General features: G+C 48.4%; 5 protein-coding genes and 1 long non-coding RNA gene across 7 annotated transcripts in view; 2 read left to right on the top strand and 4 right to left on the bottom strand.

Moving 5' to 3' along the window:
* Positions 1 to 37883: 37883 nt before the first annotated feature.
* On the bottom strand, positions 37884 to 38327 carry LOC135827946 (eukaryotic translation initiation factor 1A, Y-chromosomal-like). The gene has a single exon (XM_065340382.1). It carries the CDS (start codon positions 38325 to 38327, stop codon positions 37884 to 37886), a length of 444 nt encoding a protein of 147 aa, XP_065196454.1.
* Positions 38328 to 40025: 1698 nt separating this feature from the next.
* On the bottom strand, positions 40026 to 40469 carry LOC135827945 (eukaryotic translation initiation factor 1A, Y-chromosomal-like). The gene has a single exon (XM_065340381.1). It carries the CDS (start codon positions 40467 to 40469, stop codon positions 40026 to 40028), a length of 444 nt encoding a protein of 147 aa, XP_065196453.1.
* Positions 40470 to 42166: 1697 nt separating this feature from the next.
* Positions 42167 to 42610, bottom strand: LOC135827944 (eukaryotic translation initiation factor 1A, Y-chromosomal-like). The gene has a single exon (XM_065340380.1). It carries the CDS (start codon positions 42608 to 42610, stop codon positions 42167 to 42169), a length of 444 nt encoding a protein of 147 aa, XP_065196452.1.
* A 5186-nt stretch (positions 42611 to 47796) lies between these two features.
* On the top strand, positions 47797 to 48510 carry LOC135827943 (uncharacterized). Its single transcript, XM_065340378.1, has one exon. It carries the CDS (start codon positions 47797 to 47799, stop codon positions 48508 to 48510), a length of 714 nt encoding a protein of 237 aa, XP_065196450.1.
* A 16836-nt stretch (positions 48511 to 65346) lies between these two features.
* On the bottom strand, positions 65347 to 65790 carry LOC135827942 (eukaryotic translation initiation factor 1A, Y-chromosomal-like). The gene has a single exon (XM_065340377.1). The coding sequence runs from the start codon at positions 65788 to 65790 to the stop codon at positions 65347 to 65349; it is 444 nt and encodes a 147-aa protein (XP_065196449.1).
* A 4399-nt stretch (positions 65791 to 70189) lies between these two features.
* The window catches only part of LOC135828583 (uncharacterized), a 1746-nt gene continuing 426 nt past the window's right edge, over positions 70190 to 71509 (top strand). The window contains exons 1-3 of one of the 2 annotated variants that reach the window (XR_010555714.1): positions 70217 to 70587; positions 70680 to 70840; positions 71373 to 71509. The exon at positions 71373 to 71509 is cut by the window's right edge and continues 426 nt beyond it. This is a non-coding gene — a long non-coding RNA (uncharacterized LOC135828583). Of the gene's footprint in view, positions 70588 to 70679 lie in introns of both variants that reach the window. The other variant, XR_010555713.1, reaches the window with a different exon arrangement.

Raw genomic sequence — 71509 nt, 5'->3', positions numbered from 1 at the left:
CCTTCGTAGCTTCGCGTTACACTGATAGCGATCTAAGAAATTCTGCAAGCAAAACTCTATCCTACACTCCAGTGAACTTGGGAAAAAGAACCCTAAACATGCTGTAAGCTCGCATTTATACCCTTGTTCGCCGCCAGTCACGTCGCAGGGCGCGGGCGATCGAGCTCTGGCGATACACGTGTATCGGCATCTGTGTGGTAGGTCAAGTGTTCAGGCAGTGCTCATAGACATGAGTCATGGCAATGATAAGTATGTGTCGCTGTGTGTAACCGTGGACACTACTTGACCTGTTGTTCAACGTCATGACCACGTAACCAAAAGTCTCATTGTGATTCACCTTCTTCACGCCGTTCGATGGCTTGGAAGAAACTACGCACTTGAATCGATCCACGAATGGATTCATGGATCGATTCAAGTGTGTAGTCGAACGCACCCAGTGTACTATCACCCAACTAGTGACGTCACTTCCAATCCGCGTTTACTAAAAGCTGCAGGAACCTCCCAGGAGCAAGTCGACTCGACCTCGCTCCACATCAGGCTGCATTGTCCGCAACGGCATCCAGCAGTGCTCACGCGAGCACTGTGTACAACCAAAGCGTTCTCTTCACGTTTATCTGTTTTGTAGTCTCAGAAATATTACTTGTAGACAGTTTCGCAGACGCTGATGCGCGCTTCGGCTCGAACCTAAAAGGCCTCGGTGTTGCTGAATCCGAAGTGGCGTCCACCTCCACACCTCCCGTGGTCTCCTTTTCCTCCAACATGATGATCGAATGAATACTAGTACATGTACTAGTACAAGGGTTATTGATTGAAGAAAAAACATTGAATACCTTTTTCAAAATTTACCATTTGAATAAAAAAATTTGGAGCTCACTGAGAACGTTTTACGTCACAGGGTGGGCGGGGGCCCCCTCGTGCCAAATATGGAAAATTGCAATTGGTAATTTAGGTATGTTATCCTTGTCGTAGAAGCTTCCGGTTTTCGCCATTCTACCACTTATGACATACTCTAATTCCGCAATAAAAAATGGTGGTGATTTTGGACCGGAGTTTCCCTTTTAAGGCCGATTCACAATACAACTTTCTGCGACGCAACACGCGATTTGCGAAAGTTATTATTATTATTATTATTTTTTCTTATTTTGTTAGGGATTTCCCAACAGGCAATGTTGCCTTTTTACTGGGAACCCTAAATGAGACTTTGTGTGAGCGCGAAACAAAGCAGGCGACTCGGCCAGGCGACAAGATGGAGGCAGCGCATTCCACCTGTCGGCACCAAGATACGCAATGGAATGGAAACCATACCGGGAGTGGCAGGCAGGCAAGACAAGAGCAGCTGTAGCTTGGCCCCGAGTTGTGGCAGCAGAATGTGGGCCAGTGCAGCGGGGAGTGAATAGGAGGCTGAGAAGTGGGCTAGATAAACCATGCAGACAGCGAAAGACAAAGACGTATTGCTTGAAATTTAAGCGTTGCTCTAGTGTGTAGATCTTGGTGTAAGCGTACAGGGTCTCAGTGGGAGTTCTGCGGTCAAGGGCAAATATTCTTTTAAGACTAGTACGGCTGGCTGTGATCAGCTGGTTGTATGAACGGTGAGATAGACAGTTAATGTAGGCAGAGCTAGCATACTCAAGGGTGGATTGAATAATAGATAGATAGAAAAGACGACGCGCTCTGTGGTTCAGGTTCTGCCTGGCATGCTTGTAGGCTCCGACCTTCTGCTTGACGGCAATGCAAACTCGCTCTACTTGAGCATCGAATGCCAAGTGCTCATCCACAATGAGGCCCAGGTATTTGGCTGTGTGCGCAGGATAGAGAGTGGAGTTGCGGCATGATATGGACACAGTGGTGGGTAAGGGACTAGTTGGGCGACGTAGTAGCAGAAATTGTGTCTTATCAGGGTTAAGAACCAGTCCCTTCCCTGTAAGGTAGCTGTCCAGAGCAGCAAGGTCCGCCGTGAGACGCTCCAACACAGTATCACAGTCACTATGCCGGACATAAAATGCAATATCATCGGCATATTCCTGGTCTTGGCTAAACCTAAAACAGGGTGTTATGTCGCGAATGTAGATACAAAACAAGACTGGGCCCAGAACGGAGCCTTGGGGCACTCCTCTGGAGCATGGGCGTGACTGTCCAAGTTCCCGATCAACTCTCACAGTTTGTATTCTGTCAGACAGGTAGCTACAAAACCAATTCAAGGCAACATCTCTGATGCCTGTGTCATGTAGACTCTGGATGAGGGCGGAGTGTGCCACTCTGTCAAAAGCTTTGCTCATGTCAGCGAAGATGACACCACAGTATTCGTTGCTATCCAATGCAGAAAGCCATCTGTTCACAGCTAGAGCCAAGCAGTCTTCGCAAGAGTGGTTGCGACGGTATGCAAATTGAGAGTCTGGTACGTGTTCAATGCCATTATCTGCGAAGAATTTCGTTATCTGGTCCAGTACTATTCTTTCTAATACCTTGGCACATATAGGCAGCAGCGAAACTGGGCGGTAGTTTGCCGCCAGATCAGGGTCTCCAGATTTCATAAGTGGAAAAGTTGCGACAAGAAACTGCCTGTCGCGAGCTGTCGCAAGCTGGGAGTCGTAAAATACCGGTATTTTACGACTCCCTGGTCGCAATGCACCTGTCGCAGAAGTTAAGCCCGATTCACAATACAACTTTCTGCGACGCGACACGCGATTTGCGACAGTTGCGACAAGAAACTGCCTGTCGCGAGCTGTCGCAACCTGTCGCAAGCTGTCGCAATGCACCTGTCGCAGAAGTTGAAGAAAGTAATTAGTTCAACTTTTGCGACATGCGACACGCGACATACACAAATTGAGTACAGTTTCGACCCTGGGTGCACGTGCAGTGTACGTGCAGTGCACGTGCATAGTACTACTTGTGCATGAGGATGTCGCAAACATGAAGAATATTGTGAACCGTGTGTCGCTGTCGCAGCTCGTCGCATGTGTCGCAAGTCGCATGTCGCATCGCAGAAAGTTGTATTGTGAATCGGCCTTAAAGCCGATTCACAATACAACTTTCTGCGACGCGACATGCGACTTGCGACACATGCGACGAGCTGCGACAGCGACACACGGTTCACAATATTCTTCATGTTTGCGACATCCTCATGCACAAGAAGTACTATGCACGTGCACGGCACGTACACTGCACGTGCACCCAGGGTCGAAACTGTACTCCATTTGTGTATGTCGCGTGTCGCATGTCGCAAAAGTTGAACTTTCTTCAACTTCTGCGACAGGTGCATTGCGACAGCTTGCGACAGCTTGCGACAGCTCGCGACAGGCAATTTCTTGTCGCAACTGTCGCAAATCGCGTGTCGCGTCGCAGAAAGTTGTATTGTGAATCGGCCTTAAGAAGAAAGTTCAACTTTTGCGACATGCGCGCGACACGCGACATACACAGATGGAGTACAGTTTCGACCCTGGGTGCACGTGCAGTGCACGTGCATAGTACTACTTGTGCATGTCTGCATGATCGAGGATGCATGATCGATGTCGCAATTGCGCAAACATGAAGAATATTGTGAACCAGGGAGTAGTAAAATACAGGGAGTAGTAAAATACAGGGAGGGGACACGAGCATGTACGGCCAGTTTGACGATTGCCTCAGCACCGTTTTCACCCGGCGGGTGAGATTGGGGTACTATCAAGAGTACATAACCCCCCAGAGTGTGCAACTCCCACATACCCTGCTGTCCCGACAGAATTTCAAGTTGACGTCATTATTTATGACGCAATGCTCCTTGCACCAGTGATTTACAACATGTGTACGGGTGTCAACGCATCACACGTTTTTCTTTGCAATAATTTGTACAGGATCGATCTGCTTCGGTCAACCACAGGTTCCGGATTCGTCTGGTAATCCGTGTACAGTGCGCATTGCATCATCAAAATGACGTCAACTTGAAATTCTGTCGGGACAGCACCCATAGTGGAGTTGCACACTCTGGGGGGTTATGTACTCTTGGTACTATGGGTACCGAAGTGTGTAGACTCGCGCGCGGATCAGGATTCTCTCGATCAGGTAGTAGTAAAATACTTACCGCCAAAGAGACTCCTACTGCAGCCCGTAGAAACTCAGCGCTGAGAATTTCCAACAATTGTCTGCCTTCAGAAAGTTTGGTAGTCGACCAAACTACCACTATGTCAGGATAGAAGTCCAGCAAGAGTGGTATCACTTTGGGAGATATCCCTGCGTGCCGTAGATTTTTCCTGTGTCGATACAAGCTGTTTACGACGACGTAGCCCGCATTTCAATCCTTGACAAACTTAGCAACATTTCATTCCGAAAAGTGAACTCCCGAATCTCTAGCATACCATAATATGAAATGCTGATCATCTCAAAGAAGGTAGAGAAGTACTGGTTGATCACAACTGAGGAGAAATTAGTGCCGATCGTGTGGTGTCCTAGAGATTTTTTCGACTTCGAAATCGGTGCACTCGCTTTTCATCTCCAATCGTACACGTATTGTTCTCAAGGAAATCACCTTCGTTCTATTGCTCCATGCCGTCGATCTGGACGAATTTCGGAAGGGTGGTACCTTTCCATATGACGATGACACAGATGTATCACAAGAGCAAAACAAATGCTGTTCCATGAGATGGATAGACCTTTTCACGGAATTAGTTCTTCGACAAATACTCCAGATTGATTCAGCAGATCATCTTTTTTTGCGAAAGAAAAAAAAACAAGCGCGAGGCACCCATCAAAAATCACGATTAGTGGCGTGTCACCTCCCTGTATTTTACTACTCCCTGTTGTGAACCGTGTGTCGCTGTCGCAGCTCGTCGCATGTGTCGCAAGTCGCTTGTCGCGTCGCAGAAAGTTGTATTGTGAATCGGCCTTTACCAATCGAACATGCCCAAAAAAAGAGGGGGGGATGAAGCAGAACAGTAGCCAAACACACCACGGATAGTTACCGAAAGCATTCGGCAGCAGCAAAGGGGGGGGGGGGTGACCACAGAAGCATCAGATCAGAGTCACTATGACTCTCTGGCGGGCATCTTGAGACCGTGGCCTAGCGCCTGCGGTGACCACGGACTGGCATGGGAGGCACGAACAAGAGAAAAGGAAACCCTTGACCTTATAAAGGCAAGAAGTGAGAAGAAGGGCTCCTTTCTCTTGTCGGCGAGCATAGAGGCGACACGCATATGGAAGTTTTCGCCCTGTACCAGTACGACAAATATCCGGAGCGTACGGTACGCTTTCCAACGGCCTAAGAGAGTTGGAAAGCTTGTGTCTTTGTGGATAACTCGAAACAATTTGCGCTAAGACGCTGCAAAATCGCTCCGATTTTGGATTTCATTCCACAGAATGTGGTACCGACAACAGTCCATGCTCAAGCGTGCAAAAAACATATCTCTGCCACTAATCGAGACTTACACTGATTTTTGCGCTTTTGGGCCCAAATAAGTCTTGATGACGGCAAAAAATAATTGTCAACTGAATACGGAAGTGAACGAATTTGGTCGAAAGTGTCGAACCACCTTCATGACGAGCAACCGTTTGTGGCCACTGTTTGTGAACTTGGAGCTTGTTATGGTGTGTGTCGGCAGAAATTTTTTTATGGCGATCAGCAAACGTTTTTCACATCGAAATCAGTGGTTACCCTTTGAAATTGAGATGTTCAAACAGCGAATTTTCTACGTCGAAATGAAGTTGGAGCACCATCGAGTTTGATTATTCCGATTTCCTTGGTGGGCTAAGGTAAGGGTAATTAACAGCTAGACATAAAAATCTCACCTGTTCACACCCTGTATAATCCAACTTCGACCTTCAAAGTGGGCGTACTCAAGCAACATCAATCATACATGCCGTATACATAAACCTTTGAAGGGAGCATGAAAACACGCAAACGCATAGCTGTGTATACATGTACATGTACATGTACATTGTAGACCCTAGTTTGTGTTCCTCTGTGTGTCTCGGTGTGTCGTCAATGCTGTATTCGACAACCGTAAGCATAAGGAGAAAGTAACTTTTAGTTGCCGCTGTACGCGCTCTTGTGTGTAGTATGTGTGCCGCGTTCAGTTGCTGTCTAGTATGAGATATCGGTACATGTAGCTGGGCTGGTGGTGCGTATTGCCTTGATGTGGATCACCTAACTCGTGGCCTTCTAAAGCCTGTCGAAACGCATGCCGTTTCAGATGTATGGTCTCGTGGTGTGTGTGTGTGTGTTGTGTGTGTGACTGTGTGTGTGTGTGTGTGTGCGTGTGTGTGTCAAAATGCATGCCGTTTCAGATTTATGGTCTCGTGGTGTGTGTCTGTGGTAGGAACCGGTGGATTCTGCTCGAAAAGGTGGCAGATTCTGCTCGAAAAGCAGTGAAATTGGCAGAACCATACAAACCTAATGGCGGGCAATTCCTCGAATTCTGCTCCATTTCTTTATCCACATACCAAACATGCATGAAACTTACCAGAAAAAGTACCGAATTCTGCCAATTTTCTGCCGGCAGAATCCGCCGGACCCTAGTCTGTGGGGGGGGGGGGGGGTTGTGTGTGCGCGTGTGTGTGCGCGCGCGCGCGCGTGTGTGTGTGTGTGAGTCTGTCGCGCTCACAGTATCTCGTTTTCTGCTTATGAAGCTACATGTATAATGTATGTGTTATTTGTAGGAGATTACAATGTAGAGGTGATTGTCTGCTTTGCGTTCCTCTCTGCTTGGCCTGCATTATCAATTTATCAGTACTGGTTTTTGCTCTTCACACGTACACGTACACGTACCCCCCCCCCCCCCGCACACAAACAAACACACACACACGCACGCATGCTTATGTATACGGTTTCAGTTTGAAAAATGCAAAGTGTCCTGTACATGTGTGCGTCTGATGCATTCACACGAACTTCAACGGTCTATGATGCACGCGTCACTTCTCCTTTGACTCTGAGTTTGAGGAAAGAAAACCAAAGCATATCAATACAATCACATACATGTATACAAACTTTTAAAAGTGTGTGAATGTACAACGTACGTTTGTCTTGTTTATGCTGTGTGTCACTTTGCTCTGGGCATGGAAATTCTGTCGTATTTGCGAATTGTCGTTATATACGCAGTGGTTATTAGAGAAGTTGATTGTGTGTGAATGTAAAAAATACGTTTGTCTTGTTTATGCTGTATGTCACTTGCTCGGCCACCCGTGTTGCGTTCTATCTGTTTCGGCTATTGCTACTGCACTGTTCTAGCCAGAAATTATTGTTGATAGGGAAACCGAGTGCGAACCTGGCTAGGCTTTGTTGGTGAGGTACTCTCATGTGTGCGTATCCGTGCTCGTTTGTATTCCTCCGACGGTGTGGCACGTGCGCACACACATGTGAAGTATGCGAAGTGTATCCGGCATGTACGAACAATGTGTGTGCATCCAAGGCACGCATGTTTGACATGTTTGTGCTCCACGTGTGCATGTAGGATCTAAACGTGTGTAACGAAAGCGTGTGAGGCACGCCCATTACGTCTGCGGCACCGTGACATGGCCAGTATGTGATGTCCGACACGGGTGTGCAGGAGTGGCGCGTGGGCGTGTCCGCAGTGTACACGTCTATACTCCAGCGTATTGTCCACTTTCCTGGTCCCAGGAGGGTTTTGGATCTGTGGAAAACACGTGAACTGAATACAGTGGAGTTAGTTTGAACTCTTGTGTGCTTTCTGTGCACAGGTTTATCTACGGAATTGAATATGGTCAAGAAATGCGTCTGAAAAACCTGGAGCACCATCGATTTTGCCATAACCATTACTCGAATGTCCGAGAGCAGGGTCGAGGGCAACCACATTGTCGAAAATTACACCTGTTCACGCCCTCCTTTCAGGTTACTGGCTCGTTTTCGCCGACTGCTCTGAATCGTACGAAAAATTCAAATGTTCTCCGCCGAATGGCACCATCACAAAGTCTTTCGGATCATTACAGAGTTGTCTCTCTGGCATTGTTCTTGGAGTATGCTCTCCTTTACCGTTTCTCAGCATTGTCGATTGAGTCACTTATCACATCGTTGCATCACTGTCATCACCTTCAGGTTCTGATATGTCGTCGAAAACAAGGTAATGTTCAGCATCTGGTGCGAACGTGGTACTGTCGCTGAGCTTGGCTGTCTCTGGCAACTCTCCATTGGCCTTCAGCGTCCTTGCTTCCTCATGGCTGGACTTCATAATTACAGTCATCTGCTCTAGAATGCTGGAAGTCCCTGACGCCAATCAGTATGATGTCGCCTTGCTTGATCCAGACTTTGTTCAACCTTAGCGTTCCTCGAATTTGGCTAATCCGATTGCTGTCGGTGCGGTCCGCCTTTCGTTGACGACGATTCTTTCCTCCTTTCCCTTTATTCGGCCGCATGGCTGTCACTGAATGAGAGGATGTTCTCGAACACAAGGAACAATGCGCGCAACTGAATCTCTCCTTTGTAGCTTCACGTTACACTGATAGCGATCTTAGAAATTCTGCAAGCAAAACTCTATCCTACACTCCAGTGAACTTGGGAAAAATGCACCCTAAACATGCTGTAAGCTGCATTTATACCCTCGTTCGGGCGAGCAAGGCCCTTGCGAGCAAGGCCGTGGACAAGCGCTGGCGATACACGTAGTAAATGAGAGATGAGAAATGGGAGGTGGGTGTGTGAAACAGAACGATCTGACCAGAGTGATCCACACACAGAACGGATCGAAATAATATATAACTAATCAACTTTTAGCATGACACGTTGAGTGCCCACGACGCCTGCCGCCTACGATGAGCGTCGCGCATGAATGAATGTCACGTTGACTGACACATAGAATGCCACGACGCATAGCATGCAGCAAGGCGTCTGACCGACATGGATACCGTGATGTACAGCGCACGTGACTGTAGCCAGCAGCAAGATGAGCATACAGTAAAAGCGCCAGCAATAATAGCAGCATAGCACGAATCAGCCGCGCGCACGCATTAGTCTGCATTATTACTATATTTAACTACAACCCACAGCAGCTTGCGGTTAGGAGGTTAACTACAACCCACAGCAGCTTGCGGTTAGGAGGGTGCTGGCCAGCCAAGTGAAAGGCTACAGAAAGAGCAGGATCTTGGCGGAGCCAAGAGGATAGTCACGTCTTCACTGATGCGATGTCAGGTGCTGGTAGGGTAATAAGCGGCGGGCCGTAATCTCCCGCAATCTGCGCGCAAAGCAACGCCACGGCTCGCCGCACGAACCTGCAGTCGCGTGTGGATTGGGTTATTGTACCAGAGGCAGACGAGCGCTGCCTGCAAGCCCTTGGAGTAACGTAGGATAAACACAGGCAGACGCGGACGACTGCCGCTCATGCAGGTTAGTGATGCACTGTTCCTGGCGCACGCCGTTGCTGTTCGCTGACAACTTTCCTGCTCCGAATACTCGTAGATAGGCGACGCAATGTAGCCAGTGGCGGGCATCAGGCGCATGCCGCAGAACTTGACAATGCACTTGGCGTACTGTCGGCACAAGTCGCCGACCTCTGCCGGAGCTCGCCGGGGCATGGTGCAAGCACTAGTCTCGTCCGCAGGAGGCTCCAATGACGATGCTGGAACGAAGGATGGGCTCTGGATTCCCAGCCATAGCCGTGCGCCCAGGAGAGACATAACGGCACTGAACACGGCCGTCACCGGGGCGATGACCACATTGTACGATCCTATTGAGCACGATCCTGTCAGCAGGTCGCCGTCGATCCGTCGAAGCAAGAACCCGGCGATCGTCAGTGCCGTGGGGGCGAGCCACACGATGATGTTAACGTCAGCGTAAATGAAAGAGTCAACACAAGCAAATGAATCAAAGGGAACTGGTCAACTCACCTGTCATTGAGTAATATTCCGTGAAAGGAGGTCTCAGCAGAGCCAAAGCGAAATAAGCCAGGAAACGAAATATCCGAAACAGCTCATGCAAGAAGCAGTTCCAAAGAAGTAAGTAAAGTTCCTCGCGCATGCACATCCGAAAACGGACTGCAACACAATGTCTGCCGTGCACGTGCACAGCACGCGGCTAGAATAATACCGAGCACCTTACGTAGAAACTTACGTAGCCTAAGTGAAATACCGAGCACCTTACGTAGAAACTTACGTAGCATAGCGATGTCGTTTTTTCTGCCATGTGAACACAATAATAGAAAAGCTGACAGGATCGCTTTTCTAAATAATGCCCAGCTGTGAAGGCAGTTCAAAACAAACCAACACATATGGGGCTGTTAAGTGTGACGTCACGGCCCCTTCGAGACGCATAGCAACGGAGAGCACTGGGGACAAACAAAAGTCGCGTCCACTGGATGGAACCAGTTGTCAAAGGCAACAGCATCTAAATGACTGGAGAGAGAGCAGTTTTTCTTTGCTTTTTCTTCAAGCGATTGTTGTCGCTGTTTACTTCTTGTTCTTTCCTCTACAAATCTCCTGTAGTCTTTGAGGGCCTTCATAATGGTTGTGAAATTGGCTGCCCACTGTAAAACTCCGTGTTTGAGAGTGCTTTGAAGATTCTTCGCGTCCTGATGGATCAAAGTATGAGCGATCCCTGTGGATTCGATTATATGTAGGTGAGTTGTACAAGAAATCAGTGTCTTCTTTCTGTCTCTGCCCTCAAGCTGGCACAATAATATCAGCCTATATCCATAACAGCTCGCACCTCCCGTAAACTGCATGACTTAGATATATTCTCGCCCTCCGTGGTGATTGAAGACCCATGGAAGAAGTTATTATGTTCAGAATGATATCCTGAGAATATAAAATAATTCGAGGGAATTGTTACAGGGTATTTTGGAAGGATGGGGAGACAGAGAGAGAGAGAGAGAGAGAGAGAGAGAGAGAGAGAGAGAGAGAGAGAGAGAGAGAGAGAGAGAGAGAGAGAGAGAGAGAGAGAGAGAGAGAGAGAGAGAGAGAGAGAGAGAGAGAGAGAGAGAGAGAGAGAGAGAGAGAGAGAGAGAGAGAGAGAGAGAGAGAGAGAGAGAGAGAGAGAGAGAGAGAGCAGTGAAGTGTTTGTCCCACTGTAATAACTCCAGATTATTGAATGGTGTATGATCTACTCGATATTTTCCACAATGGTTTTTCCTGATTTGCGGGATCTCTTCTTTTGCTGTTTGCGTGTTTACAGGAAGTGACTGTCTGGTGTATCTGCACCAGATCCTGGGGACATGAAGTCAGATGCAGAGGCAGGGTCGTCCAGTCATGCAACACTGCCGTTCTATGTGCAACGTCACCGCTAATTCCCCCGGCGAAAACACAAAAAGACAAAACACGTCAAGAGACTACAGTATTGACCGTTCTGGTAATGAAGCGTGACTGCTCTGACAGTCGATAATCGAAACACAGAGCACCAGCACGATGTTTTGATATTGGGAACCACACACCAGCTCAATTCTCAACCCCAAAAGCTCAAGCCCAAATATTGATGAATACAAAACACAGAGCGACGCAAACCAACCTGGGTCTAATGCACTGAATAGTCCTGAAATACGCAGACCACACAAAGCAGTGCAAGCACATACTGTTACAAGGTAAATGCATTGCATAACAAAGTGTAACCAAAAATACACGGGGTTATAGCTGCACACTCGTGCATGTGCTCGCTCAGCCCAAGAACACGCATGATGATAGAAATAATCCGGGGGAAACACGCTAGCACCGAAGTAAGCATCAAGACGTAAATAGTCATCATCACAAGCCCATAGCCCTAAGGCCGTCGGGGCTTCACAGAGCAAGTATGAACAAGCGAGCGCCATAAAAATCGATCCGGTGCAGCAGCGAGCAGGGACTGCACGTCAAGTGCAGTCCATGAAATAATATTATCAAGCCATGACATTCTGGGCCTGCCTCGGCCACGACTTCCAGCAACACAACCCTGAAGAACAGTCAATGACAAACAGCCGGAACGAACAATATGACCAAAAAATTGCAATTTCCTTTTACGAACAGAAACAATAAGTGGGACTTGTTTGTGAATACTATTTATTTCCTCTCTAACAGACACATTCGTCCGTAAACAGTACAGCTCTGAAAAAGTAAAAATTGCATTGACATGTACATTGGTGTGCCGAGTAGTATCATCCTTGATTACCCATCCAACCAAGACGTTATCAGGTCCCCTACCGCCGAGATCGCACGCCGAATGTGAAGTGCATCTAGCCTTGAACCTGTTGCACAAGGCACACACATATGACAAAAATGACATCCACTCCGATTATTTCCAGAGGCCAATCATAACAGAACACAGAAATGAAACCACGGGCTCAACAAAGTACATGTAAACGCAAAGGAAATTAGATAAAATAATCCATGAAGTGCTATTTTAATTCCAGCGCTGACTGCAGTGTGGCGTCGTGGCCCGATACCCGCCGAGCATAGACACAAAACTATATTAGACATACTATTTTGGAATAAAGTCATAAAGTACAGCATTCCAATGACATGACGGACACCTCGTGTAAATGCGTGGTCTGTTCATCCGGCCAACTCGGCCACGCATGAGAGTGTGTGCATGTACGCGCGCACGCAAGCGCGCGCGTGCACACACACCATGTATTCGGTGCGTATGGCGTACCTGTTGCGGAGATATGAAGATGGAATCATTATCATGATGTTACATGTACATGTACAGTGTATGTTTGAGTGTAAAGTAATATTTATTTTATTACACATTTCTTCGACACAACTTACTCCACATCTTTGCATTTCTCATAATCCATCCACCTACACTCCGTCTCAGTTGAGGAAAAACTCTACCAGGTACAGGTATACCTTGACTAGTCACCACAGCCATGTGATGACATTGGGATGGGTCCCAAGCACGATTGCACTCTCCAAATTTTATTTGTCCAGATTATCTTTGAAGACAAAATGCAATTCATAGCGGCAATCGATGGATGAAGAGAGCGTTTGTAAATACACATATCTTTCCACTTGTTCAGGAGCTTACCTTTCGGAGTTCACATCGTTTACACGATCTCTTATGCTGTCTTGCACCTTGGCTTTGTTGACCATGGATACGCCATCCCAAAAGACATTCAACAGGAGCTACTAATGCAGAGTGTTTTTCACGCTCGATCCCCGCGATCTACCTCGTCACGCCAATAAAATCCTCCGTGACACTGGCTACAGTCACAAGAGACGTCTCAGTAAGGTAATGAGCACGACAACACCGTCCAGATCAAGGACAAAGAGAAAACAAACTTCGATGCTGCTTGCCCCAGCAGGTCACAAACCAGGAATTTGCAGACGACATTGCAATTGAAGCCTCGGGCAGTTGCGAACAAGTGTGCTCTTCTCTAAGCACAGCCATCACTTGCCTGTCGCAGTGGTTGGAGGACCGCGGGCTAATGCTGAACCAAAAGAAAACGCAAGCTCTGTTGATTACCCCTAGAGGCCCAGCCCTTGACACAGATAACATTCGAATTCGCTGTGGGAATGCAGCCCTTGCAGTTGTGGAACAAGCGCGGTACCTGGGCGTAATGGTAGATGGGCAGCTCTCCTGGGAGCCTCACGTCAATCACACAATCCAGCAGGTGCGGAAGTCAGTAGGTGCGCTGTGGCGGAGCCGCCGAAGCCTCACCCTGGCGTCAAAGATCCTGTTTTACAGGTCGATGATCCATGGTAGGTTGTCGTACGCTTCCAACGCCTTTTATCCGTCACTTCAAATTGGCAACACTGAGCCCCTCACACGTCTAACGAAGTGCGCTATCCGCGGCTTCTTCGGTCTGCCACCGTGGTCGCGCACGAGCCCGATCTTTGAACAGCTCCGCCTCACCACCCTGGAGGACATGTTTAACATTAAGCTCCTCATCTTTGTCCGTCGTTGTCTGTTCTCCCGAGCTAGCTCCCTCTTCACCAGCTTCTTCGTGAGAGTTACTGGTGACCGCACTCGGGGAGCAGCACATCACCTCGTTCGAGTACCATTTTGGCCCGGTCCTGCGGGTCGAGCGACCATGCAGTTCATCGGCGCAGTCCTGTGGAACCAGCTCCCGCCTGATCTCCGTTCCGAGCCCAGCCACCTTCAGTTCTGTGCCCTGCTAAAAGCGCATCATGGCTCCGTTTAAATGCTTTTCGGCTTGTGTGTTTCTGTGGTATAGCGGACTGAAGAATAGTAAACGTGTTTTGCAATATATGTATGAAGCTATTTTGTATATAGTATGTTCCCATTCCATTTTTGCTTTGGTGTAGCCCTGAGGTTGATTGCTTATTTATTTCTACCCTTCCTCTCTCCATACTTCTGTCCCCCCCCCCCCCTCTCTCTCATTCCTTCTGTCGTCCACATGTATCAAAGGAGGCGAAATCGCCTGTTTGTGGTGCGACGTTAAATAAACTTCTACAACAACAACAAAACACTCGCTGAAAACAGCAAAGAAGCAACGAATAAATGAACACGATTCCTATAATGTTGCCACTGACAACAGGTTCGGTGGAGACGACGCTACTTTTGTTTGTCCCCAGTGGGATCGTTGCTATGCGTATCGAAGGAACTGTGACGTCATCACTTAACAGCCGCATTACACATTTGCATGACAAGGTGGTCACGTGGTCAGGCAGACCGATGCAATGACAGTGCTCATGGCAATGATAGGTTTCATGATATGAGCCCCAGCCAGCAGAAACCTGAACATGTGTAATTTTTTCAAAAATTATTTTTTCCCTCGAAATTGTTTCTACACTATTAATCATTCAAGTTATCAAGTTTGGTAACAATCTGATAAGCGAAAGCATGGAAAATAGAGTTTGAAGTCAGAGAGGTCAAGATTCGGTACAGTTGGCGCAGCATCCATGCCTAGTGACTCCATGCAAGTTGATCCTACAGTTTCTGATTGTGATGTGGAACAGGTACATGTAAGTAAATAGAATGCAAGTCAGGCTTGCCCTCTTGGTGCTGCAGCCTGTGCAGGCATGAGTAGTTCAGAAGTCACAGTGACGATATTCCGTATACATCACTACCTTCTTTACAACACCAGAGTGCAAAACGATGATTGGTGGCTGGCCTTCCAAATTGTGTTCAGGGACCTCTGCGCTGGCAGTTTGGGCGTTGTCCCAAAGCTTGCCATACTGATAGATGTACTGATCAATACTACTGACATCCACTCCCTTGCACACTTTCACTCAGACCATGATTTCAGCATAATTGTATTTCAATGATATGAGCGAATGCTGGCGTTTTGTAGCACGTGAACATGTTGCCCCAAAGCGTTCAGCCGGTTTGAGTTTTTAGGGATCCCCTTTCTCAACACAGGCAGCAGCCAGCTTGATGTCGTCTGGCAAGGTAGAGTACTGAGAATACTACGCTCTGTTTTGCGCCGTGAGAAGCCCTCCACCAGTGTCTGCAACATCATTGTTGTCGATGTAGAAATACGGATCGCTCAGCGGGTCGAAATTCAACTTCTCCTCGCAGTCGCTATTTCTTCAGCACTGACTATCGTCGCCACCAGTATCCAGTGTCGATTTTATGAGGGCTCTTCGTTGCTATGCATATGACACTCGCCACTGCTGGACAAACTCAGCGAGATCGCCAACAAAGAAATAATTCCGATCGCGAACTAACTTTCAGCGCCGCTTCGTACAGGGAGTCTCACGCTGACAACTCTGGACCTAAGTCTTTGTCGCGACACCTGTCGCCATCGCTGTGTCTAAACTCAACCTCCGTGTGACGAGCTCTCACCTAGCGCTAAAATCAATTGACCAGAGACATTTGAAGACACTTGAAACTCCTTTGACAACAAAGACACCCACTCGATCGAAAAGAATCTTCAAAAGCCAGCTCACTGCGCGTCCCAAACTTTGACGTCACATTTTGATGATTGATATCAAGTACACAAGTGCTGGTTTTCGCTGGCCGGGGCTCATATGTGAAAAAATTCATTTTGCCCGTACAAGAGGCTTTATTAGGTACATGAGGACGTGTCGCTGTGTGTAACCATGGACACCACTCGTCAATACTCACGCCTGCGTGGTTCTACGCTACGCCTCCAAAACCAGGTAAGTTATTATTTATTCTTGTTTTACTAGGAAATTCCCAACAGGCGGCGACGCCTTTTTACAGGGAACCCTAGGTGGTCTCTCAACATTCGATTCACCATGTTCACGCCGTTCGATTGCTTGGAAGAAATATCGCGCTTGAATCGATTCACGAATGTATTCATGAATCATTATTCAAGTGTGTAATCGAACGCACTCAGTGAACTTGTATTCAACTAGTTACGTCACTTCCGAGGTTTCCAGCTCCCCAAGTAAGTGTGACCATCCGGCGTCCACGTCCTAGTATACAGTGCATTTTGTATGACAGACTCTGACAATGTTGAGAACTTACTTACTCACCAAGGCCACCTTTGAGAGAATGTCGTGCGAGTAGCGTCACGAAAGTCTGCGCGCGACATTCTAAAAGGCCGGGTGTGATTCGTCGCATTTGTTCAGAGGTTCGATAGACTGTAACCTGTGGGAACGTTTGTCGCGTTTCATCTTGATACAAGTACATAATTATTCCTGTACTCAACAACCGAGTTAAAACAAACTTCATCAATGTGTATGGATTTTGGTGGACTTAGCCTTTCGCATTCAAATCAGCTTCAGATGTTTCGACTTGGAGCGAGCTGAATGCAAAAGTTACCAGGCATAACCGCGGGGAGGTGCCACCGTCTATGCCCGCTTGGAGATCAACAGCTCCTTCACCAGGAAGGAACTGTCGTCATCCCATCCAAGCGTTTCTTCACGGAGTTGTCTCTCCGGCATTGTTCTTGGAGTATGCTCTCCTTTACCGTTTCGCAGCATTGTCGATTGAGTCACTGATCACGTCGTTGCATCACTGTCATCATCTTCAGGTTCTGATATGTCGTCAAAAACAACGAAATGTTTAGCATCTGGTGCGAACGTGGTGCTGTCGCTGAGCTTGGCTGTCTCTGGCAACTCTCCATAGGCCTTCAGCTTCATTGCCTCCTCGTGGCTGTACTTCATAATTACATCTGCTCTAGAATCCTGGAAGTCCCTGACGCCAATCAGTATGATGTCGCCTTGCTTGATCTAGACTTTGTTCCACCTTAACGTTCCTCGAATTTGGCAAATCCGGCTTCTAGCATCATAACACCAAGCCTCCAGGCGACAACAGCCAAACAGCTTGGTAACTTGTGCGTATTCGGTGCCATCATTTCTGAATACTAACTCTCGATTGCTGTCGGTGCGGACCGCCTTGCGTTGACGACGATTCTTTCCTCCTTTCCCTTTATTCGGCCGCATGGCTGTCACCGAATGAAAGTATGTTCTCGAACACAAGGCACAATGTGCACAACTGAATCTCTCCTTCGTAGCTTCGCGTTACACTGATAGCGATCTAAGAAATTCTGCAAGCAAAACTCTATCCTACACTCCAGTGAACTTGGGAAAAAGAACCCTAAACATGCTGTAAGCTCGCATTTATACCCTTGTTCGCCGCCAGTCACGTCGCAGGGCGCGGGCGATCGAGCTCTGGCGATACACGTGTATCGGCATCTGTGTGGTAGGTCAAGTGTTCAGGCAGTGCTCATAGACATGAGTCATGGCAATGATAAGTATGTGTCGCTGTGTGTAACCGTGGACACTACTTGACCTGTTGTTCAACGTCATGACCACGTAACCAAAAGTCTCATTGTGATTCACCTTCTTCACGCCGTTCGATGGCTTGGAAGAAACTACGCACTTGAATCGATCCACGAATGGATTCATGGATCGATTCAAGTGTGTAGTCGAACGCACCCAGTGTACTATCACCCAACTAGTGACGTCACTTCCAATCCGCGTTTACTAAAAGCTGCAGGAACCTCCCAGGAGCAAGTCGACTCGACCTCGCTCCACATCAGGCTGCATTGTCCGCAACGGCATCCAGCAGTGCTCACGCGAGCACTGTGTACAACCAAAGCGTTCTCTTCACGTTTATCTGTTTTGTAGTCTCAGAAATAATATTACTTGTAGACAGTTTCGCAGACGCTGATGCGCGCTTCGGCTCGAACCTAAAAGGCCTCGGTGTTGCTGAATCCGAAGTGGCGTCCACCTCCACACCTCCCGTGGTCTCCCTTTCCTCCAACATGATGATCGAATGAATACTAGTACATGTACTAGTACAAGGGTTATTGATTGAAGAAAAAACATTGAATACCTTTTTCAAAATTTACCATTTGAATAAAAAAATTTGGAGCTCACTGAGAACGTTTTACGTCACAGGGTGGGCGGGGGCCCCCTCGTGCCAAATATGGAAAATTGCAATTGGTAATTTAGGTATGTTATCCTTGTCGTAGAAGCTTCCGGTTTTCGCCATTCTACCACTTATGACATACTCTAATTCCGCAATAAAAAATTGTGGTGATTTTGGACCGGAGTTTCCCTTTTAAGGCCGATTCACAATACAACTTTCTGCGACGCAACACGCGATTTGCGAAAGTTGCGACAAGAAACTGCCTGTCGCGAGCTGTCGCAAGCTGGGAGTCGTAAAATACCGGTATTTTACGACTCCCTGGTCGCAATGCACCTGTCGCAGAAGTTAAGCCCGATTCACAATACAACTTTCTGCGACGCGACACGCGATTTGCGACAGTTGCGACAAGAAACTGCCTGTCGCGAGCTGTCGCAACCTGTCGCAAGCTGTCGCAATGCACCTGTCGCAGAAGTTGAAGAAAGTTCAACTTTTGCGACATGCGACACGCGACATACACAAATTGAGTACAGTTTCGACCCTGGGTGCACGTGCAGTGTACGTGCAGTGCACGTGCATAGTACTACTTGTGCATGAGGATGTCGCAAACATGAAGAATATTGTGAACCGTGTGTCGCTGTCGCAGCTCGTCGCATGTGTCGCAAGTCGCATGTCGCATCGCAGAAAGTTGTATTGTGAATCGGCCTTTGAAGAAAGTTCAACTTTTGCGACATGCGCGCGACACGCGACATACACAGATGGAGTACAGTTTCGACCCTGGGTGCACGTGCAGTGCACGTGCATAGTACTACTTGTGCATGTCTGCATGATGGAGGATGCATGATCGATGTCGCAATTGCGCAAACATGAAGAATATTGTGAACCAGGGAGTAGTAAAATACAGGGAGTAGTAAAATACAGGGAGGTGACACGAGCATGTACGGCCAGTTTGACGATTGCCTCAGCACCGTTTTCACCCGGCGGGTGAGATTGGGGTACTATCAAGAGTACATAACCCCCCAGAGTGTGCAACTCCCACATACCCTGCTGTCCCGACAGAATTTCAAGTTGACGTCATTATTTATGACGCAATGCTCCTTGCACCAGTGATTTACAACATGTGTACGGGTGTCAACGCATCACACGTTTTTCTTTGCAATAATTTGTACAGGATCGATCTGCTTCGGTCAACCACAGGTTCCGGATTCGTCTGGTAATCCGTGTACAGTGCGCATTGCATCATCAAAATGACGTCAACTTGAAATTCTGTCGGGACAGCACCCATAGTGGAGTTGCACACTCTGGGGGGTTATGTACTCTTGGTACTATGGGTACCGAAGTGTGTAGACTCGCGCGCGGATCAGGATTCTCTCGATCAGGTAGTAGTAAAATACTTACCGCCAAAGAGACTCCTACTGCAGCCCGTAGAAACTCAGCGCTGAGAATTTCCAACAATTGTCTGCCTTCAGAAAGTTTGGTAGTCGACCAAACTACCACTATGTCAGGATAGAAGTCCAGCAAGAGTGGTATCACTTTGGGAGATATCCCTGCGTGCCGTAGATTTTTCCTGTGTCGATACAAGCTGTTTACGACGACGTAGCCCGCATTTCAATCCTTGACAAACTTAGCAACATTTCATTCCGAAAAGTGAACTCCCGAATCTCTAGCATACCATAATATGAAATGCTGATCATCTCAAAGAAGGTAGAGAAGTACTGGTTGATCACAACTGAGGAGAAATTAGTGCCGATCGTGTGGTGTCCTAGAGATTTTTTCGACTTCGAAATCGGTGCACTCGCTTTTCATCTCCAATCGTACACGTATTGTTCTCAAGGAAATCACCTTCGTTCTATTGCTCCATGCCGTCGATCTGGACGAATTTCGGAAGGGTGGTACCTTTCCATATGACGATGACACAGATGTATCACAAGAGCAAAACAAATGCTGTTCCATGAGATGGATAGACCTTTTCACGGAATTAGTTCTTCGACAAATACTCCAGATTGATTCAGCAGATCATCTCTTTTTGCGAAAGAAAAAAAAACAAGCGCGAGGCACCCATCAAAAATCACGATTAGTGGCGTGTCACCTCCCTGTATTTTACTACTCCCTGTTGTGAACCGTGTGTCGCTGTCGCAGCTCGTCGCATGTGTCGCAAGTCGCTTGTCGCGTCGCAGAAAGTTGTATTGTGAATCGGCCTTTACCAATCGAACATGCCCAAAAAAAGAGGGGGGGATGAAGCAGAACAGTAGCCAAACACACCACGGATAGTTACCGAAAGCATTCGGCAGCAGCAAAGGGGGGGGGGGGGGTGACCACAGAAGCATCAGATCAGAGTCACTATGACTCTCTGGCGGGCATCTTGAGACCGTGGCCTAGCGCCTGCGGTGACCACGGACTGGCATGGGAGGCACGAACAAGAGAAAAGGAAACCCTTGACCTTATAAAGGCAAGAAGTGAGAAGAAGGGCTCCTTTCTCTTGTCGGCGAGCATAGAGGCGACACGCATATGGAAGTTTTCGCCCTGTACCAGTACGACAAATATCCGGAGCGTACGGTACGCTTTCCAACGGCCTAAGAGAGTTGGAAAGCTTGTGTCTTTGTGGATAACTCGAAACAATTTGCGCTAAGACGCTGCAAAATCGCTCCGATTTTGGATTTCATTCCACAGAATGTGGTACCGACAACAGTCCATGCTCAAGCGTGCAAAAAACATATCTCTGCCACTAATCGAGACTTACACTGATTTTTGCGCTTTTGGGCCCAAATAAGTCTTGATGACGGCAAAAAATAATTGTCAACTGAATACGGAAGTGAACGAATTTGGTCGAAAGTGTCGAACCACCTTCATGACGAGCAACCGTTTGTGGCCACTGTTTGTGAACTTGGAGCTTGTTATGGTGTGTGTCGGCAGAAATTTTTTTATGGCGATCAGCAAACGTTTTTCACATCGAAATCAGTGGTTACCCTTTGAAATTGAGATGTTCAAACAGCGAATTTTCTACGTCGAAATGAAGTTGGAGCACCATCGAGTTTGATTATTCCGATTTCCTTGGTGGGCTAAGGTAAGGGTAATTAACAGCTAGACATAAAAATCTCACCTGTTCACACCCTGTATAATCCAACTTCGACCTTCAAAGTGGGCGTACTCAAGCAACATCAATCATACATGCCGTATACATAAACCTTTGAAGGGAGCATGAAAACACGCAAACGCATAGCTGTGTATACATGTACATGTACATGTACATTGTAGACCCTAGTTTGTGTTCCTCTGTGTGTCTCGGTGTGTCGTCAATGCTGTATTCGACAACCGTAAGCATAAGGAGAAAGTAACTTTTAGTTGCCGCTGTACGCGCTCTTGTGTGTAGTATGTGTGCCGCGTTCAGTTGCTGTCTAGTATGAGATATCGGTACATGTAGGTGGGCTGGTGGTGCGTATTGCCTTGATGTGGATCACCTAACTCGTGGCCTTCTAAAGCCTGTCGAAACGCATGCCGTTTCAGATGTATGGTCTCGTGGTGTGTGTGTGTGTGTTGTGTGTGTGACTGTGTGTGTGTGTGTGTGTGTGCGTGTGTGTGTCAAAATGCATGCCGTTTCAGATTTATGGTCTCGTGGTGTGTGTCTGTGGTAGGAACCGGTGGATTCTGCTCGAAAAGGTGGCAGATTCTGCTCGAAAAGCAGTGAAATTGGCAGAACCATACAAACCTAATGGCGGGCAATTCCTCGAATTCTGCTCCATTTCTTTATCCACATACCAAACATGCATGAAACTTACCAGAAAAAGTACCGAATTCTGCCAATTTTCTGCCGGCAGAATCCGCCGGACCCTAGTCTGTGGGGGGGGGGGGGGTTGTGTGTGCGCGTGTGTGTGCGTGCGCGCGCGCGCGTGTGTGTGTGTGTGAGTCTGTCGCGCTCACAGTATCTCGTTTTCTGCTTATGAAGCTACATGTATATGTATGTGTTATTTGTAGAAGATTACAATGTAGAGGTGATTGTCTGCTTTGCGTTCCTCTCTGCTTGGCCTGCATTATCAATTTATCAGTACTGGTTTTTGCTCTTCACACGTACACGTACACGTACCCCCCCCCCCCCCGCACACAAACAAACACACACTCACACGCACGCATGCATGCTTATGTATACGGTTTCAGTTTGAAAAATGCAAAGTGTCCTGTACATGTGTGCGTCTGATGCATTCACACGAACTTCAACGGTCTATGATGCACGCGTCACTTGTTGTTGTAGAAGTTTATTTAACGTCGCACCACAAACAGGCGATTTCGCCTCCTTTGATACATGTGGACGACAGAAGGAATGAGAGAGAGGGGGGGGGGGCAGAAGTATGGAGAGAGGAAGGGTAGAAATAAATAAGCAATCAACCTCAGGGCTACACCAAAGCAAAAACGGAATGGGAACATACTATATACAAAATAGCTTCATACATATATTGCAAAACACGTTTACTATTCTTCAGTCCGCTATACCACAGAAACACACTAGCCGAAAAGCATTTAAACGGAGCCATGATGCGCTTTTAGCAGGGCACAGAACTGAAGGTGGCTGGGCTCGGAACGGAGATCAGGCGGGAGCTGGTTCCACAGGACTGCGCCGATGAACTGCATGGTCGCTCGACCCGCAGGACCGGGCCAAAATGGTACTCGAACGAGGTGATGTGCTGCTCCCCGAGTGCGGTCACCAGTAACTCTCACGAAGAAGCTGGTGAAGAGGGAGCTAGCTCGGGAGAACAGACAACGACGGACAAAGATGAGGAGCTTAATGTTAAACATGTCCTCCAGGGTGGTGAGGCGGAGCTGTTCAAAGATCGGGCTCGTGCGCGACCACGGTGGCAGACCGAAGAAGCCGCGGATAGCGCACTTCGTTAGACGTGTGAGGGGCTCCATGTTGCCAATTTGAAGTGACGGATAAAAGGCGTTGGAAGCGTACGACAACCTACCCTGGATCATCGACCTGTAAAACAGGATCTTTGACGCCAGGGTGAGGCTTCGGCGGCTCCGCCACAGCGCACCTACTGACTTCCGCACCTGCTGGATTGTGTGATTGACGTGAGGCTCCCAGGAGAGCTGCTCATCTACCATTACGCCCAGGTACCGCGCTTGTTCCACAACTGCAAGGGCTGCATTCCCACAGCGAATTCGAATGTTATCTGTGTCAGGGGCTGGGCCTCTTGGGGTAATCAACAGAGCTTGCGTTTTCTTTTGGTTCAGCATTAGCCCGCGGTCCTCCAACCACTGCGACAGGCCAGTGATGGCTGTGCTTAGAGAAGAGCACACTTGTTCGCAACTGCCCGAGGCTTCAATTGCAATGTCGTCTGCAAATTCCTGGTTTGTGACCTGCTGGGGCAAGCAGCATCGAAGGTTACGGATGTATAGTGTGAACAGGAGGGGGCCGAGGACGGATCCTTGCGGCACCCCTCGACTGCATGCGACGTATTCCGAGCAATTTCCGCCCACGACTACGCGTTGAAGCCGCTCACTCAGGTAACTAGTGAACCATATCTGGACAGTACCGCCGACCCCAATGTCGGATAGCTCCTGTGCCAAGATGGTGTGTTTGACACAGTCGAAAGCCTTCGACATATCCACGAATATCACACCTGTGAGTTTGCGCTCATACTTCGCTTTCAGCCAGCGATTGACCGCTAGCACAAGAGCGTCCTCCGTACTGTGGTTCTTCCTGTACGCGAACTGCGAGTCAGGGAGAATACTGTGATCGGTCAGAAAGGATGTAAGCTGAGCTTTGACGATCTTCTCGAGGAGGCGAGAAACGACTGGTAGTAGAGAAATAGGTCGATACGCAGTAGGCTGACAAGGGTCAAGGCCGCCACCTTTGAATAGCGGCGACACATTAGCAATTTTAAACTGACGGGGAACACACCCCTGACATAACGAAGTATTGAAAATGATGCTGAGCGAGGGAGCCAGTATTGATGCCGAGTTTCTAAGGACAATACCCGGCAAGTCATCATGTCCAGTTGCTTTTGACGCGTCAACGGACTGGAGAAGGGCCGTAATGTCCTCCGTCGAAACAGGCGCAAATTCCGTGAATGCTGGTGCTTCACGTTCGGCTGGTGCGTTGGCGCACAGCGCGTCTGGTCGTCCAGGGTCATGTACAACTTCGCCAAAAGTTCGGGAGAGGATTCCAACAGGTACTTGTGGTGGGCTTGAACTTTTCGCTCGTCCAGTCACCACGTTTATCGTATTCCAGAGCTTCCGTCCATCCTTTCCGGCCGACTGTAGGCGAGCTTGAAAATACTGATCCCTTAGCCTCCGATCTAGCTTGCGCGCGGCTGCGCGGAGAGTGCGGTGTTGCTCTCGCAGGCGGACATCGTTTGGAGAGCGTGAAAGAAGTCGGTGGGCCTTGTTTCGTTGACGCACAGCAGATACAAGTTCAGGACACAACCATGGGCAAGGTCGGCGCCTCGGCTTACGAGGAGGTTGTAAGGGGGCGTGACGATCTAGAGCAGTAAAAACCTTTGCGTACCATTCGCTTATCATTGCATCAACATCATTCGACTTGCTGAAAATCTCAAGATTGCAGTCCTGCAAGTCAGCGTTAAAATGCTCCCAATTTATCCTCCACACTCGCCTCTTTCGAGATGCGACTCGTTCGGACTGCCGGGTGGCGACGATAATGTTGGCCACAAATGCGTAGTGGTCGCTGATGTCACACTTGATGACCGTGCATGTTCCAACTAGAGAGTTAGGGGCGAGGAGCAGATCTATTAGGGTGGAAGTTGATGCCGTTACTCTTGTCGGTGTCCGGATGTGGTTTTCCAGATCAAACCGCTGGAGCATGGTGTGCATCCGGCTGTGTCCCGAGCACATGTCCACATTGAAGTCACCAATGGCGACCACGCGGTTGTTTCGTCGCAAGGTTAGATTGTTCAGACTGATTTCTAGGTCTTGCCATACTGCAGCAGTAGTGGAAGGCGGAAGGTAGAACGTAGCCAGGGTGATGGGTTCACCGGATTCTGTCTTCAAGGTGAGTATCAGATTTTCGATTGTGTCACTCTCGAGTTCAGCGTGTCTGGAAACAGCCAGGGTATCTCGACTGTATACAGCTATACCGCCACCAGGTCTGTGCCCGCGATCGCGCCTAAAGAGTCTATAATGAGGTATATGAATGGATGAGTCAGAAATCGAACAATCAAGCCAAGTTTCAGCAATGCCGAAGATATCTACATTGTGGTAGTTTATGAAGTTTTGGATTTCGCCTAACTTCTTTTTAAGGCTGCATACATTCAGAAAAGCAAGTTTACAAGACTTCTGTCGACCGACAGTAGCTCTATGTAATTGTGGATTCATTTAATAGATCTATAAGGAAGAACTACATCTAGAAACTAATCCAAAACCTAAAACAAAAATACACAGGCAGTTCAAGCATACTATTTCAAGGTGCAGTTCACTGCACCACTTCATGACGGCTCCTACCGCGGCCGTCGTCACCCTCACACTCTTCCTCCCAGTCCGACCCGGTACCATAGAAGTCGTCTGTCTTGGTGGTCGGGCAGACAGCCTTCGCGGACAAGTCGGCACTGGATGGTGCGTCACTCCTGGCTCCTCGCTTACGCTTCCTCTCCATGGAGTGCTCCAGCGCACTAAAGCGGTTCGCGACAGAGGGAAAAGCGGAGGCGGTTTGTTGCAAGATTATTGGAGAAAAAGTAGAACACTTTCCACCTGCGACGTGCCAATCTTGCACCGGGGTAGGGACAGAAGATCCAGGAGCTGGAGTGGAAGTTACAGCTGCTTCAGTACCGGTTACATGTACTGCATTTGTATTGGACGCAAGGCTATTGTTGTGTTGCACGTGGTCGTTAGAAGATGCAGCCACAAAAGGTTTCTGGGGAGTTGTGTTGTCTCCTTTACCACCGGGTTCAGTTACGTTTCCCGCGGCAGGTGGGACTGGTACGGCTGTGTCATGGTGTTCTGAAGCTCGTACTGTCACTGCCTCAGGTACCTGGATGACGTCCTCCGTGCTTGGGCCCGCAGTAGCACTGGCCATACTCAGCGTGGATGTAGGTTGCTGTGCTTTTGTGCGTGTAGTGGGTATGCTAGATACACTGTCACCGTGCTGGGATGTGTTGGAGTTCACTTCAGAGTTTGAACCTACGCAATTCGTACGGGTACTCCCACGTTCGCAGGTCAACTGAGGTACAGAATCTGAAGGTTCAGAACTAGAGTTACTGTTAGTACGACTTGAACTTTCAGGCTCTCTGCCCGCCCTTACTTTACACTCTCGTGCTTCATGACCCGTTGTGCCACAGCGCCAGCACGTCTGGGTCTGCCCCCTGTGCCACACCCGCAACTTTCTCTTCCCAACGGTCACACACGACGGTACGGGTTTAGACAGTACGATATTGACGTACCTGATTCCTGTCTTGAAGGACGTGCCTTCGAAGCTGATCTTGCCGTGTGATGGCGGACCAATGAGCTTGCCGAAAACCGACAAAGATGCCGAAAGTGGGCCATCAGGCATTCCAACAGGGCAACCAAACACATGGAGCTGAGTGGAGCCCTCGTCGGGGAGATGCAGTTCCAACTGCTCACCTCGTATGCAAAGTCCCTTGCTCAAAACCGTCTCGCGCTGAGCTCTACTTGAAAGTGTGACTTGGCACCAACCAGGTTTCCCATGCAGATCAATCTGCTTGACAGACTCTTTCACGTTTAAGGAATTGCCAGACAGTTCATGCAGTATAAACTTATGGTCAGAAGGCCAATCTTTCGATACTTTGAAACAAAATATGGATGGAGCAGGAGCTCCAAAATTTGCTTCTCCTTTGACTATGAGTTTGAGGAAAGAAAACCAAAGCATATCAATACAATCACATACATGTATACAAACTTTTAAAAGTGTGTGAATGTACAACGTACGTTTGTCTTGTTAAGGCCCTCTTCAGACTAGGTACAAAACAGCCTATAAGTCACATTTACATAGAAGTTTCCAGGACAACAACAAGAATCTGGCGGGAAGCCTAAAAAGCTGCCCAATCCTTTCAGGCAGGGTGCCAACCCTTGTACAAGGCAACTTTCCTGCATTTATCGTACTTTCACCAGGCAGTTGTACGAACTTTGTACCCGGGTACGACTGTCCGCTGCTTTCACACAGCCCAGGCCCCTTGCGCAATTTCGTAGGGTCAAAGGTTGCCTGTATATTGCATGTAAAATGTGTAGTCTGAAAGCAGGCATGGAAAAATGTTGCCTTTTAGGTTTTATGTGATTTTGTACTGGATTTTCTATGTACGTAGTCTGATGAGGGCCTTATGCTGTGTGTCACTTTGCTCTGGGCATGGAAATTCTGTCGTACGAACAATGTGTGTGCATCCGCGGCACGCATGTTTGACATGTTTGTGCTCCACGTGTGCATGTAGGATCTAAACGTGTGTAACGCAAGCGTGTGGGGCACGCCCATTACGTCTGCGGCACCGTGACATGGCCAGTATGTGATGTCCGACACGGGTGTGCAGGAGTGGCGCGTGGGCGTGTCCGCAGTGTACACGTCTATACTCCAGCGTATTGTCCACTTTCCTGGTCCCAGGAGGGTTTTGGATCTGTTGAAAACACGTGAACTGAATACAGTGGAGTTAGTTTGAACTCTTGTGTGCTTTCTGTGCACAGGTTTATCTACGGAATTGAATATGGTCAAGAAATGCGTCTGAAAAACCTGGAGCACCATCGATTTTGCCATAACCATTACTCGAATGTCCGAGAGCAGGGTCGAGGGCAACCACATTGTCGAAAATTACACCTGTTCACGCCCTCCTTTCAGGTTACTGGCTCGTTTTCGCCGACTGCTCTGAATCGTACGAAAAATTCAAATGTTCTCCGCCGAATGGCACCATCACAAAGTCTTTCGGATCATTACAGAGTTGTCTCTCTGGCATTGTTCTTGGAGTATGCTCTCCTTTACCGTTTCTCAGCATTGTCGATTGAGTCACTTATCACATCGTTGCATCACTGTCATCACCTTCAGGTTCTGATATGTCGTCGAAAACAAGGTAATGTTCAGCATCTGGTGCGAACGTGGTACTGTCGCTGAGCTTGGCTGTCTCTGGCAACTCTCCATTGGCCTTCAGCGTCCTTGCTTCCTCATGGCTGGACTTCATAATTACAGTCATCTGCTCTAGAATCCTGGAAGTCCCTGACGCCAATCAGTATGATGTCGCCTTGCTTGATCCAGACTTTGTTCAACCTTAGCGTTCCTCGAATTTGGCTAATCCGATTGCTGTCGGTGCGGTCCGCCTTTCGTTGACGACGATTCTTTCCTCCTTTCCCTTTATTCGGCCGCATGGCTGTCACCGAATGAGAGGATGTTCTCGAACACAAGGAACAATGCGCGCAACTGAATCTCTCCTTTGTAGCTTCACGTTACACTGATAGCGATCTTAGAAATTCTGCAAGCAAAACTCTATCCTACACTCCAGTGAACTTGGGAAAAATGCACCCTAAACATGCTGTAAGCTCGCATTTATACCCTCGTTCGGGCGAGCAAGGCCCTTGCGAGCAAGGCCCTTGCGAGCAAGGCCGTGGACAAGCGCTGGCGATACACGTAGTAAATGAGAGATGGGAAATGGGAGGTGGGTGGGTGAAACAGAACGATCTGACCAGAGTGATCCACACACAGAACGGATCGAAATAATACCGTACTGGCAATATATGTTGCCGCGTAACGCGTAACGCAGGGGGGTGCGGCGTAACGCGCGACCAGGCTAGTGCGACAAATTTTCGTTGCGTTCGTAACGCGCCTCAGGCGGGGTGCGGCGATCTTTTCATTGCAGTTTGCACTGCAAAGGCTGAAAACTGTGAAAGCACGTGTACCGCGTGGCAAAAAAAAGTACTGCGGCAATATAGAAACCTGTGTAACGGCTCCTGTGCGACTTTGCATGTAACGCCCTGCGTGCGGCAAACATGTGCCAATGTAACGCTTCATGGCCTCACTGCGGCAAGATATATTGCCAGTACGGTACATAGCAGACTCAGCGGAGGACGTTCAGGTTGGTTGTAACTCTGAGTTTCATGCCGCTAGGCAATCATCAGACAACTGATACTCGGGTCTACCCAACAGTATGCTTATAAACACATAGGGCCACAAGCATAAACAAATTTAGCGCTAAATCTGGTGTGAGGTATGGGGAGAAAGCTGGCGCGGGCCAAGGCGCGACAGTGGAAGTGCCAGGAGGGTGGCGGGCAACAGGCAGGTGTGAGCATGAAAGTGCGGAAAGAGGCGATGGGGAGGCAGTGTACAGCAGATGTGTGGGGGGAGGGTGGGGGTGCCAGGAGGGTGGCGGGCAATGGCCCAGTGAGATCACTACAAGTAGGGAGTCGTTTGGTGACGGGCAGGCGTGAGCAGAGTGGCATCGCCAACAACAGGCCAAGGGATTGTGTTATTAATAATAATAATGGGTGCTCAGGCAAAGTGCAGTACAGTACTTGGTCAGTTCATGTGATAGGTGTGAAATTTGCGAGGCGGAACTTATTCTCATGCCTGCATTTCGAGGCCATCTCAGACCGCTTGTTGAGTAGGAGCTTCTTGGGTGTAGTCAGGATGTGGAATTTTTCCGCGGTACAAAGATTGCATTTTTTTGACTCACATCTGTATGATCGGCTCTTCTCCCGCACCTTCCATGTGATGGTCAACGGCTTTCCCTCGCTCTTCAGCTCCCATACGTGTTTTGCGAGCTCAGTGCTGTTTTTGTATTTTTCATGACGCATGGAGGTCAGGTGGTTGGCGTGACGGGCTTTGAAAGGTGTCTCTGATAGGCCGATGTAAATCTTGCTGGTAGATTCTGCAGTGGCCTCATACACAATCTCCTTCGTCTGGCACTCTCCGCGCAGCGGGCAGGATTCCTTAATTCTGCAGTTGCATGCCTTTGTTTGTTCTGGCTCTCGCAGGTTGCTCTTGTTGTGGCTGCTGATGACCGCTCCCATGTTGGGCATACAACTGTAGCTCACTTTCAGAGTGTTACGGTTAAAAATCTTCCCGAGCTTGGATGTTTTCGGGAAGTGCCTGGAGACAAGGCTCAGGAACCTACCAGCGACGTTTGTGCTAACGTTTTTGGAGTAGGGAGGGTTGAACCATATGACCTTCCGGCTGCGGTTCTTCCTGCCCATGTGCTCATGTGCCTCGGGCTGAAAGCTCAGCACTTCGGTGTATCCACTGGCCTTTAATGCGGTCTGGTACACGGGGGCTGCATGGTTGAATGCCTCCGCGTCGCTCGATATAGCAGAAAGGCGCTTGTTGACAGCAGCAGGGATGTTGTTGGTAATCCCAGGCGGGTGGTTGGACTGCTTGCTGACGTAGAGCGGGTTGTCATTGGGCTTTCGGAAGGGTTGAAATTTCCCGGTGTCCAGGTTCATGGTGACATCCAGGAAATCCACCACCTTCAAGTTCGCTTCGATGGTAATTTTTAGGTCGAAGCGCTTGAATATTTCCGTCAGCTTTTTTCTGAGGCGGTCTGCAGCCTGTGGGCTGGTGTCCTTGAGGGCGGCCAGTCCATCGTCTCGGTAGAGGCCGATAGCGGATCTACCGACGAGGCTTGAGAGCTGGTTGAGAAGAAAGGCCCCCACAAGTTCGCACGTCTCGGCGCCATCGTAACTTCCCATTGTTACGTCAAACATGTCGCCCTTGTCCTTCATCCAGGGGCGGCCATCGTGGAATAGGAGCGATTTCCGGGCGTGAAAGATGATGTCCATTTCACGCGGCTCGATCGTGATGAATTGCTCCGCGAACGATAAGGCCTGACGGAGGAGCTGCTCACCAATTGACGGGTAGAATTCTACCACGTCAAAGCATAGGAACGTGTGGCGCTGTTTGTCGGGTATCTCCTTGAACCACTCGATCACTGACATGGTGCTCCTCCATAGGTTCACGGCCGTTTGGCGACGCACAGCAGCCACGATCTTCTCCAGTATAGCCTTGCTCACCACACCCACTTCCGATTTGGCTGGGTTAATGAGTCTGCAGGGCAGCGCCCTAGCGAAGTTGTTTTTGTGGTCTTTCAGTGTTATAAATGCCTCCGACTTAGCCAGTACATCCATCCTGTTTTGAAGATTTAGATCCTCTGCGATCTCCCTCGCCTCGCTGTTGACTTCATCGTAAGCATTCTCAGGCGCGATCTTGTAATTTTTGGTGATGTTCTCCCTCATCAGCTTGCTGTATTGCTCTTTTGGTACTTCGTACAAATTCCGGGTTTTATCGGCTTTCACGATGATGTCCTTAGAGTTTTTGATCGTTTTGGTGTCTTTTCTCATAGTGTCTTGGAGGCTGTCTGATACTTGGCGGAAGCTGACAGTTTCAGCCACGCCAATGAGGACCTCTTCGAAGGCCTTCAGTTCATCGACTTGCGGAGGACACGTCCTGCTTCTGAAGCCGAAGCGTTCTGGTTGCTCCTCTTCGCGTTCCTCGCCATTGAGGTAGAACAAGGCAGCCCACCTCATACGCTTGATGACTTGCTCAATCCTGTCAATTAGACATTTCCGGTACTGCTTGGGTGAAGGTAGAGGGATATTCTTCAGGGAATATCCCAGTTGCATTGGCCTTGAAGCGTCCATAGCTAGCTTGCAGTGTAGGGGTAGAGTGCTCGACTGGGTAAGGCCAGGAGCGTAGACAAAATCCGTTGATCCCCGAGCTGCAGAGAGTGCTCAATGTCAGAGACAGAGCTTAGTACATAGCAGACTCAGCGGAGGACGTTCAGGTTGGTTGTAACTCTGAGTTTCATGCCGCTAGGCAATCATCAGACAACTGATACTCGGGTCTACCCAACAGTATGCTTATAAACACATAGGGCCACAAGTTGCCAGTACGGTATATAACTAAGCAACTTTTAGCATGACACGTTGAGTGCCCACGACGCCTGCCGCCTACGATGAGCGTCGCGCATGAATGAATGTCACGTTGAGTGACACATAGAATGCCACGACGCATAGCATGCAGTCTGACCGACATCAGTCTGACCGACATGGATACCGTGAGGTACAGCGCACGTGACTGTAGCCAGCAGCAAGATGAGCATACAGTAAAAGCGCCAGCAATAATAGCAGCATAGCACGAATCAGCCGCGCGCACGCATTAGTCTGCATTATTACTATATTTAACTACAACCCACAGCAGCTTGCGGTTAGGAGGTTAACTACAACCCACAGCAGCTTGCGGTTAGGAGGGTGCTGGCCAGCCAAGTGAAAGGCTACAGAAAGAGCAGGATCTTGGCGGAGCCAAGAGGATAGTCACGTCTTCACTGATGCGATGTCAGGTGCTGGTAGGGTAATAAGCGGCGGGCCGTAATCTCCCGCAATCTGCGCGCAAAGCAACGCCACGGCTCGCCGCACGAACCTGCAGTCGCGTGTGGATTGGGTTATTGTACCAGAGGCAGACGAGCGCTGCCTGCAAGCCCTTGGAGTAACGTAGGATAAACACAGGCAGACGCGGACGACTGCCGCTCATGCAGGTTAGTGATGCACTGTTCCTGGCGCACGCCGTTGCTGTTCGCTGACAACTTTCCTGCTCCGAATACTCGTAGATAGGCGACGCAATGTAGCCAGTGGCGGGCATCAGGCGCATGCCGCAGAACTTGACAATGCACTTGGCGTACTGTCGGCACAAGTCGCCGACCTCTGCCGGAGCTCGCCGGGGCATGGTGCAAGCACTAGTCTCGTCCGCAGGAGGCTCCAATGACGATGCTGGAACGAAGGATGGGCTCTGGATTCCCAGCCATAGCCGTGCGCCCAGGAGAGACATAACGGCACTGAACACGGCCGTCACCGGGGCGATGACCACATTGTACGATCTTTTTGAGCACGATCCTGTCAGCAGGTCGCCGTCGATCCGTCGAAGCAAGAACCCGGCGATCGTCAGTGCCGTGGGGGCGAGCCACACGATGATGTTAACGTCAGCGTAAATGAAAGAGTCAACACAAGCAAATGAATCAAAGGGAACTGGTCAACTCACCTGTCATTGAGTAATATTCCGTGAAAGGAGGTCTCAGCAGAGCCAAAGCGAAATAAGCCAGGAAACGAAATATCCGAAACAGCTCCTGCAAGAAGCAGTTCCAAAGAAGTAAGTAAAGTTCCTCGCGCATGCACATCCGAAAACGGACTGCAAAACAATGTCTGCCGTGCACGTGCACAGCACGCGGCTAGATTAATACCGAGCACCTTACGTAGAAACTTACGTAGCCTAAGTGAAATACCGAGCACCTTACGTAGAAACTTACGTAGCATAGCGATGTCGTTTTTTCTGCCATGTGAACACAATAATAGAAAAGCTGACAGGATCGCTTTTCTAAATAATGCCCAGCTGTGAAGGCAGTTCAAAACAAACCAACACATATGGGGCTGTTAAGTGTGACGTCACGGCCCCTTCGAGACGCATAGCAACGGAGAGCACTGGGGACAAACAAAAGTCGCGTCCACTGGATGGAACCAGTTGTCAAAGGCAACAGCATCTAAATGACTGGAGAGAGAGCAGTTTTTCTTTGCTTTTTCTTCAAGCGATTGTTGTCGCTGTTTACTTCTTGTTCTTTCCTCTACAAATCTCCTGTAGTCGTCGAGGGGCTTCATAATGGCTGTGAAATTGGCTGCCCATTGTAAAACTCCGTGTTTGAGAGTGCTTTGAAGATTCTTCGCGTCCTGATGGATCAAAGTACGAGCGATCCCTGTGGATTCGATTATATGTAGGTGAGTTGTACAAGAAATCAGTGTCTTCTTTCTGTCTCTGCCCTCAAGCTGGCACAATAATATCAGCCTATATCCATAACAGCTCGCACCTCCCGTAAACTGCATGACTTAGATATATTCTCGCCCTCCGTGGTGATTGAAGACCCATGGAAGAAGTTATTATGTTCAGAATGATATCCTGAGAATATAAAATAATTCGAGGGAATTGTTACAGGGAATTTTGGAAGGATGGGGAGACAGAGAGAGAGAGAGAGAGAGAGAGAGAGAGAGAGAGAGAGAGAGAGAGAGAGAGAGAGAGAGAGAGAGAGAGAGAGAGAGAGAGAGAGAGAGAGAGAGAGAGAGAGAGAGAGAGAGAGAGAGAGAGAGAGAGAGAGAGAGAGAGAGAGAGAGAGAGAGAGAGAGAGAGAGAGAGAGAGAGAGAGAGAGAGAGAGAGAGAGAGAGAGAGAGAGAGAGAGAGAAAGAGAGAAAGAGAGAAATAGAGAGAGAGAGAGAGAGAGAGAGAGAGAGAGAGAGAGAAGAGAGAGAGAGAGAGAGAGAGAGAGAGAGAGAGAGAGAGAGAGAGAGAAAGAGAGAAAGAGAGAGAGAGAGAGAGAGAGAGAGAGAGAGAGAGAGAGAGAGAGAGAGAGAGAGAAAGAAAGAGAGAGAGAGAGAGAGAGAGAGAGAGAGAGAGAGAGAGAGAGCAGTGAAGTGTTTGTCCCACTGTAATAACTCCAGATTATTGAATGGTGTATGATCTACTCGATATTTTCCACAATGGTTTTTCCTGATTTGCGGGATCTCTTCTTTTGCTGTTTGCGTGTTTACAGGAAGTGACTGTCTGGTGTATCTGCACCAGATCCTGGGGACATGAAGTCAGATGCAGAGGCAGGGTCGTCCAGTCATGCAACACTGCCGTTCTATGTGCAACGTCACCGCTAATTCCCCCGGCGAAAACACAAAAAGACAAAACACGTCAAGAGACTACAGTATTGACCGTTCTGGTAATGAAGCGTGACTGCTCTGACAGTCGATAATCGAAACACAGAGCACCAGCACGATGTTTTGATATTGGGAACCACACACCAGCTCAATTCTCAACCCCAAAAGCTCAAGCCCAAATATCGATGAATACAAAACACAGAGCGACGCAAACCAACCTGGGTCTAATGCACTGAATAGTCCTGAAATACGCAGACCACACAAAGCAGTGCAAGCACATACTGTTACAAGGTAAATGCATTGCATAACAAAGTGTAACCAAAAATACACGAGGTTATAGCTGCACACTCGTGCATGTGCTCGCTCAGCCCAAGAACACGCATGATGATAGAAATAATCCGGGGGAAACACGCTAGCACCGAAGTAAGCATCAAGACGTAAATAGTCATCATCACAAGCCCATAGCCCTAAGGCCGTCGGGGCTTCACAGAGCAAGTATGAACAAGCGAGCGCCATAAAAATCGATCCGGTGCAGCAGCGAGCAGGGACTGCACGTCAAGTGCAGTCCATGAAAAAATATTATCAAGCCATGACATTCTGGGCCTGCCTCGGCCACGACTTCCAGCAACACAACCCTGAAGAACAGTCAATGACAAACAGCCGGAACGAACAATATGACCAAAAAATTGCAATTTCCTTTTACGAACAGAAACAATAAGTGGGACTTGTTTGTGAATACTATTTATTTCCTCTCTAACAGACACATTCGTCCGTAAACAGTACAGCTCTGAAAAAGTAAAAATTGCATTGACATGTACATTGGTGTGCCGAGTAGTATCATCCTTGATTACCCATCCAACCAAGACGTTATCAGGTCCCCTACCGCCGAGATCGCACGCCGAATGTGAAGTGCATCTAGCCTTGAACCTGTTGCACAAGGCACACACATATGACAAAAATGACATCCACTCCGATTATTTCCAGAGGCCAATCATAACAGAACACAGAAATGAAACCACGGGCTCAACAAAGTACATGTAAACGCAAAGGAAATTAGATAAAATAATCCATGAAGTGCTATTTTAATTCCAGCGCTGACTGCAGTGTGGCGTCGTGGCCGGATACCCGCCGAGCATAGACACAAAACTATATTAGACATACTATTTTGGAATAAAGTCATAAAGTACAGCATTCCAATGACATGACGGACACCTCGTGCAAATGCGTGGTCTGTTCATCCGGCCAACTCGGCCACGCATGAGAGTGTGTGCATGTACGCGCGCACGCAAGCGCGCGCGTGCACACACACCATGTATTCGGTGCGTATGGCGTACCTGTTGCGGAGATATGAAGATGGAATCATTATCATGATGTTACATGTACATGTACAGTGTATGTTTGAGTGTAAAGTAATATTCATTTTATTACACATTTCTTCGACACAACTTACTCCACATCTTTGCATTTCTCATAATCCATCCACCTACACTCCGTCTCAGTTGAGGAAAAACTCTACCAGGTACAGGTATACCGTGACTAGTCACCACAGCCATGTGATGACATTGGGATGGGTCCCAAGCACGATTGCACTCTCCAAATTTTATTTGTCCAGATTATCTTTGAAGACAAAATGCAATTCATAGCGGCAATCGATGGATGAAGAGAGCGTTTGTAAATACACATATCTTTCCACTTGTTCAGGAGCTTACCTTTCGGAGTTCACATCGTTTACACGATCTCTTATGCTGTCTTGCACCTTGGCTTTGTTGACCATGGATACGCCATCCCAAAAGACATTCAACAGGAGCTACTAATGCAGAGTGTTTTTCACGCTCGATCTCCGCGATCTACCTCGTCACGCCAATAAAATCCTCCGTGACACTGGCTACAGTCACAAGAGACGTCTCAGTAAGGTAATGAGCACGACAACACCGTCCAGATCAAGGACAAAGAGAAAACAAAACACTCGCTGAAAACAGCAAAGAAGAAACGAATAAATGTACACGATTCCTATAATGTTGCCACTGACAACAGGTTCGGTGGAGACGACGCTACTTTTGTTTGTCCCCAGTGGGATCGTTGCTATGCGTATCGAAGGAACTGTGACGTCATCACTTAACAGCCGCATTACACATTTGCATGACAAGGTGGTCACGTGGTCAGGCAGACCGATGCAATGACAGTGCTCATGGCAATGATAGGTTTCATGATATGTGAAAAAATTCATTTTGCCCGTACAAGAGGCTTTATTAGGTACATGAGTACGTGTCGCTGTGTGTAACCATGGACACCACTCGTCAATACTCACGCCTGCGTGGTTCTACGCTACGCCTCCAAAACCAGGTAAGTTATTATTTATTCTTGTTTTACTAGGAAATTCCCAACAGGCGGCGACGCCTTTTTACAGGGAACCCTAGGTGGTCTCTCAACATTCGATTCACCATGTTCACGCCGTTCGATTGCTTGGAAGAAATATCGCGCTTGAATCGATTCACGAATGTATTCATGAATCATTATTCAAGTGTGTAATCGAACGCACTCAGTGAACTTGTATTCAACTAGTTACGTCACTTCCGAGGTTTCCAGCTCCCCAAGTAAGTGTGACCATCCGGCGTCCACGTCCTAGTATACAGTGCATTTTGTATGACAGACTCTGACAATGTTGAGAACTTACTTACTCACCAAGGCCACCTGTGAGAGAATGTCGTGCGAGTAGCGTCACGAAAGTCTGCGCGCGACATTCTAAAAGTCCGGGAGTGATTCGTCGCATTTGTTCAGAGGTTCGATAGACTGTAACCTGTGGGAACGTTTTTCGCGTTTCATCTTGATACAAGTACATAATTATTCCTGTACTCAACAACCGAGTTGAAACAAACTTCATCAATGTGTATGGATTTTGGTGGACTTAGCCTTTCGCATTCAAATCAGCTTCAGATGTTTCGACTTGGAGCGAGCTGAATGCAAAAGTTACCAGGCATAACCGCGGGGAGGTGCCACCGTCTATGCCCGCTTGGAGATCAACAGCTCCTTCACCAGGAAGGAACTGTCGTCATCCCATCCAAGCGTTTCTTCACGGAGTTGTCTCTCCGGCATTGTTCTTGGAGTATGCTCTCCTTTACCGTTTCGCAGCATTGTCGATTGAGTCACTGATCACGTCGTTGCATCACTGTCATCATCTTCAGGTTCTGATATGTCGTCAAAAACAACGAAATGTTTAGCATCTGGTGCGAACGTGGTGCTGTCGCTGAGCTTGGCTGTCTCTGGCAACTCTCCATAGGCCTTCAGCTTCATTGCCTCCTCGTGGCTGTACTTCATAATTACATCTGCTCTAGAATCCTGGAAGTCCCTGACGCCAATCAGTATGATGTCGCCTTGCTTGATCCAGACTTTGTTCCACCTTAACGTTCCTCGAATTTGGCAAATCCGGACTCTAGCATCATAACACCAAGCCTCCAGGCGACAACAGCCAAACAGCTTGGTAACTTGTGCGTATTCGGTGCCATCATTTCTGAATACTAACTCTCGATTGCTGTCGGTGCGGACCGCCTTGCGTTGACGACGATTCTTTCCTCCTTTCCCTTTATTCGGCCGCATGGCTGTCACCGAATGAAAGTATGTTCTCGAACACAAGGCACAATGTGCACAACTGAATCTCTCCTTCGTAGCTTCGCGTTACACTGATAGCGATCTAAGAAATTCTGCAAGCAAAACTCTATTCTACACTCCAGTGAACTTGGGAAAAAGAACCCTAAACATGCTGTAAGCTCGCATTTATACCCTTGTTCGCCGCCAGTCACGTCGCAGGGCGCGGGCGATCGAGCTCTGGCGATACACGTGTATCGGTATCTGTGTGGTAGGTCAAGGGTTCAGGCAGTGCTCATAGACATGAGTCATGGCAATGATAAGTATGTGTCGCTGTTTGTAACCGTGGACACTTCTTGACAGCTAGCAATACAATTGCTAGCTGTCAAGAACCACGCACACGTAATTATGACGTGTGCGTGGTTCTACTTTGCCCCCTCTAAAAATTAAGTACCAGGTGCTTGCTTTGAGCGTAGATCTACATGCCGACGCTAGCCAAGCTGGCAATGTCTGTACGGTGATGTTCACCCACGCCTAAACCTTTTAATACCACACGCTGGTCTACAACGACTGGGGGTTTTGCACGTTAGATTCACCCAAGTACCAGTAGCTACTATGAGCCCTGCACTAGGCTAGCTACTGAATGCGCTAAGTAGTACTCGCCCATCCGCCCCTCCCCACCTGAAGGGTGGAGGAGGTAGGGGCGCTTTGGCGGGATTTTACGGTATTGTTATTTAAATTTTAAATACGGCAATGATAGGTTTCATGATATGTGAAATAATTCATTTTGCCCAGTGCAAGAGGCTTTGTTAGGTACATGAGTACGTGTCGCTGTGTGTAACCATGGACACCACTCGTCAGTACTCACGCCTGCGTTGTTCTACGCTACGACTCCAAAACCAGGTAAGTTAATATTTATTCTTGTTTTACTAGGGAATTCCCAAAAGGCGGCGACGCCTTTTTACAGGGAACCCTAGGTGGTCTCTCAACATTCGATTCACCATGTTCACGCCGTTCGATTGCTTGGAAGAAATATCGCACTTGAATCGATTCACGAATGGATTCATGAATCATTATTCAAGTGAGTAATCGAACGCACTCAGTGAACTTGTATTCAACTAGTTACGTCACTTCCAGCTTTTCGAGCTCCCCAAGTAAGTGTGACCATCCGGCGTCCACGTCCTAGTATACAGTGCATTTTGTATGACAGACTCTGACAATGTTGAGAACTTACTTACTCACCAAGGCCACCTTTGAGAGAATGTCGTGCGAGTAGCGTCACGAAAGTCTGCGAGCGACATTCTAAAAGTCCGGGAGTGATTCGTCGCATTTGTTCAGAGGTTCGATAGACTGTAACCTGTGGGAACGTTTGTCGCGTTTCATCTTGATACATGTACATAATTATTCCTGTACTCAACAACCGAGTTGAAACAAACTTCATCAATGTGTATGGATTTTGGTGGACTTAGCCTTTCGCATTCAAATCAGCTTCAGATGTTTCGACTTGGAGCGAGCTGAATGCAAAAGTTACCAGGCATAACCGCGGGGAGGTGCCACCGTCTATGCCCGCTTGGAGGTCAACAGCTCCTTCACCAGGAAGGAGCTGTCGTCATCCCATCCAAGCGTTTCTTCACGGAGTTGTCTCTCCGGCATTGTTCTTGGAGTATGCTCTCCTTTACCGTTTCGCAGCATTGTCGATTGAGTCACTGCTCACGTCGTTGCATCACTGTCATCATCTTCAGGTTCTGATATGTCGTCAAAAACAACGAAATGTTTAGCATCTGGTGCGAACGTGGTGCTGTCGCTGAGCTTGGCTGTCTCTGGCAACTCTCCATAGGCCTTCAGCTTCATTGCCTCCTCGTGGCTGTACTTCATAATTACATCTGCTCTAGAATCCTGGAAGTCCCTGACGCCAATCAGTATGATGTCGCCTTGCTTGATCCAGACTTTGTTCCACCTTAACGTTCCTCGAATTTGGCAAATCCGGCTTCTAGCATCATAACACCAAGCCTCCAGGCGACAACAGCCAAACAGCTTGGTAACTTGTGCGTATTCGGTGCCATCATTTCTGAATACTAACTCTCGATTGCTGTCGGTGCGGACCGCCTTGCGTTGACGACGATTCTTTCCTCCTTTCCCTTTATTCGGCCGCATGGCTGTCACCGAATGAAAGTATGTTCTCGAACACAAGGCACAATGTGCACAACTGAATCTCTCCTTCGTAGCTTCGCGTTACACTGATAGCGATCTAAGAAATTCTGCAAGCAAAACTCTATCCTACACTCCAGTGAACTTGGGAAAAAGAACCCTAAACATGCTGTAAGCTCGCATTTATACCCTTCTTCGCCGCCAGTCACGTCGCAGGGCGCGGGCGATCCAGCTCTGGCGATACACGTGTATCGGTATCTGTGTGGTAGGTCAAGGGTTCAGGCAGTGCTCATAGACATGAGTCATGGCAATGATAAGTATGTGTCGCTGTTTGTAACCGTGGACACTTCTTGACAGCTAGCAATACAATTGCTAGCTGTCAAGAACCACGCACACGTAATTATGACGTGTGCGTGGTTCTACTTTGCCCCCTCTAAAAATTAAGTACCAGGTGCTTGCTTTGAGCGTAGATCTACATGCCGACGCTAGCCAAGCTGGCAATGTCTGTACGGTGATGTTCACCCACGCCTAAACCTTTTAATACCACACGCTGGTCTACAACGACTGGGGGTTTTGCACGTTAGATTCACCCAAGTACCAGTAGCTACTATGAGCCCTGCACTAGGCTAGCTACTGAATGCGCTAAGTAGTACTCGCCCATCCGCCAGGGTGGAGGAGGTAGGGGCGCTTTGGCGGGATTTTACGGTATTGTTATTTAAATTTTAAATACGGCAATGATAGGTTTCATGATATGTGAAATAATTCATTTTGCCCAGTACAAGAGGCTTTGTTAGGTACATGAGTACGTGTCGCTGTGTGTAACCATGGACACCACTCGTCAGTACTCACGCCTGCGTGGTTCTACGCTACGACTCCAAAACCAGGTAAGTTAATATTTATTCTTGTTTTACTAGGGAATTCCCAAAAGGCGGCGACGCCTTTTTACAGGGAACCCTAGGTGGTCTCTCAACATTCGATTCACCATGTTCACGCCGTTCGATTGCTTGGAAGAAATATCGCACTTGAATCGATTCACGAATGGATTCATGAATCATTATTCAAGTGAGTAATCGAACGCACTCAGTGAACTTGTATTCAACTAGTTACGTCACTTCCAGCTTTTCGAGCTCCCCAAGTAAGTGTGACCATCCGGCGTCCACGTCCTAGTATACAGTGCATTTTGTATGAGAGACTCTGACAATGTTGAGAACTTACTTACTCACCAAGGCCACCTTTGAGAGAATGTCGTGCGAGTAGCGTCGCGAAAGTCTGCGCGCGACATTCTAAAAGTCCGGGAGTGATTCGTCGCATTTGTTCAGAGGTTCGTTAGACTGTAACCTGTGGGAACGTTTGTCGCGTTTCATCTTGATACAAGTACATAATTATTTCCTGTACTAAACGACTGAGTTGAAATCGATCTACTTCAAACTACATCAATGTGTATGGATTTTGGTGGACTTAGCCCTTCGCATTCAAATCAGCTTCAGATGTTTCGACTTGGAGCAAGCTGAATGCAAAAGTTACCAGGCATAACCGCGGGGAGGTGCCACCGTCTATGCCCGCTTGGAGATCAACAGCTCCTTCACCAGGAAGGAACTGTCGTCATCCCATCCAAGCGTTTCTTCACGGAGTTGTCTCTCCGGCATTGTTCTTGGAGTATGCTCTCCTTTACCGTTTCGCAGCATTGTCGATTGAGTCACTGCTCACGTCGTTGCATCACTGTCATCATCTTCAGGTTCTGATATGTCGTCAAAAACAACGAAATGTTTAGCATCTGGTGCGAACGTGGTGCTGTCGCTGAGCTTGGCTGTCTCTGGCAACTCTCCATAGGCCTTCAGCTTCATTGCCTCCTCGTGGCTGTACTTCATAATTACATCTGCTCTAGAATCCTGGAAGTCCCTGACGCCAATCAGTATGATGTCGCCTTGCTTGATCCAGACTTTGTTCCACCTTAACGTTCCTCGAATTTGGCAAATCCGGCTTCTAGCATCATAACACCAAGCCTCCAGGCGACAACAGCCAAACAGCTTGGTAACTTGTGCGTATTCGGTGCCATCATTTCTGAATACTAACTCTCGATTGCTGTCGGTGCGGACCGCCTTGCGTTGACGACGATTCTTTCCTCCTTTCCCTTTATTCGGCCGCATGGCTGTCACCGAATGAAAGTATGTTCTCGAACACAAGGCACAATGTGCACAACTGAATCTCTCCTTTGTAGCTTCGCGTTACACTGATAGCGATCTAAGAAATTCTGCAAGCAAAACTCTATCCTACACTCCAGTGAACTTGGGAAAAAGAACCCTAAACATGCTGTAAGCTCGCATTTATACCCTTGTTCGCCGCCAGTCACGTCGCAGGGCGCGGGCGATCCAGCTCTGGCGATACACGTGTATCGGTATCTGTGTGGTAGGTCAAGGGTTCAGGCAGTGCTCATAGACATTAGTCATGGCAATGATAAGTATGTGTCGCTGTTTGTAACGGTGGACCCTACTTGACAGCTAGCAATATAATTGCTAGCTGTCAAGAACCACGCACAAGTAATTATGACGTGTGCGTGGTTCTACTTTGCCCCCTCTAAATATTAAGTACCAGGCGCTTGCTTTGAGCGTAGATCTACATGCCGACGCTAGCCAAGCTGGCAATGTCTGTATGGTGATGTTAACCCACGCCTTAACCTTTTAATACCACACGCTAGTCTACAACGACTGGGGGTTTTGCACGTTAGATTCACCCAAGTACTAGCAGCTACTATGAGCCCTGAACTAGGCTAGATACTGAATGCGCTAGGTAGGACTCGCCCATCCGCCCCTCCCCACCTGAAGCGTCGATGGGCGCTCTGGCAGGATTTTACGGTATTGTTAATTAAATTTTGAATAGGGCAATGATAGGTTTCATGATAATGTGAAATTCATTTTGCCCAGAACAAGAGGCTTTGTTAGGTACATGAGTACGTGTCGCTGTTTGTAACCATGGACACCACTCGTCAGTACTCACGCCTGCGTGGTTTTACGCTACGCCTCCAAAACCAGGTAAGTTATTATTTATTCTTGTTTTACTAGGGAATTCCCAACAGGCGGTGACGCCTTTTTACAGGGAACCCTGGGTGGTTTCTCAATTCGATCCACCATGTTCACGCCGTTCGATTGCTTGGAAGAAATATCGCACTTGAATCGATTCACGAATGGATTCATGAACCATTATTCAAGTGTGTAATCCAACGCACTCAGTGAACTTGTATTCAACTAGTTACGTCACTTCCAGCTTTTCGAGCTCCCCAAGTAAGTGTGACCATCCGGCGTCCACGTACTAGTATACAGTGCATTTTGTATGATAGTTGAGATGTCAGAGTGGTTACGTAATCGCCCTAAAATCGTGTCGCAGGACTGACCATAGGCATAGTCCATAGCAGCTACAGTCACTCGTGGCACACGACCATGATCCTGCACTAGGCTGAAAATATGGCGTGGGCGTGCAAGCAACAATACTTCCATGGCCTCGTACAGCAGCCCAAGCATATTTTTGAAATGTTTGGAGAGGAAGAAGGCGGAGCGCAAAGAGAAAGCCCCTGTTCAGAGTTTGAACTAGCAATCTGCGTTGTGTTTTCGCGAAGCTGCCGCTGAGCCAAAGTAGGTTATTTTCGTTTGGATTTTTCGGTCACTGCGCATCGTTGTACGCCTTGGATTCGCTCACCATCGTCTTCCGCGTCCTTGAATTTAGTTTCTTGCAAAGTTTGGTTGCCGTGCTTGCTTGCACACCATAGTTTTTTTACCGTTTCTGGGCGCACCTATAATAATAATAATAATAATAATAATAATAATACGAAGTAATGGTTGCGACTTCGGCGATGACTTGTAAGAAAGGGTTTGCTCCCCACACCGGAGCTCGCGCTATTCCGCCGACTTTACTTGACACTTGACTGACTCACGACTGCCATCCAGAGCACACAAGAAGTCCATCGAACCTTCGACTCGGCAAACCTGCAAGAAAGCACCACTCCCTGCTCAATACACAGTGTTTCGGGGAATTCACCCCTCATCAGTTGAGCTTGAGTAGGCTGAGGAAGATTGTGCCTGAAGAGCACCACTTATAATTATAGTGCTCTCCAGGCACAAACATCAACAGCGTTGCGAATGACCGAGGGTCCTCGACGTCTGCCTCACCGTCCAGGAGCGACACTGACCCACGCTACTAGTACTACCCGGTGTTCACGAGGTGTTTGTCGCGCTGGAAACGGAGCGTCTCTGTAAGTTTGTTGTATCCCTGGCACTTTCCCTCAGCTCTGCACTTTGTTCCCCATGGCAACCGCTCATGACTCACTGGGCAAGTAACATAGTTAGTTGACGTATTTTGTGCCCTCGCATCTTGCTGTTTGTGTGCAGTGGTGCATCCCTCAGCTCGCCAAGGGCGGGTGCCTGTCACCCTACTTCGAGCGCGTATTATATACTGCTTCCATAGATTGGATTCAACTAAAATTTGACCAGTACGGAGCGTTTTGAATACTGATTCGATTGGTATATCACTCATTCCTCTGGTTTCAAGTATGATTTTTCGTCTGATACCGCTGATGATAGACTCTGAGAACGTTCAGAACTTACTTAGTCATCAAGGCCACTTTTGAGAGAATGTCGTGCGGGTTGCGTCCCGAAAATCTTCGCGCGACATTCTAAAAGGCCAGGTGTGATTCGTCGCATTTGTTCAGAGGTTCGTTAGACTGTAACCTGTGGGAACGTTTGTCGCGTTTCATCTTGATACAAGTACATAATTATTTCCTGTACTCAACGACTGAGTTGAAATTGATCTACTTCAAACTACATCAATGTGTATGGATTTTGGTGGACTTAGCCCTTCGCATTCAAATCAGCTTCAGATGTTTCGACTTGGAGCAAGCTGAATGCAAAAGTTACCAGGCATAACCGCGGGGAGGTGCCACCGTTTATGCCCGCTTGGAGGTCAACAGCTCCTTCACCAGGAAGGAACTGTCGTCATCCCATCCAAGCGTTTCTTCACAGAGTTGTCTCTCTGGCATTGTTCTTGGAGTATGCTCTCCTTTACCATTTCGCAGAATTGTCGATTGAGTCACTTATCACATCGTTGCATCACTGTCATCACCTTAAGGTTCTGATATGTCGTCGAAAACAAGGTAATGTTCAGCATCTGGTGCGAACGTGGTACTGTCGCTGAGCTTGGCTGTCTCTGGCAACTCTCCATTGGCCTTCAGCGTCCTTGCTTCCTCATGGCTGGACTTCATAATTACAGTCATCTGCTCTAGAATCCTGGAAGTCCCTGACGCCAATCAGTATGATGTCGCCTTGCTTGATCCAGACTTTGTTCAACCTTAGCGTTCCTCGAATTTGGCTAATCCGATTGCTGTCGGTGCGGTCCGCCTTTCGTTGACGACGATTCTTTCCTCCTTTCCCTTTATTCGGCCGCATGGCTCTCACGGAATGAGAGGATGTTCTCGAACACAAGGAACAATGCGCGCAACTGAATCTCTCCTTTGTAGCTTCACGTTACACTGATAGCGATCTTAGAAATTCTGCAAGCAAAACTCTATCCTACACTCCAGTGAACTTGGGAAAAATGCACCCTAAACATGCTGTAAGCTCGCATTTATGCCCTCGTTCGGGCGAGCAAGGCCCTTGCGAGCAAGGCCGTGGACAAGCGCTGGCGATACACGTAGTAAATGAGAGATGAGAAATGGGAGGTGGGTGGGTGAAACAGAACGATCTGACCAGAGTGATCCACACACAGAACGGATCGAAATATATAACTAAGCAACTTTTAGCATGACACGTTGAGTGCCCACGACGCCTGCCGCCTACGATGAGCGTCGCGCATGAATGAATGTCACGTTGAGTGACACATAGAATGCCACGACGCATAGCATGCAGCAAGGCGTCTGACCGACATGGATACCGTGATGTACAGCGCACGTGACTGTAGCCAGCAGCAAAGCATGAGCATACAGTAAAAGCGCCAGAAATAATAGCAGCATAGCACGAATCAGCCGCGTGCACGCATTAGTCTGCATTATTACTATATTTAACTACAACCCACAGCAGCTTGCGGTTAGGAGGGTGCTGGCCAGCCAAGTGAGAGGCTACAGAAAGAGCAGGATCTTGGCGGAGCCAAGAGGATAGTCACGTCTTCACTGATGCGATGTCAGGTGCTGGTAGGTTGATAAGCGGCGGGCCGTAATCTCCCGCAATCTGCGCGCGAAGCAACGCCACGGCCTTCAGGTTCATGCGGCGTCTCGCCGCACGAACCTGCAGTCGCGTGTGGATTGGGTTATTGTACCAGAGGCAGACGAGCGCTGCCTGCAAGCCCTTGGAGTAACGTAGGATAAACACAGGCAGACGCGGACGACTGCCGCTCATGCAGGTTAGGGCCGGGTTCCACTGCGGCTCGCGTCCGCGTTGCGTGAGGCAGAAGCGCATGCTGACGCGAAGCCGCTCGGTTCCACACTACAATCGTCACGCGAGGTTCCGCGGCTAGCGCGGCTCGAGTTTCTGGCCAGGTGGTCATGGAAACCATGCATGGCGCAGTCGCGTGATCATTATTATTTTCGCGCGAACGTTCGAACTCCAAACTTTACCCACAGCTAGCTAGCTAGCTTGTTCTGGCAGTTTGTTCGAGCTTCTTTGTAGTGTTGTTTTCTTCAGGATTGTAGTTGTTGGTGTTGCTCGTGGTGCTGTGACTGTCACGATGGCGTGTTGGCCTAGGAGAAAAACGGTTCTTGCTGTCATGCTGTCGTTTCAAGCTCTTGCTCTATTCACAGAAATTATTTTGAAAGGTGGAAGCGACGAAGCAGAACTTGTAGATTGCAGCAGCATGCACAAAACCCGATCGATCCCTGACACTAGCTTTTTGTGGATGGCACTGCTGAGTATGCCTATGTTCAAGGATTTTTGGAGACGAGGACGTGCCCGCAGGAGATTTTGGTGTGCAATGCGCGGCCCTGGTATTTGGCAGAGTCAATTCTTGCAATGTCTGCCAACAATGACTGCACGTGGATTTGCTGATTGGGAGGAGAACCAGTACAAACACAACTTTCGCATGGGACGCGAGGCGTTTTGGAGACTCCACGTTCTTGTGGGGAACTCTCTGACCAGGCAGGACACGCACATGAGGAAGAGTGTGTCGTCGAGCAAACGTCTTTGCAATTACACTGCATTGGTTTGCCCATGCTCCCTCCTATGCCCAGCTTGCATTGTTGTACGGAGTGGGAAAACCCACTGCCGTCCACATTGTGCACGACACTGTCAATGTGTTTGTAACGGAGTTGGTACCAAAGACCATTGCATTCCCCCAAGGGCCAGAGTTAACGAGAGTGATGGCGGATTTCCAAGACTTGTGTGGGCTGCCCTACTGTGGGGGAGCGATCGACGGCACTTTCATGGAGATTGAGAAGCCTGTAGCCCATGGCGATGTTTATTGGTGCTACAAAAAATATCCAGCCATAATGATTCTCGGAACTGTTGATGCCAGAGGCATCTTCATCAACGTGAACTGTGGCAGACCTGGCTCTGTTGGAGACGCAGCAACCTTTGCAGCATCTGCACTGAGGCAAAAGATAGTGGACAAGGTGTGGTTGGTCAGCGATCCGTTGCCAATCGGAGGCATGGCGATCCAGCCATACCTTGTAGCTGATTCCGCTTTTGCCCTCAACACGTTCACGATGAAATGCTTCTCTACCCCTGTCGCTCCTCAGCAGCAGTCATTTAACTACCGCCTCATTCGCACCCGCAGAGTAGTGGAACAAGCTTTTGGGAGACTGAAAGGCCGGTTCCGCATCTTGGTGCATAGCAGCATCAGGAATCCTAGATTCGCTGCTGATGTTGCTGTGGTTGCGTGCTCGCTGCAAACCTTGTGCGAGCGCTGGAGCTGTCCGTTTGAGCAGCAGTGGACCATAGATCCAGCGCAGTACGCTGCACACCATCCTGGACAGGATGAGCATGCGAATGCGGAGAGAGAGGCAGGTGGTGATGGTGTCCGCAACGCCATTGCTGCGTACACACATGCCAATTTCCCCTTGCATCAGGTTTAGTAGGAATGAAGAGAGTCTGGGAACTATAGACCAGCTGAAGTCACCGTGCATCATGGAACATCGTTGCTCTCGCTGGGCACACACTCAGATGTACAATTACATGTACCGGAATGTGTACTAGTAAATATTTTCTTCCTTTCTCGTTTCTGTTCCTAAAATTGGAGAAAGCTTGGTGGTCCTACCTTCCTTTGTATGTGTGTAACGGTAGATAATGTAGGATTTCTTTTTACCACTAAATTGCGGGCAAAAAAACAAATGGGTTTCTGTAATTCTCCAATTCCCTCTCCTCTTTTTCATGCACCCGATTTGGGTATTGTTTCATTTTTTCCCGCTTTGTGTTTGAGCCATTCAGCCTAGTGAGTGCTGCTAGCTTTGATGCTGACACGAATGTGTTTTCTGTGAACCGACAATTTGCCGGAGGTTCTACATGTCCGGGCATGTGACATGCTCCTTTGCGGGTGTATGCGTACACAGTTTAACATTCAAGTAACAGCATGTGGCCGAGGATGAGAAGTGTCATTACTCGCTTTTTTATGGTTGTATCCGAGGTCGTTACTCGCAAGTTTGGCCGTGCGTCCGAGTACTATTCCAACGTACTGGTGCTTGCATGCATTTCTTCTTGTGTGTCTGTAAATATGTATTGCATTTGTGAAATCCCAACTGCTTCATGTCCACAGCCTGTAGCATACACTGAAAAATAACTCATTGCTAGACCCGTTCAGCCGAGCTATGATGATCACAATATTGTTTTGCTAGACACACCAAGTTGGTACTACAATGTAATGTAACGACACATTTATGACCGATGACCTTTCTGAATTGACCATAAAACAGCAATATGAACAAGTAGTATAGAGTATAGACACGTGATACTGCAGGTATGCTGTATCAAGAGTACCGGGACAGCCTGACTAAACGTTCAACTGAGCATTGTCCTTGACATGGGATACCAGCGATAATATTGAAAAACAACTACATAAGAACAGGAGAATAGAATAAGCAGCAGTAATTTTGTGCATGCACGCCAATGTGTAATGTGAAGGAAGAAAACCTAGGGCATTACTCTACACTCTGTGCACATATCGTCGCCATCAAGCTGTGACTGAACGGATGCTTGTGCAAACGCTGTCGTGTTTGAATCTTCACACACCAGACCATCACCTACAGGGAAAATGCAGGCATACAAGCAGACAAACAAATGAAGAGACATTAGATATAGAAGATGAAGCATCATGAACAAACTCCTTGCCTCACACAGATTGCTCAAAAACAAAGTAATAATTATTATACTTCTTCAAGTATCAAAATTGACATTGAACATTAATGAAATATTTCTTCGAACAGAAATTGTTATGATGAGAAACAATCCTCGGGGTGCCAATCGTAAACCATTCAAATATAATTTGACTAATACTTACTTTTCATCATTTTTATCATCCTGAAGGATATTCTTGAAGAGGTTCGCTTGAAATGGCATCATATTCTGTAGCAAGCCCGCCTGAAACGTCTGGTTTTGCTGCAGCTGAGTATTCCGGTCCTTTGCCAGGTTGGACTGGTGGGTCATCGTCTGTTGTAACAGTGAAGTCTATAGCATTGAGAAAAGGGGCAACAATAACAAAATCAGTATTTACTTTACACTAGTCCACGTATATCAAATTCAATCAAATATAATCACAACAGTCCATAAACAGGAGTATGCAACTGTGATCTCTTTTCTATTGGCCAGATGCGCGGCACGCTGCCTTCATTACAACATTCAGCTGCAGTCTGCGCACTGCGCAAAATCAAACACCGCACTTTCCCTCTGGTTTGAAATGAACTTTCGTACGGAACTGGAGTTCACGTGCCAAAAGTTTAGAGATCTTGGAAGTGCTGGAACGAATCGAGCGGAAACGGATGGGCTCGCCCAATCAATTTTGGGTTTGAGTGCATGCTTTCAGAGCGTGATGGAGGCAAGTTACGTAATGAAGGCAGCACGCCGCGCACTGACCCATAACCACAGTTGCATACTTTTGTTTATACACTCTTGATAATTATTATTGCATATCCAGGAAATCAAAAATTCCAGACATCTACATGCATAAAAATTACAGATGTGCGCACACACACCGGCACACATACAAAAGATGCATAAACACATGCACAAACCTGGAATGTATGCTCCTTTTTCTGTTGTTGGGCTTGGATGTCTGCATACTGCGTCAGGAACTGCTGCTGCTGGTACGCCACCCGGGACGTTCCACTTGCTGTCGGCGTCGCCTTCTGCTCAGCCTTCACTGCCTTTGGTGGTGGAGTTACTGGGAGAGTATCATCATCATCATCATCATGAGAAAAGCCTCTTTTACGGGCAAAGCAAATGTATATCATTACAATATGTAAAGTGAACAGGGGAAATCAACACAAAACCAACCGGAAAATGATGAAACACAAAAGCAGTCAAGGAAGTAAATCAATACAAAAACAAGCAATGAACACAGAGTAATAAAAAGGGGAAAAACCAAATGGCATTATATTAAGTTGAGGCCAAAGGCAGCACCCTACTCCGCCTGGCGGCACTGGGCCAGAAATGAGTTCGGCTGTCGCCTCTTGCCGTACGAACCGCGGCAACCGCGGAAGCAGGTGACTGCCCATCGCAGCAAGCAGAAAGACAAACGGGTGCGTAGTATGCCCATTACTAGTGGGTACTTCAGTTCAGTATGGCGCTCAACAAACAGGGAGGCCAATGATTTCAGGAATTGAGTAGTTTCTGGGCCACTAAAGCCGTACGTCGAGAACACAAGTGGCGTGAAGGAGCCGCGCTCCACGTTAACCACACGGCTGGCGTATTGATTTTTCTTGTTTCGCTCGTGAGACTTCAGCTGACTCAGGGCTTGTGATCGAGACAACACAGACGCTGCGGGATGAGTGATCCGCACATCAAAGTAAGCGTCCTGTTGCCACGACCAAAAGCCGCGAGCCCGCACATCCAGACGAGCTTCTGCGCATCGGTTGAGGGAACGACCACCAGGCAAATGCTCACTGCTGCAGGGCAATAGCCGGGGCTCCGTCTCTACGTCCACCACTCCAGCCTCCCTCAGTAGTCCAGCAACCAAGTCCCGCACCTCATTGTGACGGGCAATGGTATAGCCGCCAGTGGCACAGGTAAGTGCATGAGCGGGGCTGAGAGGCCACCACAAACACATGAATCGGGTAGCCCACTCAACCTTCGCCCATAGCGGATGCACAGGGCATCACGGAAGTCGGATTTCTTCAGGATGGTTCCATCTTGCCACCGCGGGGCAACAGTCAACCATGACGATACTCCCTTTTCGGACGCGATTTCAACAAGAAATTGTTGCTCCGAGCTCAAATCCGCCTTAATGTCTTGTTGCCGGCTGCATAGGCTCCGCATTTTGCTTGTCCGAGTCGAGCGTGCCAGCTGGCGGGTGTCCCCAACAGCATCGCGGACGGGATCATGATTGGAGAGCCTCACTCGGTCGGCAACCTCCTGGGTTGTATCACCGGAGCCCTCTGACTGGGCAGTATCCGACAAATCGCTCCTTGCCATATCACCAGGCACGCTTGGAGGGTTCGCATATGTGCCAGTCAACAGTAGCTGAACAAGAGGCTTTGTGATGCTCAAGGATGCTGCGAGCTCTGCTGGTGCACTATCCTGCAACAGAGGGAGGGCCAAACCACCAAGACGCACTGGAAATGACATCAGCTCTCTCTCAGGGCTACCAGGACGAACGCCATCCCCCAGAAGGGCAGGTATCAGGCAATCATTGATCCTCTCATCAAGCTCGGCCAGTATCTCAGCCGAACAAGGTGAGCAACGCAAGTGGTATGTCCATGTGGATGACAGACCCTTCGTAAAAACGGTGTATGCGGCCTGAGGCTGAGTGACAGCCATCCCCGTCAGGGAATCCAGAACCTGCTTCCATTTATCCACCTTCCTGGCCATGAAGGCAGAGCAGAACTCCTCACTGCCAATCGCTCCGCCGAGGTGACGGTTGCCGCTGGTCTTGATGGTAACTCCAGTGGCGGAGAAGAGGCGCTGGGCCTCTTCCTCATGCTCCGGCTTGACCAGCAACACTGATTTCTGTGGGTTTGGAAAGTATCCATAGTCAGGGCCCAGTTGGCTTATGTCTCCCCAGTATGTGGACAATGAAGAAACGCGGCCACCTGCAGAATCGTCGTCCGCGTACCAAACCTGAGCCACAGATGGATTGGATTCCTGGAGGCGCCGAATCATCGGGACTGTAGCGATACCATACAGAGCCATGGCCAGCGGATCGCCCTGGCAAGTACCCTCCAGTGACTCAATCTCCCCGCCGCCGGAGACGAAGAGACGAATTGAAGAACTGTACGTGTTCTGGAACACCTTTGCCATAGCGGGGCATACATAGGGCACGTTATGGAGGGCCGCGTTTCTATTCAATGAATTGAACGCATTCGTAGCATCTACAAACAAGATGCCTTCCGTGTCCTCTCGTGCGAACAACTCCTGCATTGCATGAACCCCTGCCTCACAGGCAGACGGCACCCCAATGCACAATTGCATGGGAGCAGTAGCACGCAGTACATCGGACTCAAGCACCCGCATAACGGCACGACACACAAGCCGGCGGAACACTTCACCCACTGCAATCGGCCGCACACCTGGGTGTTTGTCCAATGGAATAAGTCTAGCGGCGGTAAATGCGGATAGGTGTTCCGGATCCAAGTCCTCCGAGCACAGGCATTGGGCAAAGCTGGCAAGAGCAGTACAGAGACCATCTGACGATTTGCGATAACAGGTTAGCATCCGGCACCACGCGTCAGAGTCCAGACCAGATGGGCCCGAGGACCCCTTCATCTGTCGGCCCAGACGTCGGATGAGCTCCGGTGTGATTTTCTGGAACACTATACTGTTGATTGGCTCCGGGTCGCCGGCGAGAAGTATCGAAACCGGGGGCTCGGCAGCAGGTGGATGTTTTTGCAACAGTGCCTCCTTCACGGTAGTTCCAGTTTCTTCGTCCACTACATCTGTCATACCCAGCACATCATTGGAAGAATCACTGGACAGGTAGCGAATGGCAGACTTAATTTTTCCCGAAAATACCAGGTTGCTGAATGTGATATCACTCTTCTCTCCTCCACCAGACGAGGTAGAGTACCGGGGCTTGAGACGATCCTGAAGGGACTCTCCTTCAGTAGTCAGATCATCTATTCGGCCAGATTTCCATAGAGTGAGTCGACGCCGTAAATGGTCGCTATAGTTTGACATCATCTTAGAATCATGCGGACGCTGGAGAAGCAGGTGGCAGGCAACACCGACGGCCTTCCATGCAACTGGTCGTAATGAGGAGCCATTGGTGAAACCCTTGATGAGCCCAGTGAGCACGTCAACAAAATCACCACCAGCCGAGCCCAATGGAACGTTGAATAAGTTTCTCCGCCAGGTCACCACCTTCTCATACGCTCGGGATATGTCGTTGTTGAGGGAGGTGTTCGAAGATAGGGAATCATCACTGCTCATAGTATTAACTCTGGCACCCGCAGGAGAGACCTGTGATGTAGAAGTCTGCCGAGCGACCGCGGCAGCCGGAGAAGCAGCAGCAGCAGGCTGGGCCGAGCCCTGCCCCACAGCAGCAGCTCCTGGCAACAGGGAGGGCGCAGGATCCACCCCGCTCCGCCCACCAATGCGATGAGCCGGCCGACCAACCGCGCCTCCGAAATCGCCGGCCGGTAATGACGAGGTGCCGGCATCACCGCTGTCTGCCGCTTGTCCAGAGGACTCAGGACCCGAAGCATCTAGGGTAGCCAGGAGCTCCACCTGAGAACCTGTGGGATGAATGTTGGATGTTGACGCTCCAGCCCGTGAGGTGCCAAGGCCATCACCTTGAATCTGAGAGGATGGATCAGTTATTACATCACTTGCAGGGGAAGAACCAGCGCGTGCATGATCTGCGCATACCAAGTTCCTCGGAAGTGTCGAATTTATATGCAGTGAATCACTGTCACTGTCGCTAGCTTGCGATCTATCTCCAGCGCAATCAACACCGCGAGGTGCAAACCCAACCGCAAGTGGCTGGCTGGCAGGGTGCGCGTTGACAGTTCGAGTGACATTGCTAGCACCAGAAGGCTGTGAGGCAGATAACGAATTGTTGCACGTGCTAGGTAGCGACCTTCCTGGGTAGCAATCAATACACTTCCTCCCATGCCGAACACAGCTGCATCTCACACACTTTCGACTTGATTGACACTGGCAGCACGGCATAAAGTATTCCAACGGCTGGAGGTGCGAGGCTGGCAGCCCCTGCAGGCCCACTGCTGGTAGGTGGCAATGATGTTGATGAACGATGCTCTGGCGAGATTGATCAGGCGGGTACTGTTCAAGACAATGGCGAGATGCTAACTCTGCTAACTCAAAAAGTGAACAGAAAATAGGAGAAAAAAGCAACAAAACCCAACACAACACAGGAAAACAGCAGCAGAGTAGCAGTCGCATCCAAGGCTTCTTCTCCAGCTTCCCCAGTCTGCAAGCAAATCCAGCCACCTCCAGAGCTCCAGAATCACCAACCGACCTCCACCAGCGCAGCTCATCATCATCATCATCATCATCATCATCATCATCATCATCATCATCACTGTCCATGTCGTGATCAACAAGCTCATGGCGCTTTCGTTTTGTACGTACTCCTTGTGCTGCGCCATCATCCTCAGAGGATGTACTGGACGTGGAGTTGGTCTCACCAACTGGAGCTGCAACCACCAGCTTGGTAGCACCTTGCGATTCCTCACAAACAACAGTAGCTGTGTCGACAGCTCCTCCAAGTCCACAGCCCCAGGTGGGGTGATCGCCGAACAGTTCAAAGTATAGCCTGACGAGATGCCACTTGCACTTGTTTTCGATTTCCGACCAATCGACCTCCTCAATCGCATCGCCATCAAGCTGCTGGTCGTCGTCATCCACTCCTGATCCAGTAGGGGCTCCTTTTTGTTCCTTTTCAGTATAGGAACGATCCACTTCTCCATCATCTTCTTGCCCAGCTTCTTGAGTCCGTCAATTTTATTCTTCACAACGTCATCAGTCAAGTCCTCCACATCATTTTCTCCGTGACTCGCCAGAAGTTTGCCATCTCTCTTCATTTCCACCAATTTTTTCCTCAGCCACTCTCTCTTTTCTTTGCCTGTCTTCATCTGCTTCTGGAACCGGCTGCTGACAACATGCCAAAGTTTCAGCGTGGCCCGCTCCAAATCTTTCGACCAATTGAACCCCATCGCAAACGGAAGGAAGAGAAACACTGACAAAGAAATTGAAACTGACAAAACAAGTGAAAGACACAACAGATCTTGTTGTTTGTCGTCCGGTCTTGCTTCTTCAGACCAGATTTCAAGTTTCCCGCCAGCATTTCACAGTTCACGTGATCATGAACAATGCAAGCCGCGATCGCGGCGAGCCACCACGCTACAAAACGCAACGTGAAAGCCCGTGGCAGGCCGCCAATCCGCGGCACTCGCTCGAGCCGCGGTTACCATGGTAAAACCAAAAAAATTACGTGCCGCGGAGCCGCAGTGGAACCCGGCCATAAGTGATGCACTGTTCCTGGCGCACGCCGTTGCTGTTCGCTGACAACTTTCCTGCTCCGAATACTCGTAGATAAGCGACGCAATGTAGCCAGTGGCGGGCATCAGGCGCATGCCGCAGAACTTGACAATGCACTTGGTGTAGGTTGAGCAAGCCTCCTTTGTTCCGGCGGTCATGTCAGCCAGTGGCGGAATGGGTCCAGCATCAACAGCACTGTACAAACGAATTGCTCATCTGTTGGCGGAGAAGAGGGGTGAGCATTACTCTCATGTTATGGCATTTGTTAGATGCAGGATTTCCTTCAGCCTTCTGAAATCCTGTATCATGTGCATTCGCGGTTGTAGGCGTTTAAATTTTGGTTTGAAATTTGCACCCTCCTGCGGAGCCCACGCTGCTTTGGCAGTGGCGGAGGCTCGCTTGCCGACGTAACCGTCGGAGATCATCATGAACAATGGACTGACTAATTATTCACTTGTCCTGTCTTTATAAATAACATGTTTAATATTGCATATGTTCTTGGTTTAGTTTTTGGCCTTTTTCGTGCTTTGGAGTTGATAACATTTTCCTCACTATCGAAAAAAAAGAAAAAAAAGAAACCCCATTAGCCGCATCCATGTACCCCTTGTGATTGGCCACAAGTTCCCAGTTGACTGTGGACTTCTAAATAATATTTCTATGCCATCCTGATCAGCTCGGATTCCATTAATGCACAATCCACTAAACTTGGCGTACTGTCGGCACAAGTCGCCGACCTCTGCCGGAGCTCGCCGGGGCATGGTGCAAGCACTAGTCTCGTCCGCAGGAGGCTCCAATGACGATGCTGGAACGAAGGATGGGCTCTGGATTCCCAGCCATAGCCGTGCGCCCAGGAGAGACATAACGGCACTGAACACGGCCGTCACTGGGGCGATGACCACATTGTACGATCCTATTGAGCACAATCCTGTCAGCAGGTCGCCGTCGATCCGTCGAAGCAAGAACCCGGCGATCGTCAGTGCCGTGGGGGCGAGCCACACGATGATGTTAACCGAGATGGCCAAGTGCGTCGTGTACTTATGTACGGTCCCGCATGTGGCCAGTGAGAACGTGAGCCCGAACAGTGGTGCATCCCTCAGCTCGCCAAGGGCGGGTACCTGTCACCCTACTTCGAGCGCGTATATATACTGCTTCCATAGATTGGATTCAACTAAAATTTGACCAGTACGGAGCGTTTTGAATACTGATTCGATTGGTATATCACTCATTCCTCTGGTTTCAAGTAAGATTTTTCGTCTGATACCGCTGATGATAGACTCTGAGAACGTTCAGAACTTACTTAGTCATCAAGGCCACTTTTGAGAGAATGTCGTGCGGGTTGCGTCCCGAAAATCTTCGCGCGACATTCTAAAAGGCCAGGTGTGATTCATCGCATTTGTTCAGAGGTTCGTTAGACTGTAACCTGTGGGAACGTTTGTCGCGTTTCATCTTGATACAAGTACATAATTATTCCTGTACTCAACGACTGAGTTGAAATTGATCTACTTCAAACTACATCAATGTGTATGGATTTTGGTGGACTTAGCCCTTCGCATTCAAATCAGCTTCAGATGTTTCGACTTGGAGCAAGCTGAATGCAAAAGTTACCAGGCATAACCGCGGGGAGGTGCCACCGTTTATGCCCGCTTGGAGGTCAACAGCTCCTTCACCAGGAAGGAACTGTCGTCATCCCATCCAAGCGTTTCTTCACAGAGTTGTCTCTCTGGCATTGTTCTTGGAGTATGCTCTCCTTTACTGTTTCGCAGCATTGTCGATTGTGTCACTTATCACATCGTTGCATCACTGTCATCACCTTCAGGTTCTGATATGTCGTCGAAAACAAGGTAATGTTCAGCATCTGGTGCGAACGTGGTACTGTCGCTGAGCTTGGCTGTCTCTGGCAACTCTCCATTGGCCTTCAGCGTCCTTGCTTCCTCATGGCTGGACTTCATAATTACAGTCATCTGCTCTAGAATCCTGGAAGTCCCTGACGCCAATCAGTATGATGTCGCCTTGCTTGATCCAGACTTTGTTCAACCTTAGCGTTCCTCGAATTTGGCTAATCCGATTGCTGTCGGTGCGGTCCGCCTTTCGTTGACGACGATTCTTTCCTCCTTTCCCTTTATTCGGCCGCATGGCTGTCACCGAATGAGAGGATGTTCTCGAACACAAGGAACAATGCGCGCAACTGAATCTCTCCTTTGTAGCTTCACGTTACACTGATAGCGATCTTAGAAATTCTGCAAGCAAAACTCTATCCTACACTCCAGTGAACTTGGGAAAAATGCACCCTAAACATGCTGTAAGCTCGCATTTATACCCTCGTTCGGGCGAGCAAGGCCCTTGCGAGCAAGGCCCTTGCGAGCAAGGCCGTGGACAAGCGCTGGCGATACACGTAGTAAATGAGAGATGAGAAATGGGAGGTGGGTGGGTGAAACAGAACGATCTGACCAGAGTGATCCACACACAGAACGGATCGAAATAATAATATAACTAAGCAACTTTTAGCATGACACGTTGAGTGCCCACGACGCCTGCCGCCTACGATGAGCGTCGCGCATGAATGAATGCCACGACGCATAGCATGCAGCAAGGCGTCTGACCGACATGGATACCGTGATGTACAGCGCACGTGACTGTAGCCAGCAGCAAGATGAGCATACAGTAAAAGCGCCAGCAATAATAGCAGCATAGCACGAATCAGCCGCGCGCACGCATTAGTCTGCATTATTACTATATTTAACTACAACCCACAGCAGCTTGCGGTTAGGAGGTTAACTACAACCCACAGCAGCTTGCGGTTAGGAGGGTGCTGGCCAGCCAAGTGAAAGGCTACAGAAAGAGCAGGATCTTGGCGGAGCCAAGAGGATAGTCACGTCTTCACTGATGCGATGTCAAGTGCTGGTAGGGTAATAAGCGGCGGGCCGTAATCTCCCGCAATCTGCGCGCAAAGCAACGCCACGGCTCGCCGCACGAACCTGCAGTCGCGTGTGGATTGGGTTATTGTACCAGAGGCAGACGAGCGCTGCCTGCAAGCCCTTGGAGTAACGTAGGATAAACACAGGCAGACGCGGACGACTGCCGCTCATGCAGGTTAGTGATGCACTGTTCCTGGCGCACGCCGTTGCTGTTCGCTGACAACTTTCCTGCTCCGAATACTCGTAGATAGGCGACGCAATGTAGCCAGTGGCGGGCATCAGGCGCATGCCGCAGAACTTGACAATGCACTTGGCGTACTGTCGGCACAAGTCGCCGACCTCTGCCGGAGCTCGCCGGGGCATGGTGCAAGCACTAGTCTCGTCCGCAGGAGGCTCCAATGACGATGCTGGAACGAAGGATGGGCTCTGGATTCCCAGCCATAGCCGTGCGCCCAGGAGAGACATAACGGCACTGAACACGGCCGTCACCGGGGCGATGACCACATTGTACGATCCTATTGAGCACGATCCTGTCAGCAGGTCGCCGTCGATCCGTCGAAGCAAGAACCCGGCGATCGTCAGTGCCGTGGGGGCGAGCCACACGATGATGTTAACGTCAGCGTAAATGAAAGAGTCAACACAAGCAAATGAATCAAAGGGAACTGGTCAACTCACCTGTCATTGAGTAATATTCCGTGAAAGGAGGTCTCAGCAGAGCCAAAGCGAAATAAGCCAGGAAACGAAATATCCGAAACAGCTCATGCAAGAAGCAGTTCCAAAGAAGTAAGTAAAGTTCCTCGCGCATGCACATCCGAAAACGGACTGCAACACAATGTCTGCAGTGCACGTGCACAGCACGCGGCTAGATTAATACCGAGCACCTTACGTAGAAACTTACGTAGCCTAAGTGAAATACCGAGCACCTTACGTAGAAACTTACGTAGCATAGCGATGTCGTTTTTTCTGCCATGTGAACACAATAATAGAAAAGCTGACAGGATCGCTTTTCTAAATAATGCCCAGCTGTGAAGGCAGTTCAAAACAAACCAACACATATGGGGCTGTTAAGTGTGACGTCACGGCCCCTTCGAGACGCATAGCAACGGAGAGCACTGGGGACAAACAAAAGTCGCGTCCACTGGATGGAACCAGTTGTCAAAGGCAACAGCATCTAAATGACTGGAGAGAGAGCAGTTTTTCTTTGCTTTTTCTTCAAGCGATTGTTGTCGCTGGTTACTTCTTGTTCTTTCCTCTACAAATCTCCTGTAGTCGTCGAGGGCCTTCATAATGGTTGTGAAATTGGCTGCCCACTGTAAAACTCCGTGTTTGAGAGTGCTTTGAAGATTCTTCGCGTCCTGATGGATCAAAGTACGAGCGATCCCTGTGGATTCGATTATATGTAGGTGAGTTGTACAAGAAATCAGTGTCTTCTTTCTGTCTCTGCCCTCAAGCTGGCACAATAATATCAGCCTATATCCATAACAGCTCGCACCTCCCGTAAACTGCATGACTTAGATATATTCTCGCCCTCCGTGGTGATTGAAGACCCATGGAAGAAGTTATTATGTTCAGAATGATATCCTGAGAATATAAAATAATTCGAGGGAATTGTTACAGGGTATTTTGGAAGGATGGGGAGACAGAGAGAGAGAGAGAGAGAGAGAGAGAGAGAGAGAGAGAGAGAGAGAGAGATAGAGAGAGAGAGAGAGAGAGAGAGAGAGAGAGAAAGAGAGAAAGAGAGAGAGAGAGAGAGAGAGAGAGAGAGAGAGAGAGAGAGAGAGAGAGAAAGAGAGAGAGAGAGAGAGAGAGAGAGAGAGAGAGAGAGAGAGCAGTGAAGTGTTTGTCCCACTGTAATAACTCCAGATTATTGAATGGTGTATTATCTACTCGATATTTTCCACAATGGTTTTTCCTGATTTGCGGGATCTCTTCTTTTGCTGTTTGCGTGTTTACAGGAAGTGACTGTCTGGTGTATCTGCACCAGATCCTGGGGACATGAAGTCAGATGCAGAGGCAGGGTCGTCCAGTCATGCAACACTGCCGTTCTATGTGCAACGTCACCGCTAATTCCCCCGGCGAAAACACAAAAAGACAAAACACGTCAAGAGACTACAGTATTGACCGTTCTGGTAATGAAGCGTGACTGCTCTGACAGTCGATAATCGAAACACAGAGCACCAGCACGATGTTTTGATATTGGGAACCACACACCAGCTCAATTCTCAACCCCAAAAGCTCAAGCCCAAATATTGATGAATACAAAACACAGAGCGACGCAAACCAACCTGGGTCTAATGCACTGAATAGTCCTGAAATACGCAGACCACACAAAGCAGTGCAAGCACATACTGTTACAAGGTAAATGCATTGCATAACAAAGTGTAACCAAAAATACACGGGTATATAGCTGCACACTCGTGCATGTGCTCGCTCAGCCCAAGAACACGCATGATGATAGAAATAATCCGGGGGAAACACGCTAGCACCGAAGTAAGCATCAAGATGTAAATAGTCATCATCACAAGCCCATAGCCCTAAGGCCGTCGGGGCTTCACAGAGCAAGTATGAACAAGCGAGCGCCATAAAAATCGATCCGGTGCAGCAGCGAGCAGGGACTGCACGTCAAGTGCAGTCCATGAAATAATATTATCAAGCCATGACATTCTGGGCCTGCCTCGGCCACGACTTCCAGCAACACAACCCTGAAGAACAGTCAATGACAAACAGCCGGAACGAACAATATGACCAAAAAATTGCAATTTCCTTTTACGAACAGAAACAATAAGTGGGACTTGTTTGTGAATACTATTTATTTCCTCTCTAACAGACACATTCGTCCGTAAACAGTACAGCTCTGAAAAAGTAAAAATTGCATTGACATGTACATTGGTGTGCCGAGTAGTATCATCCTTGATTTCCCATCCAACCAAGACGTTATCAGGTCCCCTAACGCCGAGATCGCACGCCGAATGTGAAGTGCATCTAGCCTTGAACCTGTTGCACAAGGCACACACATATGACAAAAATGACATCCACTCCGATTATTTCCAGAGGCCAATCATAACAGAACACAGAAATGAAACCACGGGCTCAACAAAGTACATGTAAACGCAAAGGAAATTAGATAAAATAATCCATGAAGTGCTATTTTAATTCCAGCGCTGACTGCAGTGTGGAGTCGTGGCCCGATACCCGCCGAGCATAGACACAAAACTATATTAGACTTACTATTTTGGAATAAAGTCATAAAGTACAGCATTCCAATGACATGACGGACACCTCGTGCAAATGCGTGGTCTGTTCATCCGGCCAACTCGGCCACGCATGAGAGTGTGCGCATGTACGCGCGCACGCAAGCGCGCGCGTGCACACACACCATGTATTCGGTGCGTATGGCGTACCTGTTGCGGAGATATGAAGATGGAATCATTATCATGATGTTACATGTACATGTACAGTGTATGTTTGAGTGTAAAGTAATATTTATTTTATTACACATTTCTTCGACACAACTTACTCCACATCTTTGCATTTCTCATAATCCATCCACCTACACTCCGTCTCAGTTGAGGAAAAACTCTACCAGGTACAGGTATACCGTGACTAGTCACCACAGCCATGTGATGACATTGGGATGGGTCCCAAGCACGATTGCACTCTCCAAATTTTATTTGTCCAGATTATCTTTGAAGACAAAATGCAATTCATAGCGGCAATCGATGGATGAAGAGAGCGTTTGTAAATACACATATCTTTCCACTTGTTCAGGAGCTTACCTTTCGGAGTTCACATCGTTTACACGATCTCTTATGCTGTCTTGCACCTTGGCTTTGTTGACCATGGATACGCCATCCCAAAAGACATTCAACAGGAGCTACTAATGCAGAGTGTTTTTCACGCTCGATCTCCGCGATCTACCTCGTCACGCCAATAAAATCCTCCGTGACACTGGCTACAGTCACAAGAGACGTCTCAGTAAGGTAATGAGCACGACAACCCCGTCCAGATCAAGGACAAAGAGAAAACAAACTTCGATGCTGCTTGCCCCAGCAGGTCACAAACCAGGAATTTGCAGACGACATTGCAATTGAAACCTCGGGCAGTTGCGAACAAGTGTGCTCTTCTCTAAGCACAGCCATCACTGGCCTGTCGCAGTGGTTGGAGGACCGCGGGCTAATGCTGAACCAAAAGAAAACGCAAGCTCTGTTGATTACCCCAAGAGGCCCAGCCCTTGACACAGATAACATTCGAATTCGCTGTGGGAATGCAGCCCTTGCAGTTGTGGAACAAGCGCGGTACCTGGGCGTAATGGTAGATGGGCAGCTCTCCTGGGAGCCTCACGTCAATCACACAATCCAGCAGGTGCGGAAGTCAGTAGGTGCGCTGTGGCGGAGCCTCACCCTGGCGTCAAAGATCCTGTTTTACAGGACGATGATCCAGGGTAGGTTGTCGTACGCTTCCAACGCCTTTTATCCGTCACTTCAAATTGGCAACATTGAGCCCCTCACACGTCTAACGAAGTGCGCTATCCGCGGCTTCTTCGGTCTGCCACCGTGGTCGCGCACGAGCCCGATCTTTGAACAGCTCCGCCTCACCACCCTGGAGGACATGTTTAACATTAAGCTCCTCATCTTTGTCCGTCGTTGTCTGTTCTCCCGAGCTAGCTCCCTCTTCACCAGCTTCTTCGTGAGAGTTACTGGTGACCGCACTCGGGGAGCAGCACATCACCTCGTTCGAGTACCATTTTGGCCCGGTCCTGCGGGTCGAGCGACCATGCAGTTCATCGGCGCAGTCCTGTGGAACCAGCTCCCGCCTGATCTCCGTTCCGAGCCCAGCCACCTTCAGTTCTGTGCCCTGCTAAAAGCGCATCATGGCTCCGTTTAAATGCTTTTCGGCTAGTGTGTTTCTGTGGTATAGCGGACTGAAGAATAGTAAACGTGTTTTGCAATATATGTATGAAGCTATTTTGTATATAGTATGTTCCCATTCCATTTTTGCTTTGGTGTAGCCCTGAGGTTGATTGCTTATTTATTTCTACCCTTCCTCTCTCCATACTTCTGTCCCCCCCTCTCTCTCATTCCTTCTGTCGTCCACATGTATCAAAGGAGGCGAAATCGCCTGTTTGTGGTGCGACGTTAAATAAACTTCTACAACAACAACAAAACACTCGCTGAAAACAGCAAAGAAGAAACGAATAAATGTACACGATTCCTATAATGTTGCCACTGACAACAGGTTCGGTGGAGACGACGCTACTTTTGTTTGTCCCCAGTGGGATCGTTGCTATGCGTATGGAAGGAACTGTGACGTCATCACTTAACAGCCGCATTACACATTTGCATGACAAGGTGGTCACGTGGTCAGGCAGACCGATGCAATGACAGTGCTCATGGCAATGATAGGTTTCATGATATGTGAAAAAATTCATTTTGCCCGTACAAGAGGCTTTATTAGGTACATGAGTACGTGTCGCTGTGTGTAACCATGGACACCACTCGTCAATACTCACGCCTGCGTGGTTCTACGCTACGCCTCCAAAACCAGGTAAGTTATTATTTATTCTTGTTTTACTAGGAAATTCCCAACAGGCGGCGACGCCTTTTTACAGGGAACCCTAGGTGGTCTCTCAACATTCGATTCACCATGTTCACGCCGTTCGATTGCTTGGAAGAAATATCGCGCTTGAATCGATTCACGAATGTATTCATGAATCATTATTCAAGTGTGTAATCCAACGCACTCAGTGAACTTGTATTCAACTAGTTACGTCACTTCCGAGGTTTCCAGCTCCCCAAGTAAGTGTGACCATCCGGCGTCCACGTCCTAGTATACAGTGCATTTTGTATGACAGACTCTGACAATGTTGAGAACTTACTTACTCACCAAGGCCACCTTTGAGAAAATGTCGTGCGAGTAGCGTCACGAAAGTCTGCGCGCGACATTCTAAAAGTCCGGGAGTGATTCATCGCATTTGTTCAGAGGTTCGATAGACTGTAACCTGTGGGAACGTTTGTCGCGTTTCATCTTGATACAAGGACATAATTATTCCTGTACTCAACAATCGAGTTGAAACAAACTTCATCAATGTGTATGGATTTTGGTGGACTTAGCCTTTCGCATTCAAATCAGCTTCAGATGTTTCGACTTGGAGCGAGCTGAATGCAAAAGTTACCAGGCATAACCGCGGGGAGGTGCCACCGTCTATGCCCGCTTGGAGATCAACAGCTCCTTCACCAGGAAGGAACTGTCGTCATCCCATCCAAGCGTTTCTTCACGGAGTTGTCTCTCCGGCATTGTTCTTGGAGTATGCTCTCCTTTACCGTTTCGCAGCATTGTCGATTGAGTCACTGATCACGTCGTTGCATCACTGTCATCATCTTCAGGTTCTGATATGTCGTCAAAAACAACGAAATGTTTAGCATCTGGTGCGACCGTGGTGCTGTCGCTGAGCTTGGCTGTCTCTGGCAACTCTCCAAAGGCCTTCAGCTTCATTGCCTCCTCGTGGCTGTACTTCATAATTACATCTGCTCTAGAATCCTGGAAGTCCCTGACGCCAATCAGTATGATGTCGCCTTGCTTGATCCAGACTTTGTTCCACCTTAACGTTCCTCGAATTTGGCAAATCCGGCTTCTAGCATCATAACACCAAGCCTCCAGGCGACAACAGCCAAACAGCTTGGTAACTTGTGCGTATTCGGTGCCATCATTTCTGAATACTAACTCTCGATTGCTGTCGGTCCGGACCGCCTTGCGTTGACGACGATTCTTTCCTCCTTTCCCTTTATTCGGCCGCATGGCTGTCACCGAATGAAAGTATGTTCTCGAACACAAGGCACAATGTGCACAACTGAATCTCTCCTTCGTAGCTTCGCGTTACACTGATAGCGATCTAAGAAATTCTGCAAGCAAAACTCTATCCTACACTCCAGTGAACTTGGGAAAAAGAACCCTAAACATGCTGTAAGCTCGCATTTATACCCTTGTTCGCCGCCAGTCACGTCGCAGGGCGCGGGCGATCGAGCTCTGGCGATACACGTGTATCGGTATCTGTGTGGTAGGTCAAGTGTTCAGGCAGTGCTCATAGACATGAGTCATGGCAATGATAAGTATGTGTCGCTGTGTGTAACGGTGGACCCTACTTGACCTGTTGTTCAACGTCATGACCACGTAACCAAAAGTCTCATTGTGATTCACCTTCTTCACGCCGTTCGATGGCTTGGAAGAAACTACGCACTTGAATCGATCCACGAATGGATTCATGGATCGATTCAAGTGTGTAGTCGAACGCACCCAGTGTACTATCACCCAACTAGTGACGTCACTTCCAATCCGCGTTTACTAAAAGCTGCAGGAACCTCCCAGGAGCAAGTCGACTCGACCTCGCTCCACATCAGGCTGCATTGTCCGCAACGGCATCCAGCAGTGCTCACGCGAGCACTGTGTACACCCAAAGCGTTCTCTTCACGTTTATCTGTTTTGTAGTCTCAGAAATATTACTTGTAGACAGTTTCGGAGACGCTGATGCGCGCTTCGGCTCGAACCTAAAAGGCCTCGGTGTTGCTGAATCCGAAGTGGCGTCCACCTCCACACCTCCCGTGGTCTCCTTTTCCTCCAACATGATGATCGAATGAATACTAGTACATGTACTAGTACAAGGGTTATTGATTGAAGAAAAAACATTGAATACCTTTTTCAAAATTTACCATTTGAATAAAAAAATTTGGAGCTCACTGAGAACGTTTTACGTCACAGGGTGGGCGGGGGCCCCCTCGTGCCAAATATGGAAAATTGCAATTGGTAATTTAGGTATGTTATCCTTGTCGTAGAAGCTTCCGGTTTTCGCCATTCTACCACTTACGACATACTCTAATTCCGCAATAAAAAATGGTGGTGATTTTGGACCGGAGTTTCCCTTTTAAGGCCGATTCACAATACAACTTTCTGCGACGCAACACGCGATTTGCGACAGTTGCGACAAGAAACTGCCTGTCGCGAGCTGTCGCAAGCTGGGAGTCGTAAAATACCGGTATTTTACGACTCCCTGGTCGCAATGCACCTGTCGCAGAAGTTAGTTGAAGAAAGTTCAACTTTTGCGACATGCGCGCGACACGCGACATACACAGATGGAGTACAGTTTCGACCCTGGGTGCACGTGCAGTGCACGTGCATAGTACTACTTGTGCATGTCTGCATGATCGAGGATGCATGATCGATGTCGCAATTGCGCAAACATGAAGAATATTGTGAACCAGGGAGTAGTAAAATACAGGGAGTAGTAAAATACAGGGAGGTGACACGAGCATGTACGGCCAGTTTGACGATTGCCTCAGCACCGTTTTCACGCGGGGGGTGAGATTGGGGTACTATCAAGAGTACATAACCCCCCAGAGTGTGCAACTCCCACATACCCTGCTGTCCCGACAGAATTTCAAGTTGACGTCATTATTTATGACGCAATGCTCCTTGCACCAGTGATTTACAACATGTGTACGGGTGTCAACGCATCACACGTTTTTCTTTGCAATAATTTGTACAGGATCGATCTGCTTCGGTCAACCACAGGTTCCGGATTCGTCTGGTAATCCGTGTACAGTGCGCATTGCATCATCAAAATGACGTCAACTTGAAATTCTGTCGGGACAGCACCCATAGTGGAGTTGCACACTCTGGGGGGTTATGTACTCTTGGTACTATGGGTACCGAAGTGTGTAGACTCGCGCGCGGATCAGGATTCTCTCGATCAGGTACAGGTCGTCCCCCGTTAATACGAGTCCGGTTAGTACATAAACCCCGTTAGTACATAAGAAATCTCAAGTCCCGGACGAAACGTGGTCACTTCCATACAAATTTTGTCGGTTAGTACATAATTCGTTAGTACATAAACCCCGTTAGTACATAACATTTCTCCGTACCCGCATGCCACCTACCTCAATAGTACATAATTTGTTGGTCTTTTGGCCTTCCAGTGGAGGCACGTCGTGTTCTAGTTTCTACTTGTGGACGCAATTAGCTCAGAAATCAGAGCGCACATCACAAACTGACAAAGCACTGTTTTTTTTCCGAGTGACTGTACAGGCGCGGCTGGGCATGTATCATGTAAACTGTAGAATCTTCGCTGACTGTGACCGTTATAACATAATTTTTATGTTATATCGAGGGAATCAAGAATATCTCGCTCCCTAGGCCCTAGTCATGGCAGAAAGAAAAACTCAGAAAAGTTGAAAAAAGTGAAAAATTCTAGTATAGAAGCAAGTTATGTACACTTTCGTTTAGTACATAAACCCCGTTAATACATAACATTTGTCAAGTCCCAGAGATTATGTATTAACGAGGGACGACCTGTAGTAGTAAAATACTTACCGCCAAAGAGACTCCTACTGCAGCCCGTAGAAACTCAGCGCTGAGAATTTCCAACAATTGTCTGCCTTCAGAAAGTTTGGTAGTCGACCAAACTACCACTATGTCAGGATAGAAGTCCAGCAAGAGTGGTATCACTTTGGGAGATATCCCTGCGTGCCGTAGATTTTTCCTGTGTCGATACAAGCTGTTTACGACGACGTAGCCCGCATTTCAATCCTTGACAAACTTAGCAACATTTCATTCCGAAAAGTGAACTCCCGAATCTCTAGCATACCATAATATGAAATGCTGATCATCTCAAAGAAGGTAGAGAAGTACTGGTTGATCACAACTGAGGAGAAATTAGTGCCGATCGTGTGGTGTCCTAGAGATTTTTTCGACTTCGAAATCGGTGCACTCGCTTTTCATCTCCAATCGTACACGTATTGTTCTCAAGGAAATCACCTTCGTTCTATTGCTCCATGCCGTCGATCTGGACGAATTTCGGAAGGGTGGTACCTTTCCATATGACGATGACACAGATGTATCACAAAAGCAAAACAAATGCTGTTCCATGAGATGGATAGACCTTTTCACGGAATTAGTTCTTCGACAAATACTCCAGATTGATTCAGCAGATCATCTTTTTTTGCGAAAGAAAAAAAAACAAGCGCGAGGCACCCATCAAAAATCACGATTAGTGGCGTGTCACCTCCCTGTATTTTACTACTCCCTGTTGTGAACCGTGTGTCGCTGTCGCAGCTCGTCGCATGTGTCGCAAGTCGCTTGTCGCGTCGCAGAAAGTTGTATTGTGAATCGGCCTTTACCCATCGAACATGCCCAAAAAAAGAGGGGGGGATGAAGCAGAACAGTAGCCAAACACACCACGGATAGTTACCGAAAGCATTCGGCAGCAGCAAGGGGGGGGGGGGGGTGACCACAGAAGCATCAGATCAGAGTCACTATGACTCTCTGGCGGGCATCTTGAGACCGTGGCCTAGCGCCTGCGGTGACCACGGACTGGCATGGGAGGCACGAACAAGAGAAAAGGAAACCCTTGACCTTATAAAGGCAAGAAGTGAGAAGAAGGGCTCCTTTCTCTTGTCGGCGAGCATAGAGGCGACACGCATATGGAAGTTTTCGCCCTGTACCAGTACGACAAATATCCGGAGCGTACGGTACGCTTTCCAACGGCCTAAGGCCTCGGTCACACTACGGCAAAAATGCTGCGTCAGCGTCAGAATCATGAGCTTTTCCATGGCAACTGACGCAACGCGGGAAGTTTGAGCGTAAGACGCTGCTGCGTCTGACGTGGGGAAATCGGCTGCGTTGCCGCTGATGGGAGTGACGCTTGGCGGAAAAACAGTATCTTTCAAGTAAAATTAGTTTCAAGACACTTTGCTTGAGTTGAGCAGTTATTCGACATTCGTCTCTTCAAGGTTTGTTTTGTTCCCTCTTTTTGTTCGAGATGAGTCCGTGGACCTACGAGGCCGAGGCTGCTCTGCTCCGAACCTGGCGAGAGCGAGGCATTTTCTGAGAAGAAAATGATGTCGAGAAAGGACCAGTTGTTTGAGTGGGTCATCGGCCAATTGGAGCCTGTTGACTTGGGAGTGTTGTGTTGTCGTCAAGAGCCCCAAAAAGGACAACCAGCATGGCGAAGTCAGGAGAAACACAGCTGCGATGCGGACTTTTCTTGCCTGATCCATGACACTACAACTGAAAATGGCTTCAAATTCGGAAAGAAACAACGATCGTGAACGCGTGGACCTTTCGTCTTCTTGTAATCAAAAATCAATGAAAAATTCGAAAACTTTTTCCGACAATTTTTTTGTATAATGGGGCTGTTAAGTGATGACGTCACAGTTCCTTCGATACGCATAACAACGATCCCACTGGGGACAAACAAAAGTAGCGTCGTCTCCACCGAACCAGTTGTCAGTGGCAACATATAGGAATCGTGTACATTTCTTCGTTTCTTCTTTGCTGTTTTCAGTGAGTGTTTTGTTTTCTCTTTGTCCTTGATCTCGACGATGTTGTCGTGCTCATTACCTTACTGAGACGTCTCTTGTGACTGTAGCCAGTGTCACGGAGGATTTTATTGGCGTGACAAGGTAGATCGCCGAGATCGAGCGTGAAAAACGCTCTGCATTAGTAGCTCCTGTAGAATGTTTTCTGGGATGGCGTATCCATGGTCAACAAAACCAAGGTGCAAGACAGCATGAGAGATCGTGTAAACGATGTGAACTCCAAAAGGTAAGCTCCTGAACAAGTGGAAAGATATAGGTATTTACAAACTCTCTCTTCATCCATCGATTGCCGCTATGCATTGCATTTTGTCTTCACAGATAATCTGGCCAAATTTATTGTAACTAGAGAGTGCAATCGTGCTTGGGGCCCATCCCAATGTCATCACATGGCTGTGGTGACTAGTGTATATCTGGGAGAATTTTTCCTCGACTGATACGGAGTGCAGGTGGATCGATTATGAGAAATGCGAACATGTGAAGTAAGTAATTAGTTGTGTCGAAGAAATGTGCAATAAAATAAAATTTACTTTACACTCAAACATACACTGTAGATGTACATGTAACATCATGATAATGATTCCATCTTCATTGTCCCGCAACTGGTACACCATACGCACCGAATACATGGTGTGTGTGTGCGCGCGCGCAAGCGCGCGCATGTACATGCACACACTCTCATGCGTGGCTGAGTCGGCCAGATGAACAGACCATGCATTTGCACGAGGTGTCCGTAATGTCATTGGAATGCTGTACTTTATGACTTTATTCCAAAAGAGTATGTCTTGCCCCTGACGAATGGAGTTGTGTCTGTGCTCAGCGGGTATCGGGCTATGACGCAACACTGCAATCAGCGCTGCAATTAAAAGAGCACTGCATGGATTATTTTGACTAACTTCCTTTGCGTTTACTTGGTTGAGCCCGTGGTTTCATTTCTGTGTTCTGTCATGATTGGCCTCTGGAAATAATCAGAGTGGATGTCATTTTGCCATATATGTGTGCCTTGTGCGACAGGTTCAAGGCTAGATGCACTTCAAATTCGGCGTGCGATCTCAGCGTCTGGGACCTGATGAAGTCTTGGTTGGATGATTATTCAAGCCTGACACTACTCGACACACCAATGTACATGTAAATGTAATTTTTTCAGAGCT

This window comes from Sycon ciliatum, chromosome 12 (assembly GCF_964019385.1).
Source record: "Sycon ciliatum chromosome 12, ocSycCili1.1, whole genome shotgun sequence".
Classification (NCBI taxonomy): domain Eukaryota; kingdom Metazoa; phylum Porifera; class Calcarea; order Leucosolenida; family Sycettidae; genus Sycon; species Sycon ciliatum.
Note: the sequence above shows the minus strand (reverse complement) of the source record. Positions and strands in the feature narration are given on the sequence as shown.

Coding starts and splice junctions, on each gene's coding strand:
- LOC135827945 (XM_065340381.1), bottom strand. CDS start 40,469: ATGCGGCCGAATAAAGGGAAAGGAGGAAAGAATCGTCGTCAACGCAAG.
- LOC135827943 (XM_065340378.1), top strand. CDS start 47,797: ATGGCGGATTTCCAAGACTTGTGTGGGCTGCCCTACTGTGGGGGAGCG.
- LOC135827946 (XM_065340382.1), bottom strand. CDS start 38,327: ATGCGGCCGAATAAAGGGAAAGGAGGAAAGAATCGTCGTCAACGCAAG.
- LOC135827944 (XM_065340380.1), bottom strand. CDS start 42,610: ATGCGGCCGAATAAAGGGAAAGGAGGAAAGAATCGTCGTCAACGCAAG.
- LOC135827942 (XM_065340377.1), bottom strand. CDS start 65,790: ATGCGGCCGAATAAAGGGAAAGGAGGAAAGAATCGTCGTCAACGCAAG.